Source organism: Castor canadensis, chromosome 2 (assembly GCF_047511655.1).
Source record: "Castor canadensis chromosome 2, mCasCan1.hap1v2, whole genome shotgun sequence".
Taxonomy (NCBI): domain Eukaryota; kingdom Metazoa; phylum Chordata; class Mammalia; order Rodentia; family Castoridae; genus Castor; species Castor canadensis.
Genome location: NC_133387.1, coordinates 140,631,260 through 140,703,169, shown reverse-complemented (window position 1 = coordinate 140,703,169; position 71,910 = coordinate 140,631,260). Strand labels below are relative to the sequence as shown.

Below are 71,910 nucleotides of genomic sequence, written 5' to 3'. Positions count from 1 at the left end.
TGCTGAAGGCAGACCAGGGTGATAAAATGTCAAGGGTGGGGGATTCCCCCTAAACTGACTTGACAGGGATAGACACAGACATAGAAACCCAAGGTCACACAGAGTTGAGAAGAGGCTCAGAGGAGCCCAATTAAAGTGTGGTCAAGGAGAAAGTCTTTGTCACCTGCCACAATGGTCCAGTTATGAGGCCAGACACTGGACTTCGTATTCTGAGTCCTCAAAAATAACTCTGGAAGGCAGAGACCAGTAGCATTACTTTTGTTGCACCAATAAGAAACCAACAAGCAAAGGATCTTGCCCAAAGTTAGACTGCTAGTTAATGACAGAGCTGGGATTCGAACCCAGAAAGTCTGGCTTCAAACCCATAGCTTTAACCACCAAATGTCAAGAATATGGTTTCTCATCTTGTTCATTCTTTAATGGATTTTAATGCTTAACTGCTCCTTCCACCAACAATTTGGGGATGAAGGAATTCAAAGAGATGAGGCTTTCGTGCAATCCTGCTTTACAAAGGACCATCCCTTTACATCCTTGATAGTTACTTTGGGGCCTCTAAGACAAGCCACTGTGATGGACACTCCACAATGTGATTTGACCAACAAAAACACTGGTATACAAAGGAAGAAATGGGAGCAGATTTCTGCATTCGTTTCTATTTTTATTGTGCTCTGCTTTTGTCTAGTAATAAGGGGGAGGGGACTGAGCTGAGCACTCATCCGCAGCAAGAATATTTTATTACCAAGGACTGGAAAACAAAATGAGTTTTAATTTCTTCCAATTTTATTTCAGTTTTGCCAGGGGACATCTGTGGGCTTGGAAGCCATAATACACGGCTAGCACTTTCCCATAATTTTCTTTTGACAATCTCTCTGACAGTATAAAGAAAAGGGCCTGAGCATGGATTGAATCTCACGTGACAATGCTTCCCTAAATCCATGTGGCAAGCTACTGCTTTCCTTTTTCTACAAAGATAATGGAAGGGGAAAAAAAAAACACAACATTTAATCAGAGTGGAAAATCAGCAGGGAATCTCACGTTCCTCTCTTCGCTCTGCTACCTACTATCCAGCTATATGACCTGTGGCAGGAGACTTCACCTGTCTGGATTGTTGTGTCCACATTGGAAAGCAAGATGTGTTGACTGCATGACCCTCCAAGTTTCCTCCCAGCTCTGACATTTCCTGAGTCTCTGATACAAAACAGACCTTTACAGTCGGCATCTTGACTTTGGACCTAGTTTGGGTTAACCTGACTCAATGGCTAACATGGGGTGAAGGGAATTCACAAACAATTGTACATGCTTACAAACATTAAGAAAGCAAAAGTTTATACCCAGGAATCTCAAACAAAAGGTGACATAAGTGAGGAACATCTGGGTGAGCAAGGAGATAAAAGAAGCCATAGGGACAGTGGAAGGCTGAGAGTGCAATGTCTCTCTGAAGGCAGCAGCTGCTCCTCGGTGCCATCCAGTGGCTGCCTTCTGGAAATGCAGGACCAGTACTACCAGAGACTGACTTTTTCAAGAGAAGACAGAAGTCTAGATTTTTATGTGAGCTTTACCAATTTTTAAAACACTGCTAGACACAAAGAAAACATACTTGGGGGAGACCCTCATCAGCAAATCTTGAGTCACAGGCACTGGGTCTCTATGTCATTCTCTTCCTCCAGAAGTACATTTGTCAGGCAGAGCTTGAGTTCTATTTACTCATCTGTCTCCCTGCTGGGTCCAAAGCATGCTGAAGGTCACGAGTGCTGTAAGCATATTGTCAGTACACAGTGGAATGAAGGAATCATATTATTTACAACTCAAGCCTGACTGTATTAGTCTGCTTAGGCTGCCATAACAAATTGCCACAGACTGCATGGCTTCAAAAACAGAAATGTACTTCCCTCAGTTCTAGAGGCTGGAAAGTTCAAGATCAGGTCTGGCAGAGTTCCGTTTCTGGCAGGGGTTTCTTCCTTACTCACAGAGGACAGCCTTTTCACTTAGCCTTTCCCTGGTGTGTGCACACGGACAGAGAGCACACTCTCTGTTGTTTCTTCTTATGGGGACACTGCAAGGACCTCACCCTTATGACTTCATTTAACCTTCACTAACTCCTTTTCCAAATATAGTCATGCAGTATGGATGGGTTTCCACACATGAATTCAGGAAGAATACCTTCAGTCCATAACACTCACCTAAGTCCAATCCAAAAGAATTTACCAAAGGGGTGGGGGAGGAAAAAAACCAAGAAGCCAGGTCTAGAAGGCAAGGGGCACAGGAGACTCAATGCCTCTCGGTCCAGGCTTTTCTGAAACTCTGTCATCAAGAAACAGCCCTCCATGGCTCACCTAGTGATGTTTGTCCCTCCTTGAAACACTGAGCTGAGCAATGGGTTCACAAGGATGATGACTCTGTGTTTCCTGTTGCACACGCAACCAGCTGGGCCACCTCCAGCACATATCCCTTGCCAACAGCAGGCCTGGGCAGGCAAAGCAATAGGTCCAAGGTCACAGGTGAGCGGTGGAGCCCAAATTTAATCTACAGTCTGGTTGGCTACAAGGCTTCTGCCCACACTCCCACCCCCAGCATCATTGCCTTCCTTTCACCAACCTCTCCCCCAGGTGCACTGTTCCTGTTCCAGAACTTACATAGGCTAGGAGAATCACCTGAACTTAAACTAACCAATGCCTGCTAGGAGCTGATCCCCAGGTCCCCCCCCAGACTCCACCTTCACCAAAGGAAGACATTGCAAGCTCATCTGATCATCATTTCCCTTGGGAGCCAATCTTAGCACTGTCCACAGAAGCTGTGATCATAGGGAGCAGCTTTCTAGTCCAGCAAGGCCCTCTCACTCGGAACTGGTTTCCTTACTCGGCTTTCTGATGCTTGAAATTCCCTTTTTTGAGTTTCCTAAGTCAAATTCCGGTGATGAAGCCTGGTTGGTTAACAGAATCATTCAGGACACTTTCTATTTTTTCATATAATGAAGACTATTCTTTTTCTCACTGGTTTTCTTGTTTTATTTTTTTTGTTGTTGTTTTATTTATTTTTTTGTTTTGTTTTTCTTTTCTCACTGGTTTTCTTCCTGTTTATGTATGTGGGGTTTTTGTTTGTTTGTTTGGTTGGTTGGTTGGTTTTTTGGGGTTTTTTTTTTTGGTTTTTTAAGACAGGGTCTATGTAGGCTGGTCTCAAATTTGCAATCCTTCTGCCTCAACCTCCCAAGTGCTGGGTTCACAGGCATGCCCTGCCCTGCTTCTGTATGTGTTTTATTCTAAAATTTTAAACAATATGTAAAGATAAAAGGATGCCAAAAACTCACCTGAAATTCTACTCTGAGATAGTCATTGTAGATAATTTAATGACTACAAATTCATGTATTTCTTCCTCTTTTTATTTTTGTGAGACAGGGTTTCACTAGGGAGCCCCTGCTGGCCTTCAAATCTTGATCCCCCTGCCTCAGCTGCCCAAGTGCTGGGATTATCGTCATGCACTGCCATGCCTGGGTCATGTATGGCTAGTGCATTTCTTTATAAATGTTTATCGATATATGTTTTACAAGCTTTCTCTATGTTCATCCGTCATTCATAAATACACATTAGGGTGCGGATTCATGATGGTGATGATTATGACAATGATAAGAAAGGTCTTTAACTTATTCTTTCTAAACAAGGAATTACATATATTTCCCTCTTGATTTTCTCACTTAACAAGACCATACAGGAATGCCTCTTAGTCACCTTTTTTAGGCAAAACTGTAAAATCTTCCATAACAGTGGTAATCACAATTCATTAAACTATTCCCTTATTGATGGGAACTATGTTCTGTTTTTGTCACTATGAATAATGTTTCAATAACTATCCTAGCACATATCCATCCATACACATTCCTTTTATTCTATCAGAAAGACTCCCTGGAATGGAATTGCTAAGTTAAAAGGATGTGCGTTTTTCATTTTAATTGCTAATGCCAGATGGTGTTCCAAAATGTCGTACCAAACTCCATTTGTATCAACAATGAAGAAGTGTATTCTCTACTTCCCACCAGTAGTATGTGTTGCTACCCTTTAATTGCTGTCAATCTGTTGGGTGGAAAGTGATAGCCCATTGTTACGTTTTTTACATTTGCCTGTCTACCAGTGAACTTGAAATCTTTTAATGTTCATTAGTCATTTGAATTTGTGCTTCTGTGAACAATTTGTCCTTATCCTTTGCTGATTTTTCAATTGGATTATCTTTTTTGTTAACACTTTGTAAAATATTAATGCATGGAGTAGAGACAGGCTAGAACTTCACCTTATCTATTTCTCTATCCTCCTAAGAGCAACCAGACCACATATCCCAGCATCCTCTGTGCTTATAGATTTCCATAGACTGAAGTCTAACCCATGCAGTGTATCGGGGCCCATCTTAGGTGTGGCCCATAAAACTGCTCACTTGTCCAGGGATGCAGGGGTGGTTCAACATACGAAAATCAATAAACATAATAAACCACTCACAGAAGCAAAGACAAAAACCACTTGATCATCTCAATAGATGCAGAAAAAGCCTTTGATAAGATCCAACATCATTTCATGATAAAAGCTTTAAGAAAACTAGGAATAGAAGGAAAGTACCTCAACATTATAAAAGCTATATATGACAAACCTACAGCCAGCATTACACTTAACGGAGAAAAACTGAAACCATTCCCTCTAAAATCAGGAACCAGACAAGGATGCCCACTATCTCCACTCCTATTCAACATAGTACTGGAATTCCTAGCCAGAGCAATTAGGCAAGAAGAAGGAATAAAAGGAATACAAATAGGTAAAGAAACTGTCAAAATATCCCTATTTGCAGATGACATGATCCTATACCTTAAAGACCCAAAAAACTCTACTCAGAAGCTTCTAGACATCATCAATAGCTATAGCAAGGTAGCAGGATATAAAATCAACATAGAAAAATCATTAGCATTTCTATACACTAACAATGAACAAACGGAAAAAGAATGTATGAAAACAATTCCATTTACAATAGCCTCAAAAAAAATCAAATACCTAGGTGTAAACCTAACGAAAGATGTGAAAGACCTCTACAAGGAAAACTATACACTTCTGAAGAAAGAGATTGAGGAAGACTATAGAAAGTGGAGAGATCTCCCATGCTCATGGATTGGTAGAATCAACATAGTAAAAATGTCGATACTCCCCAAAGTAATCTACATGTTTAATGCAATTCCCATCAAAATTCCAATGACATTCATTAAAGAGATTGAAAAATCTGTTAAATTTTTTTTTCCTTTTTCTTTTATTATTCATATGTGCATACAAGGCTTGGTTCATTTCTCCCCCCTGCCCCCACCCCCTCCCTTACCACCCACTCCGCCCCCTCCTTCTCCCCCCCCTCAATACCCAGCAGAAACTATTTTGCCCTTATTTCTAATTTTGTTGTAGAGAGAGTATAAGCAATAATAGGAAGGAACAAGGGTTTTTGCTGGTTGAGATAAGGATAGCTATACAGGGCATTGACTCACATTGATTTCCTGTGCGTGGGTGTTACCTTCTAGGTTAATTCTTTTTGATCTAACCTTTTCTCTAGTACCTGTTCCCCTTTTCCTATTGGCCTCAGTTGCTTTAAGGTATCTGCTTTAGTTTCTCTGCGTTAAGGGCAACAAATGCTAGCTAGTTTTTTAGGTGTCTTACCTATCCTCACCCCTCCCTTGTGTGCTCTCACTTTTATCATGTGCTCATAGTCCAATCCCCTTGTTGTGTTTGCCCTTGATCTAATGTCCACATATGAGGGAGAACATACGATTTTTGGTTTTTTGAGCCAGGCTAACCTCACTCAGAATGATGTTCTCCAATTCCATCCATTTACCAGCGAATGATAACATTTCGTTCTTCTTCATGGCTGCATAAAATTCCATTGTGTATAGATACCACATTTTCTTAATCTATTCGTCAGTGGTGGGGCATCTTGGCTGTTTCCATAACTTGGCTATTGTGAATAGTACTGCAATAAACAGAGGCATGAATAGTGCCTCTGGAGTAACAGTCTTTTGGATATATCCCCAAGAGTGGTATTACTGGGTCAAATGGTAGATCGATGTCTAGCTTTTTAAGTAGCCTCCAAATTTTTTTCCAGAGTGGTTGTACTAGTCTACATTCCCACCAACAGTGTAAGAGGGTTCCTTTTTCCCCGCATCCTCACCAACACCTGTTGTTGGTGGTGTTGCTGATGATGGCTATTCTAACAGGGGTGAGGTGGAATCTTAGTGTGGTTTTAATTTGCATTTCCTTTATTGCTAGAGATGGTGAGCATTTTTTCATGTGTTTTCTGGCCATTTGAATTTCTTCTTTTGAGAAAGTTCTGTTTAGTTCACGTGCCCATTTCTTTATTGGTTCATTAGTTTTGGGAGAATTTAGTTTTTTAAGTTCCCTGTATATTCTGGTTATCAGTCCTTTGTCTGATGTATAGTTGGCAAATATTTATATGGAAACACAAGAGGCCACGAATAGCCAAGGCAATACTCAGTCAAAAGAACAATGCAGGAGGTATCACGATACCTGACTTCAAACTATATTACAAAGCAATAACAATAAAAACAGCATGGTACTGCCACAAAAACAGACATGAAGACCAGTGGAACAGAATAGAGGACCCAGATATGAAGCCACACAACTATAAGCAACTTATCTTTGACAAAGGAGCTAAAAATATACGATGGAGAAATAGCAGCCTCTTCAACAAAACTGCTGGGAAAACTGGTTAGCAGTCTGCAAAAAACTGAAACTAGATCCATGTATATCACCCTATACCAAGATTAACTCAAAATGGATCAAGGATCTTAATATCAGACCCCAAACTCTTAAGTTGATACAGGAAAGAGTAGGAAATACTCTGGAGTTAGTAGGTATAGGTAAGAACTTTCTCAATGAAACCCCAGCAGCACAGCAACTAAGAGATAGCATAGATAAATGGGACCTCATAAAACTAAAAAGCTTCTGTTCATCAAAAGAAATGGTCTCTAAACTGAAGAGAACACCCACAGAGTGGGAGAAAATATTTGCCAACTATACATCAGACAAAGGACTGATAACCAGAATATACAGGGAACTTAAAAAACTAAATTCTCCCAAAACTAATGAACCAATAAAGAAATGGGCACGTGAACTAAACAGAACTTTCTCAAAAGAAGAAATTCAAATGGCCAGAAAACACATGAAAAAATGCTCACCATCTCTAGCAATAAAGGAAATGCAAATTAAAACCACACTAAGATTCCACCTCACCCCTGTTAGAATAGCCATCATCAGCAACACCACCAACAACAGGTGTTGGCGAGGATGCGGGGGAAAAGGAACCCTCTTACACTGTTGGTGGGAATGTAGACTAGTACAACCATTCTGGAAAAAAATTTGGAGGCTACTTAAAAAGCTAGACATCGATCTACCATTTGATCCAGTAATACCACTCTTGGGGATATACCCAAAAGACTGTGACACAGGTTACTCCAGAGGCATCTGCACACCCATGTTTATTGCGGCACTATTCACAATAGCCAAGTTATGGAAACAGCCAAGATGCCCCACCACTGACGAATGGATTAAGAAAATGTGGTATCTATACACAATGGAATTCTATGCAGCCATGAAGAAGAACGAAATGTTATCATTCGCTGGTAAATGGATGGAATTGGAGAACATCATTCTGAGTGAGGTTAGCCTGGCCCAAAAGACCAAAAATCGTATGTTCTCCCTCATATGTGGACATTAGGTCAAGGGTAAACACAACAAGGGGACTGGACTATGAGCACATGATAAAAGCGAGAGCACACAAGGAAGGGGTGAGGATAGGTAGGACACCTAAAAAATTAGCTAGCATTTGTTGCCCTCAACGCAGAGAAACTAAAGCAGATACCTTAAAAGCAATGGAGGCCAATAGGAAAAGGGGACCAGGTACTAGAGAAAAGGTGAGATCAAAAAGAATTAACCTAGAAGGTAACACCCACGCACAGGAAATCAATGTGAGTCAATGCCCTGTATAGCTATCCTTATCTCAACCAGCAAAAACCCTTGTTCTTTCCTATTATTGCTTATACTCTCTCTACAACAAAATTAGAAATAAGGGCAAAATAGTTTCTGCTGGGTATTGGGGGGGGAGAGGGAGGGGGCGGAGTGGATGGTAAGGGAGGGGGTGGGGGCAGGGGGGAGAAATGAACCAAGCCTTGTATGCACATATGAATAATAAAAGAAAAAGGAAAAAAAAACTGCTCACTTGTGAGCCCAGCTACTAATTTCCCTTCCACAACAACCTTGAAAGCCAAGTGTTAAAGAAAGCAATACAGGGACTGGAGACATAGCTCAAGTGGTATAGCATTTGTCTAGCAAGCATGATGCCTGAGTACAATACCCAGTGTTGCAAAAATAAAATAAAAACAAAATAAAGTGGCAGTCCCCAAAAGAAGGGGTCAGGAGTCTGGGTTCCTGATTTTTCTGCCTGTCAAACAGGATTACCCATTATGAGCCTGCTATGGGATAAACTCATTTCTGTGGTGATAAGCCATAGGGGGTGACAGGTTCATATGTCCAGAGTTGGAGATGTCCTAATAAACACACCTATCACTGACCATATTTGTATGACTGTTTCCCCCAAGCTATCATTTGTGTGTTGACTTTGTTTGCTGTTAAATTTAAGTTTCAAAATGCTTATATTTTCTTGTACTTCTTCAATAGTTACATTTTCCATCTTGGGATCTTTTCAAAAGTATGGATTCTAAGATTCACCCCAGAAAATTCTGCTGTAAGTAGTCCAGAACGAAGTCGGGAAGTCTAGATCTTTGTCAAACTCCCTGGTCCCTCTGCTACATCCCTAGGATTGGAGATTATCACATAGACCATTAAGGTGGTAGCCTCTGCCACAGTGCAAGTAACTCTGGGGGTAATGATCGGCCTTTTCACCCACTGGTACCTCTGAGAATAAGACTACCTACCTTCTAAAGGCAGATTCCTAGAGGCATCTGGAGAACCTAACCTGAAGCCATGCACTAAGCACATCATTGTGGGGATGTCCTGAATTCAAATCCAGACTTCTCCACTACCTAAGTTCTACCCTTTCTCTCGGCCTCCTTTCACCTCTCCTATAAAAATGAAAGTGATATGAATACATACTTAATTGTCAGGTTGAAGGTAAAGATAAAGATACATGTAAAAATGTTCCTAACTTGGTATACGGAAGCAGTCCAAGAAAATATTATTTCCAAGTAAAGAATACAGTTTTGGACTGGAGGTGTAGCTCAGGGGTAGAGCACTTGTCTAGTGTGTGAGGGCTCTAGGTTCAATCCCTCACACTCCTCAAAAAAAATTTTTTGCTAAAACCTTGTATTGTTTAATTAAACATAATCTACACACATATTGACCTAAATAAGAACTTGCTTAATTTACAGTTTTGTCTATGGATAGCTCTGCTGGACATCTTCAGGCTTTCAGTTAAAGAAATGCAAATTAGAGACATCCATTATGCTAAATATAGACACAGATATAGAGTTAAGAGCTCTTAGCTGTACAAGCATAGAAATATAAAAATTCCAGAACTCCCTAAATTTCTTAAAGCTTGCTTAGTTCTATGTATGTTGTATTAGCATATTTGTGCATGTGTGTGTGAGGTATGGTGTGTGTATGTGTGTGTGAGAGAGAGAGAGAGAGAGAGAAGGAGAGAGACAAAGACAGAGATGGGTTGGTGTGTGTTTGTGGGGGTTCACATTAGGTTAAGTATGGGGACTATGAGCTCTTCAGAAAAGGTTTGGATTCTGTGACCATGACTCATGAAAAACTGTTCTGGGTGATTCCTGACTAATCCCAGAAAAAGAATCACCAACATAAATTTAGGGAATTCAGATTTACTGAGGGCATACCCTATGCCAGATGCCCGATATTGAGGGAGTTCTTTGCTATCTCATTCAATTCGTAAGTGAGCCTATGAAATTGTGTATCACTGTTTCCACCTACAAGGTGAGGGAACCGAGGCTTAGAAAGGTTGTTCTTCATCGTGATGAAACTTGACTGGACTGAGAAACACCTAGGACATTAGTAAAGCACGCCTCTGGGTAGATTTGTGAGGACATTTTCAGAGAGTATTAACAAAGGGGGAAACACCTTCCCCAAATGTTGGTGGCCCCACCCAATAGGCTGGGGCCCAGATGGAATAAGGGGAGAAAAGGGGAAGGCCCATGGGCACACAGCAGTCATCCACCTCCTCCCTTCCTCCTTCTCCCCTTCTCTCCCCCCTTCCTGGCCACCATGGTGTAAACTGCTCCTCCATGCCCTCCCTAACATGATGGACTGAAACTTCTGAAACTGTGAGCAAAAGAAGTCTTTCCTCCTGAGTTCTGTTTCCTTCTAGAATGTCTGTTTGTGTCAGGCATTCTGTCACAGTGACAAGAAAGCTGACTAACACACTCATGTTTACAAAAGCTATGAAAGGGGGGAGTCTCAATGTGCATACAGGGAATACGAAAATGTTCTAAAATTGGAATGGAATGATGCTTATACAACTCTATGTGGTTTGGGGGGTTTTTTTGGTGGGGGGTGGCACTGGAGTTTGAAGTCAGGGCCTCGTATATACGTAATGCTAGTTTTGCAGGCATGCAGAATGCAAGAGTTGCAGAGAAATGGAGACTTTCATTCAGATTTCAAAGGAAAGTCTGGGAATCCAGGCAACGTACAGCAGGGTAGGATTCCTTGCAGGCAGACCCTAACAAGGCAATGAATGGAACTGAGAATGAAGCCTAAGACGTGGTAGAGACTTGATAACTTTGGAGATGCAGGGAACTTGGAACATCTTCTGAGAAAAGCCACAGGCAGTGATCAGGGCCAGCCCAAGAGAGAGGCCATGTGGGCTACAGCCAGCAAGGCCACCAGGCTGCCCAAGCCCTTTGGAGCTCACATTCTACCACATGTCCCAGATGTCAGGCACAGAGCTACAGGATTTAATGTTTGCCCTGCTGCAATTTGGTCTTGATGTGGAACCAACCATCCCTCCTTTCTACGCCCCCATTCTTCCCTTTGGAATGGGAATGTTTAATCTGTGCCATTTTATCTTGGGGGTGTGTAACTTGTTTGTGATTTTACAAGGGCTCACAGCTAAGAGTCTGCCTTGAGTCTTAGAGGAGACTTTAAATTGTTCTTTTGGACAATGCTGGAACTGTTAACACAGTTAACTGTTAACTACTAGAAATAGACCAAATGCATTTTTCATTATTATGAGATGAGCATGAGCCTTTTGGGGGCCAGGGGTGGAATGTTACAGTTTCAGGAGATGTGTCTGGGTGTCAAAATGACAAGGGGTGGACTTGTGATATCTCAATCGTCAACTTGATTGGGTTGAGCTATGCCTGGGAGATTGGTAAAGCACACTTCTGGCTCTGTCTGTGAGGGTTCCAGAGAGGATTAACTAAATGGGAAAACCTGCCAAGAATGTGGGCGGCACCATCCAATAGGCTGGGAGCCTGGATAGAATAGAAGTGAAAGGAAGAGGAAGCCCAGTAGCAAACATTTTCTCTCTCTGCTGCCTGGCCTCCATAATAATGTCTTATAAAGGAAAGAAATCCAGTTATCAATCTCCTCAATATCATTTCATTCTAGAAAATGGAATACAGTTGCAGCTTTTCTGCAAGACTAAAACCATTCTAAAATAAAAATTCGTTTCTTAAAAACCTATTTTGAACTTAAATTGAGAATATCAAATGAAATCACAAGACGTCTATATTTAAACAAATGTGTGTGTGCACGCTTTTTCTTTTTCTATCCACTAAATACCTAAATAATACCCGATAACCAATCCAGTAGCAATGACCAACACTAGCCCCAAGATTGTGGTCTTGAAATGCCATTTCCAATTAAAAGTAATGAATGATTGGGTGTCTGCTGGTAGTGGGTGTGGCCACTGTTTTCAGTAATATGGGGCAATCTAAGTCCAGGCTTATCCTAAATACACTGCTGCCATGGTATTCAGAAAGAACCAGGAGAGTACCTAGAAAGAGTGACCTGTTCCTGGGTGCCTCATCACAGTTACCAACCTGAGGTCAGGAACTGTATAATTCTGCCTAACTTTGGACAGAGTTACTATGGATGGACCAGCCTGAGGCTTGTATGTTACATCCTGAGCCCACAGCCCACCAAGACCAGCACAACACTGGGGTAGGATCAAGGCTCACACTTTATGGGCTGCCTACTACTGAGGTGAACTTGTAGCCAAGATCACTGCAACCAGACCCAGGTGATGCTGGCTGGAACAGATGTCCAAAAGACTTTCCCTGACACTGGAGTTGTTCCAGAAGCTCCATTCACAGGCAGGCTTGGTGACGGGGGTTCTTATGATCTAGCAGTTTTCAGCAGCCCAGCACTAAGTTCCAGGGCAAATCTCGTGCTTATTACCCTGTCCTACCCCTAGCAAATGCAGTTTACTCCAGGCTATGCTGCACGAGGTTGGGTAGTATTGATGAAGGCAATCATTGGCAGTCACTAAGTTAGGTCACACATTAGTTTCACAGCCCCAAGGACCAGCACAGTCTCAGGCAAGCACTAAGGTCCACCCGTCATGGTGATGCAAGCTAAAACACAAGTCCATCCCCACTGGATGCCAAGATAGTTCTAGAGTCCAGTGTGTGAGCACTAGCCTGGCCATGGTGTGCCCAAGGTTCAGGGATGAGTGACAGATTCAATCCACCACTGACAATGAGTGGAGACAGTCACTAAGGCTGACACTAAGCTAGGTCACACGTGAGTCTCACAGCCTCAGGAGCCTGCATAGTCTCAGGAGGAGGGTGGGTGTGCCCCAGCCACTGGCAATGATACACCCTGAATCTCTGTCCTATAGTGACTCTGCCTGTTGTCAGGGCCAGTTTAGAATTTGTGCAACCTGAGCCTAGGTTTATCTCTCTCTCTTTCTCCTTCTGTCTCCTTTCTGTCTCCTCTCTCTCTCTCTCTCTCTCTCTCTCTCTCTCTCTCTCTCTCTCCCTCTCTTTGGTGGTACTGTAGTTTGAACTCAGAATGTCATACTTGCTAGGCAGGCCCTCTACTATTTGAACCCCACCCCCTTTTTGCTTTATTTTTCAGATAGGGGCTTGCATTTTTGCCGGGGCTTGCACTGGACTGCAGTCCTCCCAATCTTGGCCTCCTGAGTAGCTAGGATTACAGGAGCGAGTTACAGCACCGAGCCAAGGGCCTTCAGTTTCTTCTGGGTATTGGGTCTCCTGGCAGCAGGCTCTGAGACAAAGGCCTGAGCCAGCTTTCACGTCTGCTCCGCAGTGGGAAGAGTCCTGCTCTGAGTCCCCACCAACTGAGGTGGGGGGACAAGGCCAATTCAACACCTGCCCTTGGCCTAAGGCAGTTCCAGCAGCTCAGTTACCAGTATTGGCCAGTCCATAGCGGACATGGGACTCTGCCCAGCACTGGGTTTGGCCATGGCAGACTTGGTACCGGGATTCAAGTCCAAGGCCTGGACTTAATTCTCTCTCCGTCCTCCACAGTGAGCTACTTGAGTTGGGGGAGGAGTAACATGACAACTTCTTCCTTCCACCTTCCTCAGCATTAATTTTATACTAAAAGCAGACGCTGTGGTCTCTTACCTGACTTCCTGGCTCTCCTTAAGGTAGTTTGGTGTGGTGAAGGCTGTTCAACCTGGGGTACCTGGAAGGAGACCATGACGGAGGCTCTGACTCTGCCGCCATCTTTAACCACCTGCTAACCCAGAGCCACATACTGGCCAGGGGCTGCCAGGGCAGGGGGTCTGTGGTAAGTATCTGCGAAGAGATTTCAAAGTAATCAAAGGATTGGAAGGGGCTGTGCTCTCGGTACTGACTGGATCTCTGGGGGAGTGGGGGAAAGAGATTGGAAGGAGAGATGTGAAAGCCACACTCCAGGCAGGGGCCAGGTGAGTTGGAAAGCAGTTCCTACTAGTGATGTAAGGTTACAAAGGATAAGCCCAGGAATGGAGCAAAGACAAGATGAGAGTTTGCAAGTTATCCTACAGGCGACAGATACTGCTATGGCAAGACTAGGACTAACAGAACCATTAGAATTCCAGATTCCTGTACCCAATGTCTTTATGAAGTTACAGTCGTGGGTTTTGGTTTGTTTTTTTTTTTTTTTTTTTGTGCTGGGGGGGAGGGAGGCTTACACTGAGGCATTTATAAAAGTTCTTACCATATATCATAGTTGAATTCATCCCCTCCACTATTTTCCTTTATTCCGCCCCCCCAATTCTTGGAACAGTTTCAACAGGTCTCATTTTTGCATTTACATACATGTGTACATAGTATTTGCACCATATTCACCCTCCAACACCCTCTCCCCATCTCCTCCCTCCTCTCACTAGTACCAACCCCCCAGGCAGGACCTGTTAGGCAATCCTGACAGTGTCACCAATTGCTGGAAAAATGCACACATGCCAAGCTACAGTTTAAAAAAGCACAGTTCAGTCAAAAATCAACAAAAACAGAAAAAAAGAAACCCAAGCCTTTTACATTCATCTGTCCAGTTCCTAACTCCCCACCTTCCTCGAGTCTGTCTCTACCTCCAGACACACTACTTCACACCAGTCATATGCTGTATTTCTAACTTCCCACCTCTCCTCTTTCTCAGCCTCCTCACCCTTCACTTTATTATAAAAATCAACTTCAAGACTAGGGGTGTGGCTCAAGTGGTAGAGCACCTGTCTGGCAAGTGCAAGACCCTGAGTTCTAAACCCAGTATTGCCAAAAACAAACAAAAATAAAAACCAGCCAGGTGCCAGTGGTTCACACCTGTAATCCTAGTGATTTAGGAGGCTGAGACTGGCAGGATCGTGGTTCAAGGCTGGTTGACAAGGTAAATAGTTTGAGAAACCCCATCTGCAAAATAACCAGAGCAAAATGGACTAGAGGTGTGGCTCAAGTGGTAGAGCACCTTCTTTGCAAGCTTGAAGCCCTGAGTTCAAACCTCAGTCCCACCAATAAAAAAATCAATTTCAATTTTCTGACTGTGTTTTCTAGTTCCACTTCACCCACTCTTCTCCAACCTTTCTATGTCACAGAAAGTCCTAGAACCCTTCAGACAAACAGAAACTCTCCTAATCTTAAGGATAGGAGCAAATGGAGCGAAAACATTCTCTGAATCAAAAGGTAAGGTGGGAAGTATTCAAATCTAAATATATTTTATTCCATCACTGGGACACTTAGGAAAATGTGGGGTTTTAGGAAAATGTCTACAATTAATGTCTGACCCAGGGGATATCAAGTATTCCCAAAGATCCTAACTGAAGTCCACACAGAGAAGCCTACAGCTACACACAAACCATGGTCAGGAGATGAGATATGACATGTTTGTTTATGTCTGGAGACCAGGGGATGGATGGGCAAGTTCAGTGAGGGGAGGGCAAGCGTGGGAGACAGTTGCAAGCTGTCATCAGGGCTGGCAAAAAAAGATGGGGAGTGATTGGTAAAGACAAAGAAAGCTAAATTTTGTGATTTTTCTCAAGGTTAATGAGTCACGAATCAAGCATTTCCATGTCAACAATTTCCAAACATTTTTAAGACTGCATGCCTTGATCTTTTGACAGGAATAAAAATGAAAGTTTAAATTTGAATTTTCATTAACATTTATTTTATTTTTTATCTTAGACATCGTTTCAGACTTAAAGAACAATTGGGAAAGTCGCTAGTTGTGATTTTGTACAATTCTCACACTTGGGTTTGTCTGGTGTTTTATCATCAGTATGGTTAGATGGTGCCCAATGACAGGAATGCCACATATGTGATACCACCAAGTCCCTTATGATTCACATGGGGGGCAGTGTGTTTCCATATGAAAAAAAAATTATATGGAGTATTCATTCTGAGGATGACTCTACAGAAATTATGTTTAGATACAAAATTGACAGCAAACAGCTCCTAAAGAACTATAGTAGGAAGAGCAGATCAATGGAGCTGGTTTCCAAGATAACAGCAGAGCCTGGGGTTGGCTCTTTGGTTTTTTGTTTGTTTATTTGTTGTGGGAGGTTTATTTTGGGTGGGAGGGATTGTTCATTTGTTTTGGTGTAGCTTCCTAGCTTCATCTTCAGATTTCTTTCTTTGTGTCTAGTCCTGAGTACATATAACCTCATTTAGATTTTAAAATGTTAAAATCATACATTATAAGGAATGGGATTTTGTGTTATTATGATATATCTATAAGATGGAAAGGTATACAGTCATTAAAATGATGAAGTCGGAGCTGGTGGAGTGGCTCAAGCAGTAGAGAACCTGCCTAGCAAGCATGAGGCCCTGAATTCAAACCCCAGTGTGGCAAAAAAAAAAAAAAAAAAAAAACTCTCAAATAAAATGATGAGGTCGAGATATGAAACAAATATGGCTAGACATGAAACAAATGTCCAGAAAAAAATGTAAAAAGCAGAGGGCAAAGTAGTGGTTATAATCCCATTTGTATAACAGAATGACAAGAGATGAATAGGAGGAAGGACAGACAGAGATTTGAAAAAATGCACATGTAACTGTGGATATTCCTGGGATTTAGTATGTGGGCAAATTTCACTTTTAACATCTATATTTCTGAATATCTAGGAAATTTTTTATATTGTTTCTTTTTTTCTTCCCTTTGGTACTGAAGGTTGAACCAGAGCCTGTGCTTGCTAGGCAAGTGCTTTACCATTTGAGCCATTCCCCAACCCATGCAAATTGTGTATTACTACTCATGATCAACACAAGCAATAGAGAAACTTCCAATTTGAAGAAAGAAATCTTTGAAAATGAGTTTGCAGCTCGTGGTATCTCCTCAGAAGCACTGTCTCACACACCTCCCTTCTTCTTCTGTGTGTAGACAATGAGGCCTTGCTGTCTGCATCCCACCAAGACAGGGAGCTCCCAACTTTCCCCTGCCTTGCACCTCGACATTTCTCTATTTCTTTGCACTGATCCCTTCCCCCTTTCCCAGGCCCCTTGCATGGAGTCTCTCCAGAACTCTTCCCTGAAACCCTTTTCACCCCCATCCAGTCAAACGTCCCGGGGAGGTGTCTGCCCTTGCAGCCTCCACAGCCCACTAAGCCCTCCAGGCCTCCATGCTTCCTCTTTCTAGTCTCTTCTGTCTCACCAGAGAGACATCACTGGCATTTTCACTTCCTCGGCCATTTGCTAATTTTATCTTAAAATGCCTCTTTTCTTTCTTTCTTTCTTTCTTTCTCTTTCTTTTTTTTTTCAGCACTGGAGATCAAACCCAGGGCCTGGAGCATGGTAGGCAAGTACTCTACCACTGAGCTCTGAGTTACACTCCCAGCCTTGAAAACAAATGCCTCCTATTTGTCCTACTTTATTGAGGAATAATTAAGGGGAAAAAATTGTATAGATTTACAGTCGGGTCCTTCTCCCACTCCACTGGCCTGCCCAGTTCAGGTCTTAGCTTGCTCAGATTGTGACACAAGAGTCCCCCTCAGTCTAGTTGCTTGGTTTTACCTGAAACAGCTTGGCCATGCCATTCCTCCACCCCAGTCAGACTCAGATCTGCCACAGGATGCTGTAGGATATGAGCAGCTTACAGGGCCCATAGCCAAAAGTCCAAAAGCCCATAGCCAAAAGTCCATTTTCCAAAAGTCCAGCCAGTTTCTCTACTTCAGACACTCATCAGAGTCTGTCATAAGCTACTGGACACTTGGAATTTCCAAGACAGAATTTACTAAATGTGCAATTTCTCAAAATTATTTTTGACCTCAGAATTCTCTTAATTTTCACAGAACATTCACACTTTAGGAAAAATCCTAGAGTGGCAAGTCCTGAAGACAGAGGGCACCTGGGTCCTTCTGTCACCACTTGGAGCTGAGATATCCAGCAGAGCAGCCCTACCAGAAACACGTGTGCTAGACCATTGGGTGTGTGGAAAATAACTTTGTTGTGTTTGGCCACTTAAACCTCAAGGTTATTGGTTATAGCAATTAGCCTGTGCTGCCCAGAAACAGAATTCATGAAGGTTCTTAAGCTATATGCAAAAGAACCAATTAACTTTTATGGCCTAGGGAGTTTTTGTCACAAACAATAATAGGTCACATAGATTGCCCTCTTATTAAGTGCTCTACTTAATAATCACTTTGCAAATATTATCTCATTTCATTGACCACCTGGCAAGGTAAGTATTCTCATTGCTCCATTTCACAGATAGAGAAACAAAAGCTTACACCAGCAATTAACTTAGAGATATGAAGCCCAGGATTTGAATGCAGGTCATTTGCTTCTGGGTCCTTGATCTTAATCTCATCCAGATTCTTTTCCTAAGGCCAGGAAATGAAGTCAGAAAAGCTGGATTTCAGGTACAGTTTGGTTAGTTACTTGATGAACAGAATGTCTAGATGACTGAATTATAGTCTTCTTATGTAGACCAGAGGTTCTCAACTGAGAGGAACACTAACAATATCTGGAGACATTTTTGGCTATTTCATGGGGAAATGCTACTGGAATGTTGTTGGTAAAGGCCAAAGATGCTTCTAAAATATCCTACAGTGCACAGGGCAGCCCTACAATAAAGAACTACCTTCCCACAATGTTATAATGCCAAGGTGGAGAAACCTTGACTGACACATTTTATAGGTTTAATTGACAAGGCCCAAAATGTTCAGAATAAATCCACACTCTTGCTTGTAATAAGAAGGCTTTGTAGAAAGCCTAAAAGAGCAGGAAAAGCAATGGCCATAAAGTGGCTTTTGGTGCTCATAGATGTCCAGCCTTGCCCATTTTTGGAGGGAATCCAGCTCAACAAAGACCAACCGCAGATAAAGAATTCAGCTTGGCAGGATCTCAGGAACAATATATGATAGCAGAATAAATCCCTCTTGAAAGAATGCCAAACCTTTCTGGTTTCCTAGTAACATAATTTTCCTGAGATTCCTCTCATGTTTGAATTTGCAGCATTTCTACACCTATTTTAAATCAAAGCAACAAAGGAAATTAAAAAAAATGAAGACAGAATCAGAGCTTCTTTGGGGAGGAAGGAGATCTTAAAGGACATCTGGCCCACCCCCTACACACCCCTTCTTGGTGTAGAGTGTCCCTGTTTCAACATCACATGATGCAGAAATGTCACTGTCACAAAGATCCAAATCCATTTCCAGAATACTCTGTCAGAAAGTTCTTCCTCCCAGAGGCAGAAACCTGCTCTTCTGAACTCTGCTGCCTCTAATTCAATGCAGATGTTAGGCAGAGGGGGCAGGGGGATGGGTACAGGAAGGACAGCAGAGGTGTTTTCAATGAAAGCTTACTGGGTCCTGGGCGCTGTGCTCGGTGGTTTTGCGCCCGTTTCTAATTTTCCAACAAGCACTCATAGCAAGCAGAGGTAAAGAAGTTGCGTGGCCTCCCCACCCCACCCCTCCACCCCCCTCCCCTCCACCCCCCCTCCCCCACACCCCCCCACTGTTAGCTTTTTTTCAGATGAAACATCATGAGTTCAGTTTCCACATGGATACATCTCTTTAGCATTTGTTCATTCATTCACTCATTCATTCAGGCTTGTGTCAGATGCTGGAAAATGCAGTACAAAATGGACTTTCAGGACAGCAGGGCTGACCATACTATGGGCAGGGGAAGCTCCAATCTGAGGGTTATTTTTATTATCTACCACAAAGAGAAGTTCCATGCCAACACTCTACAAGGTGTCCTAGGTATCAGGCACATATCCCAAAGGATGTGACGTCTAGCAGGGCAGGTAAGCTGAGAGGCAGAAGGTTTCACCCTGTGATGGGGATGAGTACTATAGGTAAAAGTAACAGCCCATGCAAGTACCACAGGTGCACATGGGGCACTGGAAACAGGTTGGTGTGGCTGATCAAAGGTGGCAGGATCAATACAGGAGAAGCTGGCTCAGACTGTAGTAGGCTCTGTGGGTCAGGTAAAGACGCGAATGGGTCTTCAGCTGAAGGTCATCGAAGGCCAGCGAAGGTGAAAGACAGCATGATTGGTTTCCTCTTTCAAAAGTGAGCAGAAAGGCCAGCGGCTCTGATGGGGAGAAAGGGGGCTTGCAACGATGGCCATTGGGACTAAGGGGTAGTGGTGGAAAGGTTGGGGAATGTCACCATTTCCCATATCTCCATTAACTGACCTCCAAAAGTCACCCTAAATAAACAGAAAGTTAAATTTAAAACAATGTGTTGGCTGTGCATGTGCAGAAAGGAAATAAGCTCTGAGCCCCTCCACTGGCATGATATTCCCCCATGTGACCCCCCCCCATGTGGTCAATCTATATCCAGCCTGGAGAAATAGGGTTTTTAGGGGGTAGACAGGCCTTGGTATTTGGATGTTGACAGACAGGAAGGAGGAAGCAAGTATGACTGAGGCCCCGGGTTGGCCAGGAGGTGATGGATGGAGTATGCGTACTGACAAAGAGAACGGGTTTGCTGGGACGAAGGCAGAGCTGAGGTCACCTGTGGATACTCCAGGTGTAGAGAGAAGAATTTGGATCCCTAGGAGAATCAGGGGGTGGGAGGCCAGAAAATGAAGAAGTGAGCTTGGCAGTGAACCCTCCTGTAATCCACACAAAATCTTCGGGGACGTCTGCAAAACTCACAAAACACTTGCACAGTGGATGCCCTGTGGAAACCAGGGAGTGGCTGAGTCCAGCACCAGGGTGGATGTGTGAAAAAATGGAATGCAGGAGCCAGACACTGAGTGACCACAAGACTGTCACACCCCAGGGTTTCATCCAACTGTGGAAATAGTTGGTTTTAGGGAGGGGATATATAGATAACATCACCTAGAGCACAAGGAAAGGGAGTTCCCTAATTCACACTGGAATTACATACATCTGGGCCTTTGATACAAGAGCACATGTGCAGAGAGCTCCCTTGCGTTTCCAGGATCTTCCTTCCTACCGGGAAAGCAATGTGGGCAAGATTCACAGATCTACTTGTCTATGCCTGGAGCCACAGAGCTGCCCTGTCAAAATTCTCTCTTTAGACCTCTCTCTAGGGCTGGTGAGTGGCTTAAGTGGTAGAGCGCCTGCCTAGCAAGCATGAGGCCCTGAGTTCAAACCCCAGTACTGCAAAAAAAAAAAAAAGAACCTCTCCACTCAATTAACAGGCTCTGGAGAAGGCAGGGTCGGGTTTCAATTCACACTTTACCTCTTGCAAACATTGGAAACATCATCGAACTCCTAATGGTGGAATTTTAGGCACCGTGGCAGGTTATTGGTGGTAAAGAGGGCATATGGCACCTTACAAATCACCCTCTCTGCTAACTCCTTCCTTGTGCCCAGAGGTGCCACTCGAAGAATGATCTCACAACTGCATTTGGTGGACCTTTTCCCCAAGGAGGGGGGAGACCCATGTGAAACAAACCAGAGATAACGTGTTCGACTCTGTGTTTTTGTCGTTACTTCTGGAAATGAGCATCAACTTTCCCTATGAGCTTTATTCTGAAGACTGAACAAAAATTGGCCTTCACAATTGCACAGAAGCCTCCTAATCTCCTGGAAATCTCTTGAAAAACCATATAGGTGCAGAAAATTTTCAAAACATTAATTTACTGAAAAGGAATTTGTCCTTTGAATGTTATATGAAACAAATTTTAATAGCATTTCTATCCCACTGTAGCCTTATCTTGTTGAAAGAGCATCATCTTTTATTTTTTGTTTTGTCTAGCTCATAGCTAAGCAAGAAGAGGCCTGTGTTCCTCCTGCCAGCACAGTGTTTGGGGCACTTGTCTTTCATGTGTCCTGCGTTCTCCCACCACATCCAGCTAATTAAGTCCTTCAGACTGAGAGAGTGTCATTTCTCACTCTGTCCTCAGCAGGCCGGAGACCATTCTGCACAGGCAATAATTGCCCCAGTGAGAACACGTGGGTCTGAAGGAAATGAGGGGGAAGGAATCAGAGTAGGTTTTTCCTCAGGGAATCAGGAAGCCATGTGAAGAAGTCAACTTGGTCTTCTGCTCTGGGGTAACCAGGTTGTAACTAGCTTTGTGTCCCCAGGCCTCAATATCTCTGTGAATGTTTGATGTAACAGGCCAGACATTGGGGCCAGAAAACCAAACATCTAAACATGGGGGATATGTTTAGATGGGGACATGGGCTTTCTTCTCTTTGGAAGTGGGGAGTCCAGAGCAGAGGAGCAGCACCATTTGGCTGCAGGCAGAGTAGAGCTGTCACTGGTGAGGGATGGTGGCAGTGTTTCCAGAATCTTCATTCCTGCTGGGCAAGGAATGTGAACAGATGCCCAGCTCTGTACCTGAAACTACAGAGCCGCCTCTGTGAAAACTCTCAATTCACACCGGTGCAGGTGGCTCACGCCTGTAATCCTAGCTTCTTGGGAGGCTAAGATCAGGAGGATCAAGGTTCGAGACTAGCCCAGGCAAATAGTTGGCCAGATCTCATCTCCAAAATAACCAGAGCAAAATGAAGTGGCGGTTTGGCTCAAATGGCAGACAATCTGCTTTGCAAGTGTGAAGCCCTGAGTTCAAACCCCAATCCCAACAAAAACAAAATTCTCAGATCAGAGCCTCTCTCTATATGTAATCAATTAACGGGTGCTCTGGAGAAGGCAGATTTGGGTTTCAACCCAAACTTTATTTACCAGCTGTGTGAGCTTTGGCAAATGACTTAGCTTGAGTTTTCACTTCCTCATCTACAAGATGGGGTGAAATGGAGTAGTACCTACCTCACTGGGAAGTTGGGAAGATTAAATGAATTGGCGGGGGCAATACTGAGGTTTAGATTCAGGGCCTCACGTTTGCTAGGCAAGCAATTTACTCCTTGAGCCACTCCCCTAGCCCTAATTTCACTTTGATTATTTTTCAGATAGGGTCTCACACTTTTTTGTCCTCTACCTATGCCTCGCAGGTAGCTGAGATTCTAGGTATGTACCACCATGCTTATCTTGTTTGTGGAGATAGGGTCTCATTAATTTTTTTTGGAGAGGGGAATGAGTGGGCTGGTCTCGAACTTTGATCCTCCTGTCTCCTCCTCCAAAGTAGCTGGGATTACAGCTGTGAACCACTATTCCCTGCCTTAAATGAAATATTAATGCATGTGAAGCACGATGGCTGGCACATGCCAAGTGCTCAGTGAATTTCCCAAGGGCCAAAGAGGCGTACCCAGAGTAGCACTGCTAGAAGTGCCAGGTAGAAAGTGTTTGTCACAACCCCTCCCACAGCTCATTTGGTGATTCCATGTAAACAGGCCAAAGCTCAGGGATGGGGTGGGAGGATGTTTGGGGAAGGCGGTGACACACACAGAAGCTAGGACAAGGAAGAGCTGCAGCTAAGGAGAATCACCTGCAAGGTGCCTGCACCCACCATTGTACAGGGGAGAGGTGTGGTGGTGGGTGTGACCAGCCCAAGGCTATACAGGCCATCCCAACAGGGCTGTGGAAAGAAGCCTGTAGCAGAGGAGAGGGATGGTTTCAGCCCTAAGGGAACTGACAGGAACTTTTCAGCCTTCTCCAGGTAGTCACTCCCAGTCCTCTGGAGAATGCGCTCTACCAGGCTTACTCCAAGCCTTCATGCCTTTGGCCCAGCTTCCCCCTCTTTTGGCATGCTCATCCCCATGCAGCTCCCTCACTGGCTTGCCCACGTCCATTGTCACCTTACCCAGGAGAGCATCCCTTTCTGCTATATAGACTACCCCTAACACCATTCCCCACACTGCCCATCACTCTCCAGCCCCCTCAGTTTCTTCGCAGCACATACCACCATAGGACCCAATGTACATCTTCCATGGATGTGTTGCTCTCTGCATCCTATACTAATGTGTGGTCCATGAAGGCACAGACTTTCTTTGTGCCAATGTCCTTAATCTAGCCAAATGTCTGGCACCTGACACATAATGGCTTAATAAATATTTGATGGATCAGTAAATTAATGGATAAGTGAGTGAACTTTCAATCCCCATCTGCTGGCATGTGATGGACACTAAGATTCTAAATCGGTTCTAGAACTTGCCAAGACTGAGCCATGGGTGGGAATTGGGGAGAAGGGGGCTGAATTTAGAGAAGGCAACAGCTCACTTAGGACTCCCACTTCCAGCTTCAAGAATCTATCCTGGGATGTTTTTATTAGGGGACTCTTGTACACTGCAAAATCCTTTTCCGTCTAGTGGTGGGAACCAAGCTGTCGGGACTTCAGGCAGCATGGCAGCAGGGGAGAAGGTATCATGCTGTGGACTCACCCAAATCAGATCACCATGCATCACTTTATACCTGCCTTGATTCCAGAAGATTGTTTTTGCAGCCAAGCCATTAGAGAAACATGAAAATTAGATCATAGTTTCCACAGTACTACACAGATAAACCACAACTTGCAATAAGACCTTGGCTGGAATTCTGGCCCACAGGTCAGGGTTTCTCCTCTCTGGTGCTTACAATCACTGCCTCACAAGGAGGCAGCAAGGCAGGGTATCATTACAGAGAACAATTCATGACACAAAATGCAAGAATGTCCAAGCCCCACCCAGAAGCCTATGGTCACGATGTTTGGCTGATCTGCTCATGACTGAATCCATTGAGAGGAATTATTTTGGTCCCAAGAACACATTTCTCCAGTTCCTGTCCATATGTGGGGAGAAATGGCACACACGCCTCTCTGTGACAGTGTGCCCAGAAACTAGAAACTAGCAGGATCTCAGACTGTAGAGTTGACAGAGCCTCACCCACAGACAGGCCCCCAGTCCAGAGGTTTTTCCAGGGAGCCTCTTGAGGGAGTAAGGATTTTTCCAGAGAAGAGCAGGGCAAAGTGGTGATCATATGAGAGAAGAGGAAGAAACTGAAACACTGTGGTGAAAGTGTGAACTCAGAGAATGGTGACTTCATGAGAGGCTGCCTCTTGTAGAAGTATCACTGCCTCTCCTGCAGTTCTGACTTCCCTGCCTGCTGCACCTCTGGGTCCTGAATCCTTCCTGGGTCAGAGCTGCAACACAAGCTCATCCTCTCTCCCTCAAATAGCTGTATCAGTAAGGCATTCTCATGTATGGGGTGGGATACATGCCTTCAGCAAAAGAAGATAATTGTATGCACATGGAGTTGTTTTATTTGGATTAAACAAGATTGGGTGAACTTATGAACACAAAGGAAGGACCCAGGAAATCTATGTCTGGGAGATAGTGTGTGCTCAGTAGGCTCCAATGCAGACTATCCCTGAGAACCAGACTGAAGCTGTAGTCTTTCCAGGCCCAGCATCAGAAGTCAGGCAAAGTTCTACTTGGTTGGTTACAAAGCAAGTCACAAGCTCACCCAGATTCAAGGAGAGGGGAGGACACAGATCTCACTTCTTCCTAGGAGGCATGTCAAGGTCACATTGTAGGAAAGCATGTGGATAGGATATACTATTGCTGCAATCTTTGGAAAGTACAACCTACCACAACATCCTTCATGCCGTTACCCAAAATATTGTATCTTGCAACCAAGTTGTTGATGAGTTGAGCAAATGTAATGGGCTTAAAGGATGTCATTCTGGTACCAAACACAAGGTGAAGAGGTCTTGCCATGGTCTAAATATACAGCAGGTGTGAAAGTCACCATGATCACACACTAAATGGATCAACAGAATCTGGGTTCTTATTGTATTAATCTACTCAGACTGCCATAACACAATACCATAGACTAGGCAGCTTAAGGGACAAAAATTTACTACCATTCTGGAGGCTGGAAATCTAAAATCACAATGCCAGTGGGTCAGTTTCAGGTGAAGCATCTCCTCTTGGGTGGTGAGGAAGAAGAGGGAGGAAGAGAAAGAGAGAGAGAGAGAGAGAGAGAGAACTCTTGTTCATCTCTTCTTATTAATTCAATTTTAAAAGCTCCACTCTTACCAGGTACCATGGTATGTGCCTATAATCCCAGCTACCAGGACATTGAGCCAGGAGGATCACTTGGACCCATGAGTTGGAAGCCAGCCTGGACAGCAAAGTAAGACACCCGACCTAAAAAAAAAAAAAATTTTTTTTTTAATCAAGAGCTTTGCTCTCCTGACCTCATCTCACCCTAATTACCTCCCAAGGACCCATCACATAAAAGCTAGGGGCTTACATATAAATGGGAGGGACACAAATATTTGGCCATAACACCGTGGTTACAAGAGATGGCAGCATTCGGCGGGAAATGGTATCAATTCCTGAACATCTCTAAATACCTGGAGTCTGTCATCAAGTAGACAAATCACCCATACTTGCATTTTTTTCACTTTCTTTCCATCTTAGCATTATGCCAGAGATTAAGCCAGAGATTACGACGCAGATATGAATAGACCCAGTTCATCATTACATATAATTTGGAAAAGGGTTTCACTGACACACATCTGTAAGCAGTTCAGGAACACTTTCAAGCTGTGTTTACATGGTAACAAACATCTGGATGAAAACTGAAAAAAATAATCAATTTGGATTGGAAACAAAACAGAAGGACAAATCTAAGGCCCTGGCCTTTGGAATTCTGTATGCAAAGCTGATCTCCACACCCCAGGAAGGAGATAATAGTGTACAAGAAGGGCCATAGAAGTGGCCAAGGGGAAAAGGGGGCTTCCATGAGAAGGCAAACTTGGAAAAAAGAACTCCATTATGCAAGCAGGGGATGGAAGGGATGGAATCAAAGACCATCATGAAGAATATGAATCTTAAAGAAGCAAACTTCTGGAGCTGGGAGCTTTGAAGCTTGAAGGCAATGATTTCAGACCAGCCGAAAATCCAGTGAGCCCTTGCTATCAGGGAGTGGGGCATTTAGGAAACTCAAGCCTCCAGAAGCCAGTGAATTATTCCTCTAGGCACCACAAACTATTTTCACTCTTTCAAGTAGAAACCATTCTAAAATGTGCAACTTATTCCCCCAGGCCTTTTAAAGAAGATACACTGCACCCAGTTCACGACTCTGGCCTCAGCATGAACAAAAGCTGTCACATCTCTCACATCTGTGATCCCTCATAAAGGATCCCAGACTCCTGAAATCCTTTCCTTCTTGTCTCTACTTTTTCTCTTTCTGTCATTCTCTGGCTTTTCGTTCTTGCTGCATGTCTTAGGATGGGTCCTGTCAGAACCAGACCTGAGGTAACGATTTCAGAGCAAGTTTTTTGCTTGGGAAGTGACCCCAGAAAGTTCCAGTGGAGCAGGTATGAGACAGGAGAGGGGAGGCAGCCAATTCAGGTACACCAACAAGAGGCTTCTTATCCCTGTGAGCAGCTGGGGCTCAGGTGTCCCAGGACCTCTATAAGATAGGGGCAGGAACATAGATTTGTCCCCAAATCCTGTCCCTCATTCTTTGATGGCTCTCTTTAGTTCCCTGGTACTTTCAGAGGCCTGTGGTGTTTGCAGTAGGCAGGAAGCCACTGGGGCTGTGGGAAGAGAGTGAGACACAGTGCAAGCATGGACAGGAGCTCCTCAGCTCTGCTCCACCCTCTTGTCCTCACATCTCAAACAATTTGAGGGTGATAAAAGTAGACAATGAGTGAGAGCTTACTCTGAGTAAAAGGTCACTTTTTCAAACAGCTCAGGAGTTTTTACTTCATGATTGCTCACTGCTTCCTGGTTATATTCTTATAGTAATAAGGTAACTAGTAGTTCATTTATTTCTTTGGTGGTACTGAGGTTTGAACTCCAGGCCTCATGCTTGCTAGGCAGGCACTCTACCACTTAAGCTACTCCAACAGCCATTAATTATTTGGTGGTACTGAGGTTCTGAACTCAGTAACTGCTTCACTCTTGCTAGGCAGGTGCTCTACCACTTGAGCCACACCTCCAGTTGGTAACTGATAGTTTAAAAGAAATTGGGTCACTCAAAAAGAATCCAATCAGATTAATTTAGTTAAGTTTTGAAGCAAAGTAAGAGTACAAAATGCCAGGTTGTGTGAGGCAAACTCTCTGGAAGTGAAACTGACTTATAAAAACAATAGAAAAGAAACTGACTTATTCCTGATCCTTTAAGTAATCAGAAGTAGCCAGACCTCAGAGTGAGTCAGTGGGCATGATGGGGCACCAAGAGGGACACAAGAATGCAAATGGGGAATTGAAGCAAAACCCAGCACACTGGTTCTTTGGGGGTAAACCAAAGGGGAAACTGTGGCTCAGTGCATATGCCCAGGAACAGGGTTTGAAGCCCCCAGGTTACAAACAGGACTCAACTCCCTCATCCTCTGGAGGGAAAGAGACTTGGTCAGAATTGACTCAGGAACTATCAGGAAAGGCTTGGGGTGGAGCAGGAAAGCAGGGGTCATACATATAGTGCATCGCTGGTAGGGTCAGGGGCCAGTAGGCATGATACTCAGAGCTGGCACCTGAAGAAGGCTGGAACAAGCAGCCCTTGACTTATATCAAGTTCATGAATAGCCAGGACAAGCATCCAGGTGTCTTCACTCCAACACACAGAAATTACACAATACTTAGTCGTCCAGAGACAAAGCCAAGAAGAGGATATGGGTTCCAGAACACAGGGGCATGTTAGCCAGAAGTTCCCATGAGGATAAGTCAGGGCAGAAGGGCCTGAGGCCAAGACTGAGAGTCAAAACCTCCAGCCACCACAGCAGCGCATCCCAGCTGGCAGGAAGGAAATAGGCCTTGGGCTAGTAGGAGGAGGAGGCATGAGCACAGCACACGCCAGGGATGGGCCGTAGCAACCAAAGAGCCAGAGAAATGCAACGTGGGACCAGGGCAGGGAACAGAGAGAGACTGGCCCTGGACAGCCTCTCATAAACCATCACTGCTTAGACTCTGGTTCTTTGTTTTAGTGAGTTCAGGGCTCTCCTGTGGGTGAGGAGCTCTGGTTTGCTGTCTCTGGATCTGGGTAAAGCTAGAGAATGGGAGACCAGCCAACAGGTGAAGTTGTAGCAATCAAGACTCAGGTGGAAGTTGGGTGTCGTGTGCCTGTCTATAGTTCCAGCTATCTTGGAGGCTGAAGTGGAAGAATCACTTGAGCCCAGGAGCTCAATACCAGCCTGGGCAACACAGTAAGAACCTATCTCAAAAAAAAAAAAAAAAAAAAAGAAAGAAAGAAAGAAAGAAAAAAAAAGACACAGGTAAAACACCAGGAGAAAGGAGATTGTGGATATAAAAAGGAAAGGGTAAAATCAAGAGACTTATAGAAGAAATAGCATTGGAATTTGATAGGGCTTTGGATGACTAGGCACAAGTAAGACAAAAATAAGGAAACTAAAATTTAAGACTCAGAACCTGGGAAACTAGATGACTGTCAGCACTGCAGATGACAAGGGATACTGTGGAAAGATGGTTGTTTGGAGCTCATACTGACCCCACCCTGCACGCTATACCAGGAGAGGAAAGCAAGATGGGATTTGCTTCCAGGTTGCTGAGGCTGTCCTGTCTCCTGCCAGTAACTCTCCATTCTTGTTAACTCTTTTAGTAATATCACCTGTACTAGAAGGGAAGGCAGGTTCCTCATTCACTCGCTTTCTGGAACAGAACCTCAGTGCTTGATCCTTGGACTTTATCAACTTCATCAAGAGAAATTTAAGTGTGAATTATCTAGGATCTTTCCTGAGTTCTTGACAATTATGTACCTGAAACAAAATTTACATTTGAAGAAAGTCATAGAATTTTGAAGGCTAGAACAACACAATTAAGCCAAATGGAAATACAGTGTCAACGTGTCTGTTGTTGGGGAGGACTAGTTCACTTGAACAAGGTCAATGTGACTCAACTATTATATTGTAATGACGTTATCCTGAAAGAGCTTCAATAAATCTAACCACTCATGAATGTCCAGATAACACAAATTTGGCAAGATCTAAAAATCAGCTAAGATTGATATAACAACCAAAGGAGAAAATTGTTGAAACACTGGAAACTCCCACGGATGATATGTGTTTAATGGTTTAAATTAAAGCAAATTTGATATTCTTGGCCAGGGAGGATTTCCTGTCTCCACAATAGTGTTTGAAGTGTTAAGATGCTCACATCCACAGTCTAGAGGCCAGGGAATAATAGAGATAGGTCTAGGGGTCCTGCTAAGAGATTGCACTAACATATGCCTTTTCTCAGAGAATGATCAAAGATTTGTGGCAAACAAGGGTCAGATTCGGTGCTTGGATGGTCCCTCCCTTAGAAGTGTTGATGGCTTCAACTAGACAGATTGGCTTTGAATCAATAGGGAGGAATCAATTAAAAATCATTGCCAGGGGAAGATCAGAGAAGGAAAATGTTGGCTAGACAAGAGAGAGGAATGGAATGTTTGAAAACCTAAGAAAGAAGGCAAAGAGAGGAGAAGGGAGTTATTGCTGAGATGAAAACATCGGAAAGAGGTATTGGTCATGGCCTGCTTTTGGTAAATCTGCTCAAGGTAGGAACAGGCTACCAGCTGAAGTGAAAAGAAGGGACAGATTAGTATTTTGAGAGTGAGTATGTGAAAGCCAACTGAAAGCTCCATGAAGTGAATGACAGTAGGAGAGTCGGAAAGGAGACTGGTAATATAATTAGATGTACTAAACTAGGACCAGACGCCTGGATTCAAATCCTATTTCATCCCTAACTTCAGGCAAGCCACTCCATTAGTCTGGACTTGTTTCTTCAGATCTAAAGTGATGGGGTTAGATAAGGTGACCTTGAACATTCCTTCTGCTTTTTTCCAGGCCTTTAGTCTCCACATAGATGTTACAAAATCAGAGGCTTACATAAATGGAACCTTCCAGATTGAAACATGTATTTAGCTTTTCTACATAGAAAATGTTTTGAAGGGAGGAATAAAAGGTTCCACTCAACACTTGGCGAGCAATATTTGTTCTGTAAAATAATTAGCGAGTAAGCATTATTGAACTGAGTTCTCACATAATTACAAGAGAATTCAAAGAAAAACAAATTTAGGAGATTCAATTTTCCCTTCCGCAGATCAGAGGGAGGATTAACACAATGCATGGGAGGGTAGTTAATAAAGAGGAGGAAAAAGCCAACATCAGAGGAGAAGAGTATGGGTCTAGAGATAGCAGCTTTGACTTCTAGTCCCAGCTCCACCATTTCCAGGACTTAGGCACTTCATTTCTCTTCCATGCCTCAAGTTCCAAGGAAATCCTAAAGATCCGAGACTCTAGCCTCCTACAATATCTGTGGCCATCTTGTCATAATCATTAAAAAATATATATCTTTCTTCTTCCTGTGTCTCTCTACTGATAAGGTAGAACTAGAAGATAAATTTATATTTTTCAAAGGAGGTGAGGCAATGCAAAGGAACTTGCTGAACAGGTCATGGAAGAGCTGAGGAGCCAAACAGAGGACAGTGAAGCAATCTGAACATCAGCAACAGCAGGAAGTCACTGGCACTCCAGGTGGGAGGAACAAAAGGGAAGAAATGCTGTTACTGAAGCCCAGGGGCTGGAGTCCCCTAATGGAAGCCAGAACCATGGTGGAGACAGCTACAGTCAAAGATCCTGAGATTCAGGGATAGAAGATTGGAGAGAAAATCAGTGTTCTGCCTGTGCCTCCTCTCAGCTGTGATCCAGCCAAAACCAGCTGGGCCAAGAGCCAGGCAAATGCAGCCTCACGGTCAAACCCTCTTCCATACAAAACCAGGTAAGAGCAAGGAATGGATCTGATGGCAGCCAGGTCAAGACTGGCCCAGGATCCAAATTCTACCTTCTTACAACAACATCTGTCCATTAGTCTTGCATCAGCCTAGGATGTAAGTCTTTACATATTTGAGGTCATTCATCCATTTACTTTTCCCCTTCCCCAGCCTGACTTTCAAACTTCCTCATTCAGAATGGTTTCCAAACTTCTTTCATCATCCTGGTTCTCCCTACTCTGAGAATTCCCTGATGTGCCTCCTTAAAACGTGGTACCAGGTGTTTGTAAGACCCCAGGGGTCCATAATACCAGTTCTAATACAGGAGGACTCATCCTGCTCTTTTTGTAGCAATACACTGTTGACTCAGGAGATCTTATAGCCAACTAAGACCCACATATCTTTTCCTACACATTTTAGTCAACACATTTGAAAAGCAGAACCATCAAATTCTTCTACCAAATCACTGTTGTTGTTTTGTGAAAGAAAAAAAGGTAGAATAGATCAGAGCCTAAGGCAGAGCTCTGTGCCATTCCACTGGAGCCCTCCTTCCATGTTAACTCAGAGCCATGGATCAAGGCTCATTAGGTAGGATTGTTCTGCCAATTCCAGATCCACTTAGCAGCAAGGGAATTGTGTGAGATTTCATCAAATTCTTTTCTTAAATCATAATGTCTAATATCTTTGGCGGTATGTTCCCTTCACTCTGCCCCTGAAGCACAGAGGGTGTTCAACAAATACTTGCTATCTTGAAGTTTAACAAAACTATCTTGAATTATATGCCTAATGACCTGTGTAAAGAAAGTTATTTTCGCAGGCTATTATAATAAGCCCATGCTGGGTGCTGGGGATGACTGTTTTCTTCTTTAAATGTTTATAAACCTAGATGTTCCAGACTTCTGCTAGAGTGACAAAAATGTCACCAATTGTTTTTTTTTTTTTCTGGAACCCACTCCTTTCTTCTAGTCTTTGGGCACCCTCTTATCTTCCTGAAAGCTACAGATACTCTAGTTGGTTCTTAAGACTTAGGAAACTTGACTCTGTCTTCTTTCCCATGGAATAGTATTGGCCCTTCCTATACACACCTACCTGTGGAAGAATCCAGGAGCATGTAAGGGGATGGACACAGCTAACACAATCACTCAGGGTGGTCACACAGTTGCTGCATGGATCCTTGGAACAACAGCCCCAAGACAGCTGTACAGTCACATCCTAAAGCTCCCTGAGTGGATGCTACAAGTGGGACCTAACACCATATGAGATCAGAGAGTCCTGATGGGGCTCAACCTATATCCTAATGCTGCCATTCAAACAGTGTCTTAAAAAACCTCCACATAATTGGACATAGTGCTGCACACCTGCAATTTCAACAATTGGGATGCTGAGGCAGGAGGATTTCAAGTTCAAGGCCAGCTTGGGCTACATAACAAGTTCAAGGCCAGCCTGGGTCACATAGGGAGACCCTATCTCAAAAAAAAAAAACCAAAGAGGAAGCTGGACCAGAGTTCAACATAGGTTGAGCCCATAGGATTTTCTTTTTCCATGTTTCTCAATTTCCCTCTCCCTCTGAATCAGTGCTTTAAAGTCACTGTAACTATATTAGCTACGCAGGAAGCTGTCCTGTACACAGCTCATGCGGGCAGAAGCTAAGAACCCAGAGAACAACCCTAATGCCTAAGTTGCCAGCCTGATCCATGCTCTGCCTCCTATAAGGTATGTACACTTGGATGAGGCTGTATGGAGGGTACAAACACGAAGAAAGTGTGGCAGGAAACTGTTCCTCTCCTAAGCCAACAGGAATCCCCTCTCGACTCAACAGGTGCATAATAAATACAAAAATGGAAACAACCAACCCTCTGCCTAGAAAGGCTCATCCCCATGGAAATTCTTAATAACCTGAATATCTTAGAATGTATACAGCAATTATTTTTTTTACCTGCGATTTTTTTTTTGTCTTCTCTCTCCCAATGTGAATCAAGGAGACTACTGAGGGTTCGTGGACATTGACTAGCGATGTGGGCAAAGATTTAGATATGAGGATATTTACTGACATTATTGTATAAAGTAACTTGGAAAAAACCTAAATGCCCAGCAATGAAGGGTTGTTTAAATACATTATAATATACCCATTCAAGAGATTATAGTGCAACTATTACTAAAAAACCATGTTGTCCAAGAGTTGATGGGATGACATTCACAACATATGGATAAAGGAAGAAAGCAACTTACAAAACCAGAATGGCATATATACAAAGAGGGAAACTTTTCTTTTCTTTTTGGCAGGGCTAGGATTTGAACTCAGAGCCTCATGCTTGCTAGGAGGCATTCTACCTCTTGAGCCACATCCCTAGTTCTTTTTTACTTTAGTCATTGTTTTTAGATAAAGTCTCGTGCTTTTTTGCTCTGGGCCTACCTTGGACCAAAATCTTCCTCCCTACAACCTCCAGCATACTCAGATCACAGATGTGCACCACCACACCCAGCCAGAAATTTTTCAAAAGATACATGAACAATGACTACAACTGCTGGTCTTATGAAGGATATTTTTTATTTTCTTCTTTATTGCTTATACATATTTTCCAACTTTTCTACAGTAATATGCATTGTTTTTATAAGGAGTGGGAAATTACAAAAAGATTGTTTTTTTCTAGCAATAGGAAAAGGGCCTCTTCTGTCTTCCAGCACTTGTCCTGCTGGATGAATACAAAGCAAGCTGGAAGCCTGTTCTTATCCTCATCTACAGTCCTTTGGAGGCCACCAGGGCTCTGGGCAGAAGCTTCCTTATGACAAGTATCTACCTTAAGTTATTAAAAATGGGTCTGTCTTAGCCAAACTCTCATCCCTAGGGCTCAGGGGCCACTTCAGCCCAGAGGAAAGGGCAGTTGCTGATTGACAGAGCAACAGCCGAGTGTGTGCAGAATCTCCTCCCCTCATGCTGCCTCTGAAGGTTTGCAGACAGCTCTCTTTCCATCCCACAAGAGGAGACAGGCAGATGAGTCACAGCACTGGCTCAGATTAAAGGAGTATTTCTGTGTTCACAGAAATGGATCTATTTTATTATCTGTTTCTTGACACCTTACAAATAGATATGCTTTTCCCAGCAGACAGGCAATTTCCTTAAAAAGCCAACGATTTTGTTTGCTGAAATTAAGAAATGACCAATAAGAGTTAGAAACTCATGTGTCTGAAAAGCTGCCAGGCTGAACAGATGTAGTGGAAACACTGAGCAAGGTGGTTTATAACCCTCAGTCTCTCAATTCAAGTCTGCAAAGTGATGCCATTTTTCTAAAAATATACAGAGGAACTACAAAAACTCATTCCCCTTTTCACTTTCCTAAGATTATTAAAAAAAAAAAACCCAAGTGGGTTTGTAAGCAGAGATTTGTCCCTTGGATTTCACTGTTTTCCATGGGAGTGATGATCATGGGATACTATTTTAAGGACTTCCTTTTCTAACGCAGATTTTTCCATCCTGGAAGGACAGATAAGGTATGTTCTACTCATCTTCTCGTTAAACCCACACACGTGCCAGCAGTCATTTCCCTCTGTCTCCATGCCTCATGACAACAGATTGCATATCGTAGGAAATTGGAATGGAGACATTATTTAGTTTGGATCTCACTTGTCCATTGTTTAATTCCACATTCAATCTTTCCTTCAATGTCTGCCACCTTTTGCAGAAATATTCTATGAAGCAGCTAGCTGAATAGGTATTGTTTATCATCTCATAGACTTTCCAGGGCACTCTGACCAGTTCTTCCTTCTTCCCACTTCACAAGTACTTATCTCCGGGCCGAAAATGTACTGCTCTTCAGTAAAGACCAAATGACTGATGGCCACTCAAAGTGTTGTAAATTTGCATTGCCAGGACCTGCTTCCTGTTGATCACATTCAGGACATGTGTTTATTTATTTATTTATTTTGCTGTTATACACAGATGTGTCTATACAACTCTAACCTTGCAACTCAGACTGTCCACTAAACACATAAAAATAAACAAAAACAAAAACACTTCCAAAGCACAAGGAAAAAATATCTAAGCCAACAGAGAAAATTTCACATTCCTGTTGTTGAATATAGACTTGGCCTTTAGAGGAAGCTGAAATCCTTTCAATCCAATGCACTTTGTTCTGTGAAGCTATCACCATTTTTTCCTCAAGGCTTCGAAGTTCTCACAGTTAACTTTAAAAAATGATCCTAGTTATTTGTTTTCTGAGAATTAACTTGTACCCAAATTTCACCATTTTTTTCTTTTCATTAAAAAAAGGCGATTTTATTTTGTCTTTTTCTGAATGGGCTTCATTAGATCAAAGAATTAAAGTTCTTTCCATTAATCAAACATTAACTCTGTGCCAGGCATTGGGTAATAGCTTCCACACGCATTATTTCATTTATTCCTTGACAATCACCCTGTGAAGGAGATGCCAACACGGGAAGAAACTGAGAGAAGTTGTCCAAGGGCACACATCTAGTGTGGGCGTTTTTCTGACCATTTCCTCCAACTCCATCCAACTTTTACCACTGAAGCCCACGAGTTTCCCCATCCAGAGAACTTTTTCTGAGTACACAAAGTAGCATTCTGTGCAGTCTGTGAAGCCTAAGTCTTCTCCAGAGGCAGCCGCCAGCTGGACCAGAAGCCAAACACTTGAGACACTAGACCACAGCAGTAAGGAGAGGAGTTCACCTCATAGCCCTGATTTCAAGTTCTAGCTCATTCATTCATTGGACTTGAGATCTGTTCTCTCTGAGACCCAGGTTACACATCTGTACTGGGGTTAAGGATAGATTGAGTTCTACAAAATTGCCAAATTTTTTTTTTTACCTGCAAACAGCATTTTTTTTTTTTTGAGGGCGGGGATAGTCCTGGAGGTTTGAGCTCAGGATTTCACGCTAGGACACTACTACTTGAGCCACACATCCAGTCCCAATTTTGCTCTGGTTATTTTGGGGATGGTGTCTCATGAACTATTTGCCCTGGAGGGCCTCCAACCACAATTCTCCTGATCTCAGTCTCCCAAGTAGCTAGGATTTACAGGCATGAGCCACTGGCACCTGGCCGAAAAGCATTTTCAAATGGTTCAACCCAATTCATTACTAGGTCATTGTGTAGATTAAACAAGAGACACTGGGCAAATGGCACCTGTTAGTAGACTTTCTCTTCCTGATTTTTTTTTTTTTTTTTTTGCACAGGTCAATAGCTTGCAATCTCTGTGAGCAGTTTATATGCAGAGAAGCCCACTTGAGGTTAGGTGAGTGTTGGATCCTATAACTCAGGGAGACAATAAAAGTGCACGGCTAATCAAGAATTAACAACAAAGGCCTTACTGCTCCAGGCATTTACCTCCTAGTTTGCTCTCTTAATTAGTAAATAAATTAATAATGTGCTATTGGTTTTTTGGTTCTAGAAAGCGTTGAGGGGAAGATGTTGAGGAAGTTTAGCATTAAATCTGCATTAAATCCCACCAACAAAGAAGAAGGTTAGAAATGCCTCTGCAGTTGGGAGTGAGAAATAGCAGGGCAGTTTGATGGGGAGGGCAGGGCTGGGCCTTACACAGCGGTGGGAACACGCTCCCGCACGCTTCGGCCCCACTGCGCCACCCACTCGGGAAAGGGAATGGTGAGCTCGGCGGGAGTTGGCGTTACCTGCCTCGCTGGTTTACTCCTGGATGGGTTGTCACACCTATGCTTGTTGCCTCACGTGCAGTATCTTATTTACGCCCTATGAAAAGGAAACAGTCACTTCTCCCCGTTTTCCACGTCCAAGGTCTCGGAGCAGTGGAGTCAGACTCACACCCGCGCACCCCACAACTCTGAGCCCTCGGAACTTCTTTCCCTACGAGGGTGGAGGCGCTTTCTCACCCACAAATCCTGCAAACTTGGCCACACCCGAGGAAAGGGGCTCGGCCTCGCGGGGCAGCACACCCTCGCCGCGCCCCCCAAGTCCAAGGATCGCGCGTGGGGCTGTGGGGAGGGAGAAGAGGCGCCACCCCCAGGGTCCTCCGCCCTAAGCCTGGAGCCGCGGGGCGCCGGCCGCTCCAGCCCCTCCCTCCGCCCCGCTCCCTCCCGAGCGCCCCACCCTCCGCCCCGCGCTCGCCTGGCGCGCAAGCACCGGCCGGCGGGCGAGGGGAGCTGGGCGCGGGCGGCGCTCGTCTCTGCGGAGTCGTCCCCTGGTCGCAACCGCCGGACTCCAGCCTCCCCGCCGCCCGCACCGAGCGCACCGCGGCAGCCCGAGCCAGGACGCCAGCCCCAGCGCCCCGCAGACGGGCGGGCGGCCCTGGACGCCCGGCCAGCAGCCCCGCAGCATGGATTCGGATTCCGGGGAGCAGAGCGAGGGCGAGCCCGTGACCGCCGCAGGTACCGGGGGGCCGCTTGGAGGGCTGGGGAGGAGGGGAAGCCGGGGCAGGAAATCGCTAGTATTTCTCCGAGCCGCCGGGCAGGAGGCCGATCCCCGGCAACCCGATCCCTTCCAGGCCTGGACCCGGGATCGCCTCGCTCTTGTGAGTTTGCTTCGGGGCTTCCCCTCCACCCCACTGCACTTGGGCGCGCGGCAGGGAGAGGAGGCGCGTTTGCGAGTGGCTCTCCGCGCTGCGGGTCGCCCGCAGCTGGCTCGGGTCGCCGGGCTGGGTGGGGGCGGGGAAGGGTTCGGGAAATCCGCGCGTCCGGTAGTTTGCTGCAGAGAGGATTGCAACACATTTGCCTTTGCAAGTAACTTTCCGAGCGCCGGCCGAGTCCTCGATCCCGGGGCGCTGGGGCCACTCTTGCAGAGCAGGTAACCGTGCCTGAGGGCGCGACCGTGGCCTCCGGGTAGAAGGGACCCCGCGAGTAGACGTCTGGGCAGGAATCAAGCCTCAGCTCGTGGCTGCGGTTCCCGAGGCTGCCAGGCGAGCCGGTGCAGAAGTGCTCGCCCAACCCTGCGGCGCAGCGGGCGGAGGAGGTCCCCGCCCAGGGGTCCCGGAACCCAGACGCGGGGGCGCGCAAGTCGGGCTTCGCCTTGGAGAGGCGCCGCCGGCTTTTTCACAGTCGATGGTTATCGAAGCGATAGGTGGATGCTTACTTGGAGAGAAGTGTCTGTCCTCCCCCGCCTCTGCCTGATACTGAGCAACAGGAGGAAGCCACCCACAGCCGTGGGTCGACTTACCGCCCGGTTCTGCCCACCTCCACCAGCCCGCTCGACCACCCGCCCCCGGTCCGCGCACCTGGGACCCTCTACCGCCCACGAGCGCCCGCGGACTCCCAGCACCCAGCGCGGACCTGAAGGTTAACCTGGCCAGCAGACCTGGGACTGCTGGCTGGGACCCTCTTGGTCCAGACGGAGCCCCAGTCTGGTCCCCAACCTTCCCAAGGTCAGATCTGAGTGCTGAGGGTGGAGACCAAGTGACAGGAGGTCCCATTAGTCCAGTGGATGTAGGATAGGCAAGTTCAGGAACCAGGAGGGACAGCACCCTACGACGTGTTATTCCCTTGTATCGGTACAGCTCCTAGCCAGGCAGTTATTATCTCCATTCTTCAGAGGTTGGGAGGTTAAAGCGCTTGACCAGACTCACGGCCAGGGAGGAGCCAGGGCTCATGACTCCCTGCTGCACGCTGCACCTGCACCGTTCCCTTCAGACAGCGGCGATGGTTGTCACCTTTGGGTGGGTGGAAGGGACAAGGCTGGCAGAAAGGAAAGGTGCCTGTGTGTGTAAGGACCACCTGCTTTCAGTAGGTCTACATGGAGCTCTTCGCGTGCCTGTGTGCTCCTGTGACTTGCTTCACAGGTGGATTATGAATGTTCTCTTTCTTTAAAAGTTCCAGTAGGTGTTTGGGTGTATCTAAATATATTTCCAGAGCTCACAGGGGAAAGGAGACATTGACACTGACATTTTTTTCTTTTTTTTTTTTTACTCTCTCTAAATTCCAGTAACTAGCAATTCTTCATGCTACCCGGCCCCAGCCCACAATCTCTTTTGCTCATGGAGGTTAAGGGATTGGGGGAGAGGAAGAAGAGAATTAGGAAAACAGAGGAAGGAGAAAAGAAAAGGCAGGAGAAACTCCAGGGTCCTTGGCATTTGGGGAAAAGGGGAAGGAAAGAGTTCTATACCCTAATATCTTCTCCCTGATCTGCCCCAGCACAGAATATCCCTGCCTGGAGATACTCCTGTCCCTTTGTGTCTCAAGGCTAACAACAAACGTTCTCACTAAGGTCAGGTGCATTAGATGACTAGGGAGCCAGCTCTCATGAGCTGTCACCACTTGTTTACACCTTACCGTTTCCTACAGACATTTTTTTTTTCCTGGCTTGAATTTCACAATGTGAACATTTATTTTAATGTCATGAGCCATTCTGTTAAATGGCATTTAGTCTCACTCATTAGTTTCAGTCTTAAACGTCTTCATCTTTGTGACAAAGCTTCCAAACTTGATGCTAATGCTCCATCTTGGCTTTGGCTGCATCCTATCAAATGGAAGTTGCAGAGTCAGAGAGGGTTTAAATGGCAAGTATGTTGTCCATAGGGTTGATCTTTGTCCCCATAAGAAACTTGGCATTCATCTGTGGACCTGTATTTCTCAGTAAATGGGTACAGGTAACTAAGAAAGGGGTGTGTGTGTGTGTGTGTGTGTGTGTGTTATGTGTACCTACCTTGTAGGGAGTTGAGATGTAAGGGCTGCTGCCTCCTCTTCTGAACTTGTGAAAAAGCTATAAGATGTACCTTATAAGGTTAAGAAACTCAACTCTGGAGTCAAAAAGACCTTAGCTTCCATCTTCACCTGAAGGGCAAGTTTCTGAATCTCTCCAGTCTCAGTGTTCCCTCTTTTAAATGGCAGTGGTACCAAAAGAAGCTTATTAGGATTACATAAAATAGCATGAAAAACATTAGTCATTCAATAAATGGGAAGTATTATCACCAGATTTAATTATAACCAGATTACTTGTGAGAATACTGCTAAATAATGGATTTGTAAAATAAAAATCACTAAATGTGTAAAACAATTAGTGTTGTCATTATTATCACATTAATCTAATTTCCTAAAGAGATTTATTTTGAATTTCTGTGTGTGTGTGTGTGTGTGTGTGTGTGTGTGTGTGTCAGGGAGAGATTTTTAGTTTATATCTTTCATCTTCCAGCTCATGAAGATGGGGACATTTCAACTTCCTGTTTTGGGGTTTTGTTTTGGTGGTACTGGGGTTTTGAACTCAGGGCCTCATTTCTTGTGAGGCAAGTATTCTGCTTGACCCACAGCTTCAGCCCTTCAACCTCCTAATTTCACTACCCTCTCCTCCAGCTCTAGGGAAAGTTATAAAAAGCAGTGAGCTTCACTCAGTCCACCTGCTAACCTAGAGATGGAAGGATTCCTTCCTTCGTGCTGCTTCAAATGGAAAAAGTATATGGATTCCCCCTCTTTCTGCTCCTCCCACCCCGTTGACTGGCTCCCTTCCAGATGGCAGGAGGCATGGGAGAGTCTCACCTTCCTCCCTTCCACTTCTGTCCATAACGGTCATGTTCCTGGTCACCTATTGGCATGGAGTGGGGGCATCTCTATGGGCCACTCACTCTTTACTGTCACCCTTTCAGGAGACTCCTCTAAAGGCCTCCCCACTGGTACAGATCTGTCATCAAGCAACACCCTGTGGAGTGGAGGGTTGGGAGAGCCTGGGGATGAGATTTGTCTCAATCTGCATGGTTTTGTTTTTCAGGAAGCTCAGGATGATGCTTATATGTCATTCTGCTGCCTATAGTTCTCTTCTGCCTTTCTGTCATCTTATGGTTCTTTCTATGATTAGGAAAGAGGCAGGTTTATGGAACACTGGATTCGCTCCAGAGACCCAACTTGGCAATCATCCCTTTGGCCATCCATCTCTCGGAAATCCTAGAGCTTGGTGTATTAACTCGAGAGTGATTGAGAGTCTTTCCTAAGAAGCAACAGAGGAGTAAACAGCGATGTCAGTTTTTTGCCCTTTCTGGCTTGGAAGACCAAGACAGTCTACCCAGCTCATGGCAGAAAAGCAACTTCTACCCACAACTACATGGTCAGAGCAGTCAAGCTATTGAGTCATCCTTGTGCATGAGTAGGTGCTGCAATAAAGCATTTCCCTGTGATGAAGGCTGTGTGTGGTAGGGGAACCTCTAGAGAAAAAAGGAATCAGGAAAATGGCAGCCCCCTAACTCTGCCCTTCCTCTCTCTCTAGGTCCTCAGCTGGGTCCTATGAACAAAGTGACAGGAGTGGGTAGATTCAGTAGATGGCCAAGAGGAGGAGGACACTTCAGAAATCAGACATAGAGTCACAGAAATGGGGAGGCAACTGGAGAAGACGGCATATACTGGGGGGTCCTGGGAAATAAAATAAGGCCAATGTAGGGGGTAAGGTCTTAAAAACTTGGTCCTTGGTTCTTAAGGAACTGCCATGATTATTGAGCAGAGACATGACCAACCAGACAGCCAGCAGAGATGGAGAAATGCAGGGATTGCCTAGGCTTGGAGCTTCTGCCTCCACGCTGTGACCATAATATCAGAGAGGGTGGTAAGACTAAGGCAAGGCAAAAGAGGAAGGATGTAATGGCATTTCAGAGAAATGAACAACAGAAGTTGATGACAGATTGTTCCAAAGAAACAAGAGGGGAAGATGCCCTGGAGGAGAAAAGTGTCAAGGGACAGACTTTCCCACCGAATTAATACTCCTTGTGACTATGTCCCTTACCATCTTCCCCTAGGCACTTGGCAGTGAAATTTTGGTTAAAGGGTCAACTTCCTGGTGAATTTATTTTGAGAGATTATGAGGTTTAGGGCTTTGTTGATTCCCATTGTTCAGTTCCTCATGGAGGCTGTTGAGTAATCTTAGCAACAGCTTGATGATGGATGGACTGGCCAAGTGAGGGCAGGGATGGCCTGGGGATGATGTGCCATTTGGCTGTTAGTTGTATTTGCACTGGTTTCTTCCACCACTTTCTCCAGTAAGCTGTAGCTGCTTAGATCTTGTCCTGGGCTTCATGTTCCTGAGATTGGATGGATGTAGTAAATGAATGAGCATCTTGAGCCTCCTGAGACGTTTGCACAAAAAGGCCAGAGCAGCAGCCAGAGACCTGGCCTGTGAAGCAGAATGGCCAGCGTCTTCCTTCAGTGTTGTATTTCCAGTGTTTTGAGCTTTCTTGCACTGTCATAGCCTCTGTGGGGACTTAAGGAGATTATGAAGAGAGATAAGCACATGGTCTGTTCTGTCCTCCAGTGCTTGAAATTGGATGGGAAGTCTGGACATAGATACTGACGGCCATAGCGTAAGCCAGTGCATGAAGACTCCTGATCTCCCCTGCCTAGGATTACACCCTTGGCTGGATGTCTGTGTGTTCTCTCTTGACACCACCACTTAGTAGCCTATCTTTTATGGTTATTTCTATACTGGAGTGTTACTAGCTCCCTAAGGGCGAGGACTAGGTCTTTTTCATCTGTCTCACCTACTCTGCACCATCTTTGTGCTCTGAATACAGGGACAGTTGACTAAATAGATGGAGGCACACGTACATGGATAGGTAGTGTCGTAGCTTGGTTCCCCAGGAAGCAGACTCCACGGTGGAAGTTAGCACACATAGAGTTTGTTTGGATCTTCTCTTTGGGTCAGCACCTGAAGAAGGGAAGGGATGGAGCTGGACTGGGTAGAGGGAGAAGCTGAGCTGCACTGCAGACTTGACCACAGCCTCCACCAAGCCCACAAGGAGCTTGGGAGCTGGAAGGGCCCTTCCAGACTGTTCTGAATTGGGGTGAGGTGCCACGCCTTCACACCCCAACAACCAGTCATTACACAAAAACCTTCTAATGTGGCCTTGGGTGAGACTGTTCCCTTCAGCTGAGGGCTTCTGCAGTTGGAACTCCCAGAAACTTGTAGAGGAAGTCTTTGGTTTCTGAAAGGGAGTCTAGATGGTACCTGGCAGCATCCATCACAAATGGCCTACATGTTTCCTAAGGAGTTCCATTAGGGACAGTGGCCCTGTCTGCCAGCAGAGTTCAAGGGATAGTTGTTGAGCTATAAACTTATCTAGATCTCTTTAGGGCAATTGGGACTGCCAGATTAAAGTAGCCATTCTAGACCTCATAGCTCTGCACCCCACTGTTCAATGCCCACAGTGCAGTAGACATTGGTAGGTCATCGGTTTTGTGTTCAGAAAGACTCTGGGTACTGTGGTAGTGAAGAGCAGTGGAATTGATGTGGCACTGTCAAAATATCTGTACCCATGTTAGGAAGAGAAAACACTCACCCCAGATTGAATGTGTAAAGTCAGGCAACACCGGGAATCCTAGCACAGGAGGTGCAGGATGGGGACAGTGTGGTTTATTCCATGGGAAGGCCTCTGGAGATGAACAAAGAATGTGTTTGAGTGTGTACACAGAAAGCTGTTGCCCACAGTATTTTTCTCTTTAAAAAAAATGTAGCACCTGCTTTTTCATTTGTCAACCAAACTAAATTATAGTCACACTTTCCGTTAGCACTTTTCTCTAACTGGCTCTGTCTCCTCTAGAGTTAACATTGGCTCCCACTCAAATCCACATGTAACTCTCCATAAAGACACTATATAAATAATTTTGTTTTTTGTCATTTGGATTCCAGCTCTTTATATAAAATGCCTGTGTGGGTGGGTGTTTGGGCTGTATTCTATAGAAGTATTGAAATAAGAGGATAGGGTTGGGTTGTAGCTCAGTAGTAATACACTTGCCTAGAATGCACAAAATCCTGGATTGGACCCCGAGCACCACGGAAGGAAGACTTAAAACATAGTTTTCTCTAACAACTCCCTACAAAACATCTAAGAAGAGTAAACTCCCTTGTCCTCATATATATTAAGCCATAAAAACATGTCCTTTTTTCCCTCCATCAGAAACATTCTTTTGAGACATCTATGTGCATGGCACAAATTCCGGGAGGCTGTTTTAGAACGATCTTCATGTTCATACTGAGTTTCCTAAACATCATTGCCTGGGAATAAATTTGAGCCCGTTCATGGAAAATCTACCAGTGTGCAGACTTAAAAATGGAAGGCTTGGCAGTACAGAAAGTGCTAGACACACCCTAATACAAACCAGGATATTGTAATTCAGTTCTCCAGGAAGAAAAGGAGACACTTGCTGGTATCCAATATTGCTTTAAACTGTGGAAAAACCACAGGGGCAGCCACTAGCTACTAGGTTCTGTTTCAGAAGTAAAATATGCTTTCTGTGAACCTTTCTAGCCCTGAAAGGGAGCAATTTAGCAGTTGTGCTGTGGAGACCCCCCTTCCCCTGGTTTGTATTTTTCTAAGCCAGGCATCCAGTCTCACGTGAGGCAGGAAGTTCTATAAAGCTTTTCTGCTGGTGAGCAGATATATCCTGCTGCTTCTGATCTGGGGGCTGTGGGTTCTGCTGTAAGGTCAGCAGATATGGAAAAGAGTAGGTAAGGCTGTATGTGACAAGTCTTTTCTATAAGAGTCCTGCTTCTGTTCCTTAGGGTAAGACTGAGAACATCAGGGAGGAAAGACCCAGGACAAGAGAAACTGGGATTGTGTTGTGTGTGATAAAATAAGATGAGTGTGTGCCTGTAAACCCAATTGCTCGGGAATCAAAGATCAGGAGGATCATGGTTCGACGAAGCCAGCCCAGGCAAAAAAGCGAGATCTTACTGAAAAATGACTAGAGCAAAAACGGGCTAGAAGCACAGTTCAGGTGGTAGAGCATTTGCCTGGCAAGCATGGGGCCCTGAGTTCAAAAAGTCCTAGGACCAGCACAAAAAATATATATATATATTCAAAGCTGAGACCACACCATTGTGAACAGAAGTTGAGGTTTGGAGCTGGCTGACCTGAGTCCAAGTTTCCAGCACCATCTCTCAGTTATTACTTTTCTGTAACGTTATTTTTAGACCACAGAAGGGCCAGCTTGCAGTAGGCTATGTGGGAACAGAGCAAGGAAGAGCATTAGATTGGGCCCTAAAAGTAGATACGCTTTTCCAGCAGAAAAAGTGTCTAAAAGCAGTTGTGAAAAGATGTGAGAGAGCTTTGTCTGGGGAGAGAAGGAGGTTTGTAAAAGAGTTCTGAAATGTTCACCTGGAAATGCTAAAGAAAAAAAAAAGGGGGGGGGGTCATAGTTATTACAGAGATTGAGATTTTAGATATTAAGGGACCCTTGCTTTTTTTTCCCCTTTGACACCTTCTACTGTGTTCTTGCCACGCCTGCCCCTCAATTCCTGTTCCTCTCTTATTTTCCCCAGCCCGGGCACATCTGTCCAGAGGGACCACCAGAGCCCATGCCCGTGCCTGGCCCAGCGGCCTCCTCCCCCTGGGCCAGGCACTCTCCCCTTTCTCAGTCAGAAAGGTTCTACATGGAGTGATCCGATTATTGCTTCTCTTTTTTTCAATACTTGAGGGGAATTTGGTAGGTTTTACAGATGCCCAATGACAGTTGCAAAGGCTAATTTGAGCTTTAATAGCTACTAGCTTCAGGAAGCAACTTGTTGGCCTCTCATTCTCCAATTACGTTTTATCTTCAGATTGATTTTTTTTTATTGTAAAGAAACTGGGAAGTAAGTTCATGTGGGTTAGGCCTTGCTACCTTTAGAAAGACTTAACTTCAGAATTCCCTGCTTCAGTCTTGTCAGATGAGGCAAGCAGAGATAAGTCTACACAGAGCCAACTTTTAGAGAGCCCAGAGCAATATGTGGTAGAAATAAATTAAATCTTATTTTTTGCTTACCTGCCTGTATACAATCTGATATCCTGTGCCCTTCCCCAGTTGCTGTTCCTAGTTAATACCTTTGTTCTCCTTGTCCCCCAAGGTGGAGTCCTTGGCCTTACTTTCCTGATAAAGCAATTTCTTTTGCAAAAGACTGGTCACTCAGCAAGAAGCTGAAGATTGCCAAAGCTAGGGTCTAGCCTAGTTCCTGACATAACTCCTGAACAGGGCCTCTCCTCCTCACTGTCTGGAAGGCCCCTAAGCACATCCACATCGGGGGATTGCCTTTTTCTCACTCTTCCCCTAGCCACCAAGTTACTCAAAGTGAACTCATAAGGATGACGAGCTATCCTTCACACAAGCTCTCATAGCAGGGCCAGAGGAGTGGCTCAAGTGGTAGAGTGCCTGCCTAGCAAGTGTGAGGCCCAGAGTTCAAATCCTAGTGCCGCCAAAAAAAAAAAAAAACGATCTCAGAGCAAAACCATGACATGGGTAAAGCAGGTATTACTAACCCCAGCTGACAATATAGAGACAGATTTAGAGATATTAAATTATCCCAATCACAAACCAAGTGGCATATTTTCACTTTTAAAACTGCCCCAAAAGGAGAAAATGGGAGAGATGAAACTCAGTATTCAATCTAAATAAATGACTTGTATATTCAAACATTTACAGAATTATTAAATACATAATGACATTTCCACACAGTGGAATGTTTCTCAGCTGTTAAGAAAAATTAATTTGAAGAACATTTAATGATATAGGGAAATGTACACATCATAACACTGCACAAAGAAGTGATCATATATCACATATGATCACAATTTTGTCTTATGTGTATAAACATATGTGCACACACACGCCTATATACACGCCCCCCTCCCTTTGTTTATAGAGTAGGGAAAAACTGCTCCTTCATAGTCATACACATAAATAAAATTTAATGCTCAAAAAAAAAAAACCACTCTATGTGATGAGTTTATTGTCACTTTAATTTCCTCAATAAGTGCATATAACTTTCACCAGGACATTTTCTTTTAAAAATAAGAGGCAAGGGCTGGAGATGTAGCTCAGTGGCAGAGTACCTGCTTAGCATGATGGAGGCCCTGGGTTCAATCCCTCAACACCATAAAATGAAAGCAGCAACCAAATGTGAAGCAGCACCCCATTCCATAGCTCATCCTTTTGACTTTCTGTCCCAGTCCCTCCTCCTTCTTCCTTGAATCTTGCTTTACCCTCCTCTCACCTCCCTCTCACCCTTCCTCCATGGTTCCTCCCACAGCCCCTCCCAGCCCCTGGTGGGGATAAGCCAGGCTCTTCCTGCTCACCATTGCCTTGGCTTTGACTTGCCCCTCCCTATGGTGCCTCCATGCCATCACCATCCTCACCTCTGAGCCTACCTGGCCACAAAGAAGATGTATAGACGGGCAAGTTAGGTAATGAGGTCACAGACTTGAGGCCACAGCCTGGCCTAGGGTACTGGAGACTTAGTAGGACCTGGTGGATGAACTTGTGGGCTTAGCTTTTTTGGCTTTCCTGAAGCATGGCCTTGTACTTTGTTGCTTGCTGACCAGCAGTATGGACACCTGGCAGCTCTGACCTTGACTCCCTCTATGACCCTTCTCCTATCCTTGACACCCATCCTAATATGAGTAACCTGCATTGTCACTTTTTTTGTTGTTTGCATTTTGACTTTGTATTACTTTTAAAATTAGAAAAAAAAATAACATTTTTATAACAGGAATATTAGCTTTTAAGTCTGCCATCAACACTGTTAGTCTATCATTCCAAAAAAGAATTCATCAATGAGGAGTTATGTGTTATTACATAGAGTATATATCTATTTCTAAAGGAATTAGGTAGAGATTGAATCAAGGGTTTCTTTCTTTCTTTCTCTTTCCTTCCTCTCTCCCTTCCTTGCTTCCTGACAGGCTCTTGCTATATATCCCAGGCCTGGCCCCAAACTCATGATCTTCCTGCCTCAGCCTCAAGAATACTGGGATTATAGGCACACCCCACCATGCCTGGCCTGCATGGGAAGATTTTGGAGCTGAAAATAAGAGGTCATATGATAGCCCCAGCACTCTTTCCTGCCTTTCTACCTCTACTTCACTCTACTCTAGGCTACCAAACAAAGGCAGCCCTGTCAGGAAGCTAGTTAGCCAAAAAAAAAAAGAAGTGTTCATAGTGGTTCAGCTCGTATTTATCAGCATTTCAAACCTTAGTCACCCTTAGTGATTGATATACCCTATCACCAGGATTTTGTGTATGTTTACTTTCTTGGTTTATGTTAGGAAAAATGACTTACTTTATCTCTTTTCAGATATAAAATTAAACTAGACTGCACTTTCACCTTCCAGTACCTAAGGGTACTAAAAAAAAAGTACCCTTAGTTTTCAAGTTGAAAGCCGTTCCCTTATTTATAAGAAACCATCTTACTATTCACAAGTATGTCAGTATGACCAGTATGACTTTTTAAAGGAGAGATCAGAGAATGTAAGAGGCAGAATGAGATAGGGGCAAATTCCTGGAGAAGCAGACTTTGTGCTAAGAATGACATACAGCACGTCCTGAGGCTAGCAAGGGTGGTAAGCTCACAGCTATCCCCAAACATCCCCACCCCAGGCTTTCTTCTCACCTCAGGTCAGAGATGGGCTGAGGCTCACGGATGGGTGAGAAGCTCTGTTTCCAACTGTCCTTTGTGCTTTGTTTTGTTTTAGTGTTAAGAAATAAACTCTAAAACTGGAGGTGGAAGGGTGGGGGAGGGGGGCAGGGTGGAGAAATGACCCAAACAATGTATGCACATGTGAATAAATGAACAAAAAAATTAAAAAAAAAAAGGAGGAATGGTTCAAATTGTAGAGTGCTTGTTTTGCAATGTGAAGCCCCAGTTCAAACCCTAGTCCCCCCCAAAAGAAAAAAGAAATGAACTCTATGACCTGGGGATATAGCTCAGTGTTAGAGGCTTGCCTAACATGTGTGAACCCCTGGGTTCGATCTCCAGCACAGGAAAAAAAAAATGTTAAAGACCAAAGAAAAATAACTACATAAAACTATCTCTGAGGCCAATCATGGTGTCCACCTGTAGGCCTGGGACCTGGAAGGCTGAAGCTGGATCACTTGAGCACAGCCTTGGCAACAAAGTGAGATACTGTGTCGAATGAATGAAGAATGAATGAATGAATAAATAAATAAATTTAAAAGGGGGCTGGGGGTGTAGCTCAGTAGTAGAGCACTTGCTCAGCATGCACAAGGCCCTGGATTTGATCCCTAACACTACAGAAAAAAAAAAAGTGTGTGTGTGTGTGCAAAATCGTTATAACCCAATGAGAGTGGCTGAGGCATGAGCACAGTATGAAGAAGGGTGAAGGTTGGTGGCACCTAGGAGACATCTCAGAGGCAGGCATCTTAAGGCCAGGCAAGGGTTAACAGAAGCTGGTCCTGTAGTCTGGAAAGTCAGAGATGTGGCAGAGGTAGGACAGACCTAGCATCATTTGGCCTGCAGCTGGTCTGCCAGTCATTGCCACCGAGTTTTCTTGGGCCTCTCCACCTGGTGGGTAGCTCCTCTTAACCTTATAGAACCTGAAACACTGAGAAAAGCTAGGTTCCCCAATAGTACCCTATCTCTTTTGCCCATATCCCAAAAGCAATTTCTCCCCCTAACATCTCTTCCAAGACCTCCCTATCTCCCTGGTCCCAGTGCTGTGCCTCATCCCTGCTGCCTCCTTTTTAAAAATTTGAGACAGGATCTCCCTGTGTAGCCCAGGCTGGCCTCTAACTCATGATCCTCCCGCCTCAACCTCCCAAATCCTGAAATTATAGGTATGTTCCACCATGCCCAGCCTGCAGCATCACAGGCCTAGAAGTTCGTCTCCATTTACTTGGCTATGGGCCCTTCACCCACCACTGGGCACCAGAAGGACTAGGGCAGCAGAAACTCCAAGTACTGTGGCCATCCACAGAGATTGGTCCTGAAGAAAGAAAAAAACCGGTCCTTAGCAATGCAGTGGTTTTGTAAAGCACAGCCCTGAGAGCTAGATTGCAGTGGTGCAGTGCCTTTGCTCTCTCAAGGTGAGTGATTCCTGACAGAATTCTGGACCCAGGCGAACCATCCATCAAGTGCTCAAGTGGAATAAAGTCATTGTGAGATAGGTTAGATCTCAAAAACAAAAGAATGTCTTCTTTTGAGAAAGTTCTGTTTAGTTCACATGCCCATTTCTTTATTGGTTCATTAGTTTTGGGAGAATTTAGTTTTTTAAGTTCCCTGTATATTCTGGTTATCAGTCCTTTGTCTGATGTATAATTGGCAAATATTTTCTCCCACTCTGTGGGTGTTCTCTTCAGTTTAGAGACCATTTCTTTTGATGAACAGAAGCTTTTTAGTTTTATGAGGTCCCATTTATCTATGCTATCTCTTAGTTGCTGTGCTGCTGGGGTTTCATTGAGAAAGTTCTTACCTATACCTACCTAGAAGGTAATACCCACGCACAGGAAATCAATGTGAGTCAATGCCCTGTATAGCTATCCTTATCTCAACCAGCAAAACCCCTTGTTCCTTCCTATTATTGCTTATACTCTCTCTACAACAAAATTGGAGATAAGGGCAAAATAGTTTCTGCTGGGTATTGAGGGGGGGAGCGGGAGGGGGTGGAGTGGGTGGTAAGGGAGGGGGTGGGGGCAGGGGGGAGAAATGAACCAAGGCTTGTATGCACATATGAATAATAAAAGAAAAATGAAAAAAAAAAAAAGACACCATTAAAGTTGAAAGATGAAATGAGAGAAAAAAAAAAAAAAAAAAAGAATGACTTTCCCTTTCTTAGGGAGCCTCTTTCTTTGGGATCCTCAGGCCAAATCTGCCTTACCGCTTGTTTTTTGTATTTACGTGTTAAATGGTTACACTTAAATGTTTACATAAGAACCTATATAATATTCTGCATTATATATTAATATACTCTGTATTATATAATATTGGCCCTTTATTCTCTGGCTTTTAAAGGAGTTTGCTGACACCAGTGCTAGCCAAAGTGCTTATTGTGAGTGCCCCACGGCTCATGTGGTGAAGGCTGGGTCCCCTGCTGGTGGCACTATTTTGGGAGGTTCTGGAAACTTTAGGAGGTGGGACCTAGCTGGAAGAAATGGGTCACTGGGGCAGATCTATGGGGGTAACTTATTCCTGGTCCCTTTTTGTCTGTCTCTTTGCTTCCTGTCCACCATGTGGTGAACAGCCTGTTCCCAAGTTCATGAGGCCAAACAGTCATGGACTAAACCCTCTGAAACTGTGAGCCAAAATAAATCCTCCCTTGGGTTGTGTCTGTCTGTCAGGCAATTTGTCACAGTGATGAGAGAAGTAACGAATATAGTGCTCCACTGAATCAGAGAGTAAATTAAGAAAAAGGCTCCATGAACCCCAGAACTAAGACACATACCCAGAGAGAAGCGGAAAAGGAGGAGAGAGAACCTGAGATATAGCTGTGCTGGGAAACATGCCCAGATTCAACCATGGGACAGAAACCTCCCAGAAAGTTCTCCAAGGGGGTGGGGGGTAGGAGGGAATGGAAGCCACTAAGTAGTTGACGTGCTTGAAACTATTGAGAAGAACCTTAGATTCTCTAGGAACTCTGGGGATGAATTAGGCTATAAACAGGTAGAAAACTCACCAAAAGATAAATAAGCAGTGTTAACCCCTGGGGAAGCAAGATGAATAAGAAAGGAAATGTAATCATTGACGTCAAAAGAACACTCCATGACTAGGCTGTGAATGGTATCTAAATCATAGAAATGTGATTGGGTGAATCTAACCAAATGCTGAAAGAGAACCAAAATGGAAGGTGGAAGGAGAAATGAATGGGAAAAAAGCAAAATTCTCACCTTCCTTAGTAGGAAGTTGAAAGTAAATAAAATGAAGTACTAACAGTATAAGCATGTAATTGAAATGCATAGAGGTCATTACTCATTGAAACAGGTAAAATAGCTTCAAATTTGAGTGCTGGGGATTGAACTCAGGGCCTTAAGCAAGCTAGGCAAGTGCTCTACCACTTGAACACTCCAGTCCTTTTGTTTTGGAGATAGGGTATTGATAACAATGTTTGGCTGGCTTCAAAATTATGATCTTCCTACTTCCACCTCCTGAGTAGCTGGGATCACTGGTACACGCCACCATGCCTGGCTTGCAAATGTTGCATATTGCTGTAAATCGTGTAGAACAATTTGACTTTAAAATAATGTTCCTATATTTCTTTGGAAATAAATTTTTTTAAAAAGAAAGGAAAGTGGCTGGGCAGCCAAGGGAGTAATGTGATAACCATGGTCCCTCTTATTAGTGAAGGGACTCAGTGCAGGGCTCTTAGCCACTGGCTGGAGGAAGCTTCAGTATCCAAGGATATGCTAGCTCCAGTTGTCACTGTTCCTGACATGAGTTCAAGTGCATATCAATACATGCCAGAAGTGAGAGACATTCACTCACATAATGGACATTCTCTTTATTTCAGTCCCTGACTGCTGCCCTCTGTTGGGATGAATGAATCATGATTCCTTTCCTGCCCTAGGGAGTTCAGAGACTGGTGGGAGATCAAGTCACTCATCCAGCTAAGGGATGATTAATGGATGATTGATTGCTTTGCAAGGTGATGAGAGTATGCTTGAGGGCTGGAGATTTCAGAGAAAAATGACCCAGAGGTCAGAAGTTCTTCAAGTAAAGCCGGTGAGGTTGACTAGTGATTGGGCTGAGGGAGTAAAGTGTCCAAGCACTGAGAACAGAATGTGCAGAGGCATAGATGGGACCCAAACAGGAGAGGTGAGACCAGAGTGTGGCACTGGGTCAAGAGCTTGGAGATGTATAGGGTGAGCAGAAGATAGACCATCAGCTTAGTGGCCTGGCCTGTGCTATGCTCTAGAGTCTGGCTTTGTCCTGAAGGCTATGGGAAGCTTCCATGGAGGTTCATACTAGAGGAATGACATCATCCAAGTCTGCACTCAAAAACACACCAGAAGCTGCAGTAGAGGTGAGTGAGGAGGCAGACAGGCAATCAGGTGGGAAGTAATGAGGTCTGTGCTGAGGTAGTATATGTGGGGCAGAGGAAGACAGATGCATTTGAAGATATTAGGGAGGCTGGTGCCCCACTAGATGTGGGAGATGTGGGAGATGAAAGAGAGAAACAGGGCAAAGATGGCTCCAGGTTCTGGATGTGAGACAAGTGGCAGAGTCACATCAAATATAAGGAGAGGGCTTCAGCATGGTGGAGAAAAGAGATGAGTGAAGTTTTGAACATGTGAAAGGTGAGGGGTCTGGGAATCCAGGTAGAGATGGGTGGCCTTAGGAAAGACCCCTGGACTGAAGGCATATATTGAGAAGGGATCAGCATAGGAGGGAGAGGTGGCATCTCCCACCCATGGAATGTTCAGTGAGAGAGAAGGTCTTAAGGAAACCCAGGAACACACCCAGACACCCAGACTTAAGACTTTGACAGTGGTAAAGGAGCCTGGAGAGAGGCTGTGAAGGTCCTGGAGAGTAGAGGTTAGGAAAGCAGAGACTGAGGAAGGGTGCCATGCAGCTGGAGACCAGGTCAGCCAAGGACTAAGAAGTGTGTCTCCGGGGGTGACCTTGGCATTTTCTATCCCAGGTTACAGGATAGTTAGCATATCTTCCCACTACACGCCTGCAGAGACCCCCACTCACACACTATGACAACCAAAAATTCCCTCCCATGTTTACAAAAATTCCTCGGGGACCATTTGGTTGGCCAACAAATATATGAGAAAATGCTGTCCGGGAAATACAAATCAAAACTACAATGAGGTTCTATCTCACCCCAGTTAGAATAATTGTTATCAAAAAACCAAAAATAACAGATGCTGAAAAGAATATGGAAAAGACGGCATTCTCATATACTTTTGGTGGGGATGTAAATTAGTCCAGCCATTATGGAAATCAAGATAGAGGTTTCGTGAAAAACTAAAAATAGATCTACCATATGATCCAGCTGTCTGACTCCTGGGAAGTCAACATATAAGAGAGATGCCTGCCTGTCCTTGTTTACTAGGTCAGTATTCACAATAGTAAGATATGGAATCAGTTATCAACAGATGGCTAGATAAAAGAAAATGTGGTATGTACACAGTAAAGTTTTAGTCGGCCATAAAGAAGAATGACATTCTGTCATTTACAGTCCATGGATGGAACTAGAAGTTAAGGTTAAGTGAAATATGCCAAACACAGAAAGATAAGTACCACATGTTCCCTCTCATAGGTGAAATAGTCTTTTAAAGTCAACCTGGCTGTAGAATGTTGATAACTAGAAGTGGGAAATGTGTGTGTGTGTGTGTGTGTGTGTGTGTGTGTGTGTGTGTAAAATAAGGTTAGATTTGATCAGACCATGTTGTATGCATATACTGAAATATCATGCTGAATTCCATTAAATGTGCAATTAATATTTGTTAGTCAAAAAATGAACTATACAATCAAATAGTATTCAGCAATCCAAAAAAATAAATAAAAGGAGGAAAAGAAAGAAACAAAAATCTGCTTGTGGCAGTTACCATGAAGTTTGGAGTGAAAGCCAGGAAGGACAAACCCACTGATCCACAGGCCTCTTCCTGGGCTGATCAGTCACTATTTTTCAAGGCTTAAATTTATTATCAAGTACCTACCGCATGTCAGGGATTCCATGATGAGCACTGTGGTCAAGAGAACTTGCTCCTGGACCTGCCAGAGAACAATTGAAAGCAGGTAGGAGTTCCCTGAGTAGCACATCCCTTGTTCAGAGGAGGCAGGGACAGGAGAAGAAGATGCCCCAGGTGAGCCTGGGGGCCAGGGTTGTGAGGCCTAGCAGGAAGAGTGGACCTTGAGGTTTCCACAGAGCTCCCACAGGCAGCTGTGTCAGCACAGGACAGCTTGCTGAGGCCAAGTCTTAGGGGTTGGCAGTCTGCAGCTTGGTCTGTGGGCGCTGAAGCTGACACAGGAGGCAGCCTCAGGGAGAGCCGGCTGACCGCCTGCCTTGTGGCCAGCACAGGCCAAGGTCTGCCGGAGGAATTAAGAGCCCCAGGAAAATGGGAGCAGGAGGCATTTGGGAGGGAAGCCACAGAAGAGAAAAACTGCTGGCTGTAAGGTCAACGCATAGGGTTTTTGAAGCAGGAGGCTTCCGGTTTCTGAAGATGGCAGGAGTCAGAGCAGAGAGAGTCTTAGATGGCAGGACCAGCCTGGAAAGAAGGAAAGCTGGCCGACTTGTTCCTTGGCTATCACTTACATCTGATGTTGCCCAGAGCTGGATTTTTATGGGTGGAAAAATACATATATTTAACTTCTGGTTCTGCAAGAGTTACTATTAAATTGAGAATATAAAACAGTTTAGTCTGCTTCCCCATTTAGCAGACTGAGTAATCAGGAAGGTGAAGAAATGGGCCCCTGGGTCCCAGTTGGTTACATTGGAGGCTGGCTTTCTCCTCCACTCCCTGCCACTGGCACAGTGGCCAAAGTCAGGACCCTGGGTCAGCTTTCTGGTTTTCCAGGCTTTGGGGAGCAACTGCATAGCCACCTCCTGTCGTTCTGTCTCGACAGGATGGCTGTTCTGTGTCTGAGGGTCCACACCTGGTGAATTGGCTGGAAAATGGTGAAACCATTTGGTGGTACTATTTTATATTACAACAAAGTATAAAAATTCTTATTCTGAGCCATTTAGACTGTATGAACAAGTAGGGAGAGACTTAATCTAGGATGGAAGGCTCAGAGAGATACGTACTTCTGAGTACCTTCCAGAAGCCAGGCCTTCACCACTAGTTGGCCCTTTCTTTTGAGCAATGTGAATGGTTCTGCCCCTTGGCTCCTTGAGGAGTCCCTGCAGAGCTCAGGAGCCCAACCTTGGGGCACTTAGCAGCAGTGTCCTCCCATCAACCATCTGCAAACTGCATCCCTCAACACTGTCATTCCACAGGCCAGATGTTGACTCTGACACCAGCGGGTGTCCAAAATGTGGCCTGAATCACTCCTCAGATCTCAAATCCATGAATAAAACCAATTTTACTACAGCATATACGTAAGGGATATTATAAGCAATCTATCACATTTATCCCTTTCCTGCTGCTTCACATTCAATTTGACTGAAACCCAAAATGTCATTGTACAAAAGTCATATTTCACTAAAAAAAACAAAAATTAAGTAGAACATTGACCAAGTACTGATTGCCAAATCATTTCTCATCCAGAAGTACCTTCTGGTTTCTTCTCCCACATGTTTTCCAACCTCGCTGATAAGCTAACGGCCTTTTTTTTTTCTTTTGTGAGCTCACTAAGCTGAGGTTTTACATGCTGCTGAATTAATCCAACCACAGCACCTCCCAGGAGCCTTAGTCCTGTAGGCTTAATTACCTACTACCTCAGGCCACATTTTTTTTTCCAGTACAGGCTGGAGTTTGGTCCATTTTATTGCCTGCTTTTTAACATTTTAGGTTCTGTAACTTTAACTTGAAGAATTCCAAAGAGTGACATTTTAATTGCATCAACCTATTTACTAATTTCACATATTACCCTGTTGGCATCTGAATTGGGATCTTACAGGTGTCTTTGTTAGCAGTCTGGTGGCCTGAGCCTGGGTTTTTGAGTGCCTCCTATGGTAGAGACCAGTCTGGGAGCTGCCGACAGAAAGACAGAGATAGGATCACCCAGAGAGACAGAACATGACCTGTGATCTTCTCATGACAGACAGCTCCTGCATATTAAGATAGCTCATGAGTGTGAGGGGCAGAAAGGTGGAGGCTCCAGGGGCGGCCGAAGGGATGGGTGCTGCTGCTGTGGAGAGAGGATTCCTGCTGGAATTGAACACTAAGGGCATGGTGGGCAATGTCTGTGGCCCCCAGGTGCTGCTGCTGTTTGGGGGCAAAGATAGGCAGAGCCTGACTGGGCCCGGCAGGCAGCTTGGCGTGAAAGGCAACAGGTGAACCTCATGCTAAGTTAAGGCATTTAAGTATATTTAGTTCAATGTGCACTTTGTGAAGGCACATCTCCTTCCAGGTGTGGATCCTCAGTAGATAGAATCTGGGCCACAAAGAATTTGGAAGAACATGATAAACTAATTCATTTAACAGATGTCTATTGAACAACTTGTACACAGCCGGCACTTGTCAGGATACATAAGTCATCTGAGCACCAGACTCTAAAAGCCAGGCATGAAAAGCAGAGCCATTAGCTGTGCAGCTTGGAAAAGGGGTGCTTTGGACGAATGCCAGGATATCCTTCCTGGGAAGAAGTAGTAAGTGTTAGCTGGGGTCTCACGGTGGGAGGGCCCTTCAACTACAACAGACAAACTGTCAGCCATGCTGCCTTCCACCTAGGCAAGCTTCCACCACCTGTGGGCACAAGAAAGTCAGAGTATGGTTGGCAGCCAGGGCCCCATCCTTAGGTCCTGATTTCTATACTTTCTGGCTCTCATCTCTGTCTTTGGCCAATTGTGCTAGGGCAAAGCCATCCTTGTAAAAAGGTGAGCTACCTTTTGGCTTCTCATTTCAACATGCCCTCTCAGTGACTTTGGATAATCATCAAAAAATTAATTCCCATTTTACCTACCAGTCTCAGAGAATAGAAAAAAGGAAAAGCTACTCAGTCCATTTTATTTACTCTAACATCAAAATGAGATGAGGGCATCACTAGGAAAAAGCTGTAAACCTCACTTTTGAGCATAGTTGCAAAATGCCTAATATGATATTTACAAATAGAATTCATCAGTACATTAAATATACACACAGCAAGACTAGACAAGATTTACCCTGGGAATTCAATGATTTATATTTTAAGAAATTTTTTAATGTTTAAATTCATATGTTAAAAAGAGACAAACCATACAGTCATTTCAATAGATGCAAAGAAAGTATCTGATAAATTATATATGCATTTCTACTTAAAAGCAAAGAAAGCCTTAGCAAAAATAGGAACAGAAAGAAGAATCCTTAGCTTGATAGGTGGTATCCATCAAAAACCCACAGCAGGCATCACACTTGGTGTGGAAATTTTAGAGGTAATCCTGTTAAAGTTAGGAACAAGGCAGAGATGACAAATGGCTCTTATTGTACTATCTAGCATTGTACTGGATGGTCCCGCCATTGTAATAAAGCAAGAAAAGAAAGGGAGGTGGAAGAAAATCATCATTTTGTGTAGGCAATGTTGCATTCATAAAAAAAATCAAGAAATGCTACATAAAACATATTAGGACTAATAACACAGTTCTGCAAAATTTCTCAGTTAGAGATAAACATAGAAGAACCAGTTGGGTTCCTATGCTTCATTAACAACTGTTCAGAAACTGTAACAGAAGAAATTATACTAACAGCAGCAACCAAAACTATAAGGTACCTCAAAGGAAATCTGGTGGAAAATATGCAAGAGCTTCATGGAGAGGATTATAATATGTTATTGTTATTGGAGGACATAGATCTGACTAAATGCAAAGATGATAGCTTATTAACTGAGGTGAACGTTCAAAATCAAACATACTATTTATCTCAGATTAATATAGGGAGTTGATGACATTTGATCTATGATTCTAAAATTCATATGAAAAGAGTAAAGACAAAAATAGTCAAGACAAATTCTTAGCAGAATGAAGTGTGGAGCTTCCCTTTTTGATCTATCATGACTTATGAGTATTAATAATTAAGAAAATGTGGTATTGGTATTAAAATAGACCTACAGACCAATGGAATAGAGTAAAAAACTGAGAAACATATACATAAAGTGTGGAAAGTTGATATGAAAAAGAGGGCCTCAGAAATCAGTAGCACAAAGATATACTATGCAATAAAAATGAATAAATTGTAAGAAGAAAATTATTCTCAGCCTCACATAATATGCACAGATTGATTCCAGATGGGTTACAGACCTAAACATGAAAAGCAAAACTTTAAAACTTCTGGAAAATATATGAGACTGTTTTTAACATCTCATGACAGGAAAGGAATTTCTAAAACGAGATACAAAATGTACCAACTATCAAGGGAAAGATTGACAAATGTGACTATGTTCACATTTAAATCACCTGTATGACTAAAAACACCATGATAAAGTTAAAAGGTAAAGCTACAGACTGGGAAGGGGGTAGCTGTAATTCATGCGATCAGCAGATGATGGAAATTCATAATGTATAAGACGCCTACCAATTAACAAGAAAAAGACATAACAATCCAATTAAAAACATATGAGTATTTTATATGGTTGGGCAATTCATGGAAGAGGAAAGCCTTAATGCCTGATAAACACAAAAGCATATTGAATTTCACTAGTAGTCAGGGAAATGCATGTTAAAACAAAATACCACTTTGTACCTATCAGACTGGCAAAAATTTAAAAGTTGGACTATTTGAAGTGTTGATGAGGAAGCGGACCCCAGGAACTCATTCTTTGCTGCTGAGAGTGAAAATTAGTGCAGCGTCACTGGAGAGCACTTGGCAGCCCTAGCTATATGACTTGGCAGGCGCATTGTAGGTGTAGAATCTGGGAGGCTGTTGTGTGTGTGTGCAGAAAGTGGAAAGAATTTAAATGTCCATCAACAGAAAATATGGAGGTGTAATACATTCATTAGATAAATCCTGAAAGCATGTTGAAAAGTTACAGGAGTCATGTAATGTGACACCTTCTTGTGAAGTTTAAAAGTACTCTTACTGATAAAATATTGATGGATTCATACTCATACAGTGAGCTAAAAGTATAAAAACAGGGATGAGACAAAGACTCATCAGTGAGATTAGACATGAGGAGGTAGAAACAGAAGAGAGGGAGTTGCAAACAAAGGGCTTCGACTCGCTTTGTCTTTGAGAAAAAAATACTAAGAATTATTCCTTCTGGGTAGTAGCCACACAAGTGTTGTCTTTATGTCTATATGTTTGAAATGCTTTGTGGTTTTTAAAAAAGTAATTCTTCTAAGGGGGAAAAAAAAACACTGCTCAATCTTTATTTGAAAGTGGGTAGCACTTCAGGAAGCAATTTGAACTAATTGGTTTGTCACCCCATGCAAGGCAGTTCGTCGTTGCGGGTTGAAGAACAGGACTGGGGGGCAGACTGCAGAATCCATCTCTGCTACTTCCTAAGTGGTAAGTTTAGACAAGCAACCTCATCTCTCTTTGCCTTGGTTCCTCAAATGTAAAATGCTGCTGCCAATAAAGATGATGATGACAATGACGTTGATACTAGGGTCTCCTTCATAGAGTTGCTGCAAAGATATGATGAATTGCTGTGCATAAACTACATCAATGAGCAAGACTACATAAGTGGACTCTTATTATTACACCTGTATATAGTACATCATTCACAGAGATGCAAGGATCAAAGGAGCTTGGTTTATGGAATTTGTGTGAGTAGATGTTGTTTTTAGTGATGGTTGCTCTTCTGCAGCGAGACAAAAATATCTTTCAGATCTCCAAAATTAACCTGTTGGGTTGGAGATGATTCACCCCACCCTCCCAGTGATTTCACAAATATCTGCTTCAGCTGGCTCTGGTAAGGAGCATTATCAAACACTCTTCGGAGCTGGCTGTAAAATTCATATAAAAACAAAATCGATATATAACTGTTGAAATGTACACAATTCACTCTAAAAATGAGAACTATGTCAATTTTCAAGTTTGATGAATACACCGTATTGTTCTATCACAAGACTCCTTTTTGTATGATTTTTAAATGATGAAATGTCCCTTGATAGATGAAGATTTAAATTGAAGAAGCCTATTTAATGGTTCAAATAAGTGAGAAATCACAGTCATTAAGGAGCCAAGAGCAATTTTCTAAAGGTGGATGCAGGAAGGCAAAGACAGCATGCTTTGTCTGGTGTCTCATGAACTTGGGCAGCTCTGCTACTTACTGGCCACATAGCTTTGAGTGAATTACTTCCATCTGCTATGCCTCAGTTTCCTCAGCTATGAGTGGAACTAACAATGCCTCTCTTGCAGGATTGTTGTGAGGACCAAGTACATGGCACATGCCACATCAAGTTGACAGAATCAGTGCTCACTAGTTATCCTTCCCTCTGTTGTTCTCATTGAGTTATAGATTGCTCAGTGCTGGCGGGAGACTGACTGGCGGGGGAGGGTTCTAAACCAAGATGAGATAATGAGCTGAAAGACTTTACATCTGTCCCTGCCAGGTTCTATTCATTTTATCTGAAATGGTAAGTTATTGTGGAACAGTAAGAATGAAGAAACCTAGGTCTTCCCATCAATAATGACCGATCGCTTTTCAAGGTTTCTGTTCTTCCTATAAAAGTCCTATTTGACTACAGTTGCTTCTGTGTGCCCTTGCTTAGCTCTCTGCAATGTCCAATGCAACTAGGAAATTCCCTCAAGCCTGGTTCCACCAAAACACATAAATTCCCAGTTCTTGTCTCTGGGTAAATTAATTTCTAGGACCCAGTAGCCACACTGGGCAAAACCAAACTCTGGGCCTACTCACAGGCCTGAGCCAAGGGCAAGATGTCAAAGGTGCCCAGCTGCCAGCTGGAGGTGGGATGACTGGCCACCTGGCAAAGGATTGAAGACTGAATACACAATCTCTGTGTTTGATTGTCTTTGGTAATTCAATCCTTCTTCTACCTGCCACCCCAATCCTACTGCACCTGTGTGCCTTTCCTTCCTACCTTAATTGTTAAATTATCCATTCTCTTGGTGAGGGATTAGGGGTAGTGTGGTGGTGGGCCATGGAGAGGAGAGCGAATCCCAAGATGGATGCAGTGTGGCTCTAAATGAAGAGAATAGAGAATCCACTTTAACAGGCTAAGTAGGTATTTGCATTTCTCGAAGGAATCGCCCAAGGAATCCCTCAAGGTTCCTAATTGGTTAATTATTTCAGAAAGATGGTCTTCTTGTCACCCAATTCTTACTGCAAAGGGACAGGGGTCACACAGGAAAATAGGAAGCTCAGAGTCAGATAAGTGAGGTTGAAGCGCCATAGTAGACAGGTTAGTATACCCATTTCCACCCAGATACCCATGAACAGCTAGAACTTAGGACTGAATCCATCTTTTAAGATACCTGTTTTTAGTTGGTGGCTCTTCAGTGTCCTCCCTTGCCCTAACCAGTCTCCTGAGCTAGAAGGAACCCACAGTGTCATCCTTGACTCATCCTTCTTCCTCCACAGCCAACCTTGGGTTTCTTATTGATCTCCCTGTCACCCAAAGGACAAGCTAAAGATCAAAAGCACAGTGTGTTCAACTGTCTTGCTAACTGTCATGGCTTCCTCCCCTGTCTACAGGGAGTATCTCAAGGCAGGTGGAAGTGTTTGAAATCCACATTTCAAGTTGTCTTACTAAAATTTTTTGAAATGCTTATGGCCCATTTCTTACCAATCTAATTAGATCTAATAAGATCTGGTTAGATCTGCCTTACAGTTAGTCTGTGGAACAGCTCTTGCCATGAGGAACACAGTTGTCACCTCTGCCATTTCCTCACTGTTCACGTGTGCTTGCATGATAAATGAATCATTCTCAGTCTCTAGTTTTGTTTCTTGCAGAAATCTTTTGAAATCACTGCTCCATGTTTGCAAGCGTTAGTTTAATTAGAACTAGATAATATAATCAGTGAGTGTGTTTACCCAAGCACACATAAATGAATGCTGAAATCAAAACTACTGCAAAGGACCAAAAAAGTGAGGGATGCCCTAAACATCCCCTCCCCACCCTGCATGGGGACCTGTCTTCCCTCAGAGTGCCACATAACAGGGGGACCTGTCATTGGTCTGTGTATTAGATGTTAGTACAGCTTCATTTATCTCATTGTAAAAAATAAATAGAGGTTCTATTATTTCATTTTGTGTACCCACCAGTGGAGTGTGATTTACATCATGGTGATCCCATCCGTAAGACTACAAGCTGCTTGCTTCTTGTTACAGGTGATGAAAATTTGCAGGACCTCAGGTCTTTTCAGACGACATTCCCCATCATTTGCTCACAGATATGTCTTTAAGGCAGGTGACTCCTTTTGGAGGGTGAGAGAGAGGCCAGACCCAAAGAAGTCCTCAAGGATTTACTTCAAGGTTAAGCCTTAGAAAAATCATTCACTAACCCTCCTCAGCCATCTGAAATTTACTGTGGGTGGGTAACTTTTAAAGTATCCTTAAATACTTCTTATAAGCTTCAAAAGTACCATCTCAGGGATGAAAGAGATTGGAAACAAATAACATTTTTCATAAGTTCTCAAGGTTTTTGCGCCTTCCTCCAGCTCCTTGTTCTTTCTTTACTCTTCTAGGAGTATACAAACAACAGTTTTATATAAGGGAAAGAAAATGTTGCTTCATTTGACTCCACCAAAGATGCAATACCACAACAATTGTGCTAGGTTTACATTTCAAAACAGTCTTATCCCCACAGCTACTTAAGGACAAATAAGAACAAAAGCCTAGACTATGTCTTCTCCAGAAGGCATTTTATTAATGTCCTAGGTATCCCATCCTGAAGATCACCCCATTCTTCAACCAGCCCTCATCATTTACCAGAGAAAAGGAAATGGAAAGTTAGAAGAGAAGCCTCACTCTCCCATCTGGCTCTTGGTTCTTTATCATAGAGAAGGAGGGAGCATGAGGAACATGGCGGATCCAGTCATCTTTCCTGGGCACACAGCAACTAAGAAGGGTAGTTGTTCAGGGGAAAGTTCAAGTTAAAAGTAATTTGTGACTCTGCCCCATCTCCAGGAGGCTTGCTTGAAGTTATTCCCCTTCCAACAGTGACTGAATGTCAGCAATGTGGAGTACCACTCACGTCCCTTTGATTCTCCCCTTGGCCCTCAGCCTCTCCTCCTGCCTTGCATGTCTGCCTGGACAGACAGTTCTCGTTAAGCATTACAGATTGGTTTTTGTCTGGATGCCATGTCCACTTTCAACTTCTTAACATTTTTTAGCTAATTCTCTTTCCTGTCATCATCTTAAGCTGTTTACAGAACTGAAGTGATACTGTCTGTGTGCTGGCTATTACAAATAATTTCCAACCATATAATTTTGATGTAGCTCTCCATAGTTATATTCAAGTTTCCCACACACTCCTTAGAGAAGTAACAGTGGTAGAGAATTGCAGAGTCCTATGAGTAAGAGGACAGAAGAGCTGTGCCTTGACCCTGTTCCACCTCCACATGCTGGTGATGCTCAGAGCACTCTCCTGGGCTGTAGCTGACAGCTCAGAGCCTGTCATCTTTTTTTTTTTTTTATAACCATCATTAACTTTATTTTCCCCAAAGTTTTTTACCTTGTTCTCACCAGGCTCATCTGCCTCTTCTGCCCACTCACCCAGCTTGGTAAGATCTTCCTATTGTTTGTCACCATCAGCTTGGCATTTCACCATCTGGGAGAGCTTAGTATCGTCTAGAAACATGGAACCATCACTTGTACTGTGGCTGTACACCATTTATAGAAGCAGCAACTCAGACTGGCCGCAGCACTTTTCCATGCAGTGAAATGCCAAACTAGCTCACTGCCACTGTCACGCCATTCTCCCCACACAGTTCCGGTACGTCTCCTTTCTTTATAAGTGTCCTAAGGGTACTTACTCTCAGAACACAGCCCTCAGTGTCCCTTGAGTTCTCCCATCAGTCTTGGCTTTAGAAAGCCCCCTGTTCATTCCACAAGTATGAATTTTGCTGCTTCTTCATCAATTTTATCTCATTGTGGTCAGATGAATTCTACTGTAGTTGAGTGTCCACATTTTTATCTCTGGCCTCAGAGTTTCTGAAGTATCATAAATTATGCCTTACCTAATGGCTGGAAAATGAGAACGTTTGTTTGGGCATGATTTAAGAGAATTATCTCTAACTAAAAGCGCTTTCCTAAAGCTTGTATACAGGAATGAGAAAATAGTTTGTGCTAATACCTGTCCCAGGTATCTGGGTGTTTCCTCAACACACATGTCCACTAGTTAGGTGTGCTTTTCCCAGACATTCCAAGCACACTCTGACCTAGGGTCCCAAAGCTTAGTTCATGCTCTTCCTCTCAAACTGCACTGTCCCTTCCAGTGGTCACCATTGTGTGGTTCCTCTGCAAAAGTCTTCTGAATAGGACTGCTCGCTCAGAGCGTACCCTGTTCCACAAGTCATTGGTAACATTGTGTTTGCATGTGGGAACAGTGGAATCTTCCCCACTGCTCCTCCACAGATATCTGGAAGTTGTAAAAGTGTTCTACTGACCAGACTGTCTTGATTTTATCTCTCTTCAGTTCTTCCCACTATTTCTCCTAATACATACCACAGTGTGTGCGTGTGTGTGTGTGTGTGTGTGTGTGTGTGTCTGTCCAGCAACCTATCTTTCCTGGCAGACTTCTTCTTGGTGTGGTGAACCATCAAGAACAATCCCCAGAACTGTATGGGAAGGAGAAAGGAGGGGAGGGGAGGGGACGAGAAAGAAGGGGAGGGAAGTGAAGGGATCTATCTGAGATAGGCTTTACGAGGCTAAAATTAAGGTGTTGACAGCAATCCCTGTTTTCTGGAGGCCATAAGGAGAAAGAATATCTTCCCTTCCCTTTGCAAGCTGCTAGAGGCCACCCCCATTCCTTGGATCATGACCTCTTCCTCCATCTGCAGAGCCAGCAGTCACATTGCCCCAGCCTCACATTTCTCTCTCTCTCTCTCTCTCTCTCTCTCTCTCTCTCTCTCTCTCTCTCTCTTTCTCTCTCCCTTCCCCCCTTCCTTCTGCCTCCTTCTTTCACTTACAACAGCCCTTGCGATTATTCGGCCCTGTGGATAGTCTGAGGTACTCTCCCCACCCCAAGACCCTTCCTTTAATCCTATCTCTTCTGCCATGTAAGGTAGCATAGTCACTGGTACCAAGCACTAGGATATGGACCTCTTTGGGGGCCATTATTCTGCCTAACATCTCATTCCCCTCTGGTAACTGACTGAACATCAGTTTCATGGAAAAGTTGCACAGAAAAGAATATTTCACTTAATATCCAGTGTTTTTGAAGTTTATGTAATCAAAGAACTCTTTTTCCCAAGGAACACTCCCCCTCCTTCATTCCTTCCTCTTCTTCCCCTGCTCTTTTTTTTTTATTTTTTGAGGCAGGATCTCACTAGGTAGGTCAGGCTGGCCTTGAACTCACAATTCTCCTGCCTCCATTTCCTGAGTGCTAGAATTATATACTCATATCACCATGCCCAGAAAGAAGATAAAAAAAATTTTCTCAGTACTGGGGTTTAAACTCAGGAAGTTTGGCAGTACTGGTGTTTGCCAGGCAGGTATGTTACCACTTGAGCCCTTTTTGTGTTGGTTATTTTTAAGATGGGATCTTACTTTATGCCCCGGCCAACCTGTATCATGATTCTGCTATGTGTGCCTCCCCATGTAGCTGGGATGACAGGCATGCACCCACACATCCACGTGTTGTTTGACAGTGGCTCTTGTGAACTTTCTGCCCAGACTGGCCCAAACCCCAACCCTCCAGATCTCCACCTCTCAGGTAACTTGTATTACAGGCATGAGCCACAGCACTCAGCCTAAAAGAAAATTTTTAATGCTTAGAGATTTATGATCACTAGAATCCTCTTTTAATTTAAATTTAAATTTATATGCATCCTTTGCATATAAATAATTAATTATGGGTTTATCAAATACTTTCAAGCATAAGAACATGTCTACATGAAGTTAAAGTTCTATGGATGAGCCAGGAGAAGTGGCACCCTTCTGTAATCACATTATATCACAATTGCATTGGAAACATTTAAAAGAATGATTTAGCAGGTTAATTAGAAAATGTCAGTATTTACAATATCTAGAAATGAAATAATTTCTGTTAGTTTATGTATGTACTGGTTGATTGGTGGTATGGCATTTGAATTCAGGGCCTCGCACTTGCTAGGTAGGCACTCTACCACTTGAGCCACACCTCCAGTCCCTAGAAATTATATCATTTCTATTTAACCTCAAAGTGAAAAGCACTTGGTGCCGAGTTTTAAAGTATGCAAGTTTTTCAGAGTTTTTATGGAAATTCGCAAGCAAAACGTGTGATGATCGCTGCTCTGGAGCAGAAAGGAGAAAATACAGATGAGAAGAGCAGGTTTAGAATCAGACCAGCTCAATAACATACCAACTTTATCTCATGGGGCTAAATGATGCTGTGCCTGGCACCAAGCCAGCACTCCCTTCATTTAGCCAACACCTGCCATGTGCCACCACTATCCCAAGCACTGGGCGTAAACTCCTGCTGTCATGGTGCTGACCTTCCCGTGGACACACATGTAGGCGATCCACTGCTTCTGTGTGAATACATGTTTGCTTCATTTCTAGAGACCTTTCAAAAGACCTATTCTCAGGCAGCTTTTAGAAGCTGTAACTACAAAGCAATGACTCATTTTTCGTACATTTTAATGGGTTTCATTATGACATTTTCATACATATATAATGTGCTTTGATCATATTCACCCCCCCCATCTTTCCTTGCCCCTCTTATCCCTGCTGGTCCCCTTCCTCTTCTCAAGTGGCAATGACTCATTTTTAATATTCCAATATAGATCCATTTAAATTCCATTGCTCAATTTGGAATAGTCACCTGAGGAAACACACATGCTTCAGTGACAGGAACATTATTCCAAAGTTTTAAACTGTGGAATTTACTTCAAAGCATACAGCACAACCTTCTGAACATCCCTAGTGCTGGTAAATATCTGTCTTTGGAGGACAAACTTGATTGTTTTGGAGCAGAGGTTATTCACACAAAGGTCTGGTGACCATGGTGGTTGATCAGACTGGGCAGGAATATCATTTATCTCAAACTCTGGAAGGGCATAAATCAAAAAATTGTAGCTTTCTCAAGATGGTGAAGAGTCAGGGACATCATTCATTCCCTTCAGTGTTCTCCAAGATAAGTATTTATTCTCTTTGAACCCAAGGCTGAAGGGAAAACCCTGGCCATGACAGGGTGCCTTGGATGTGAAGTTGCCTAAAGATTCCATGGTCTCAGACTCTGGAGAGAGAATTTCCTGGGGCTGTGAAAGGCTCCTGGCACCTATTGCTTTAGTTTACTGATCCCACTGCAGTGGTCTCATCCCAGGCTGTGCCTGTTGGGGTCCTGAAGGCAGCAGTAGCTGTCCCACTATGAGGGAGCCTGGCTGGGCCAGTGTATGACAGGCATGTGGGTAGAGGGAGCTCCTGGGTTGGATGTTGACTGAGCTTGTGTCTGCAAGGCCAGATCATTCACTGATTAACCACTGCCCAGTGCAGGGATGAGTCCAGAAGGAGCAGATGGGATAGGATACAAGTTGGGGAGGGCCAGACAAGAACAAACCAGATTGTACATATGGCCATCTCTCTATCCATTCTGGTTATATCTGTCACTTCCGTGTGGCCACAAAACACAAGAATAAAAGCTCTAGAGGTTCTAAAGGACCCCTAGTTCTCAAAAGAATGTTGGTTTTTCTTAGCATAAGTTTGGTACGCACTATGTTTTGCTTCTTTCTTATTCTTCTTCAATATTTCTGGTATTTTATTCAGCAGATGTATTTTCCATCCTTGAACCCAGAACTGAGCTAGGTGCTACAGCAGACACTGTCTCTGTCCTCAGATCACTTGAACCTTCTTGGGAAGATGAGGATAATATGTACACATGCAGTATAGCAGGGATGGCCTGTGAGTTGCACTTCAAATACCTCCAAGAGTTGGTGACTTTGTAGAGTATTTCTTCAAATCTAAGACACTCAATTTTCAGGTGCCATTTTATGTGCTCTTAAGAAAAAAAAATGTGAATCTTTGCCTTCTTACTATTTATACTTTTATTGAAGTTTATTAAAAGGAACTTTTTAGGCTTTAGACATACAGTGGTAGGGTTTTAAAAACATATATGCTTTCATTTGTTCATAAAGTGGAAAATAACACAGTAAGTTGGCTGTGGCTTTCCTAAGCTTCATTCGTTTTTGACTTGGAGTTACTGATGTCTGTATTTCCACACAATGCCATTCTCTGTGCCACCATGAGATGGTGAGATGGGTGTGGTGGCACATGCCTGTCATCCCAGCTCTTAGGAGGCTGAGGCAGGCCAGCCTGAACTACAGAGAAAGACCCTGTCTCAAAACAACAAAACAAAACAAAAAGCATGGTGAGGCAACACTTCTTAATAGAGCTCTCTTAACTTTCTCCCAGGTTTCTCACGCTTAATGTGTAAATTGATGTGAATACAGATAATGACAACCACAGGTCAACAGCTAGTTGGCAACTGTGACTATAAAACACACCTCAATTCCCAAGATAAAGTGAAAAATACATGTTAGACTCAATGATTCTGAGACCCACTGGCTGGGCACCAGTGGCTAACACCTGCAGTCCTAACTACTTGGGAGATTGAGATCAGGATGATTGTGGTTCAAGGCCAGTCTGGGCAAATAGGTCACAAGACCCCATCTCCAAAATAATCAGAGCATAATTAACTAGAGGTGTGGTTCAAGTGGTAAAGCACCTGCTTTGCAATCATGAAGCACTGAGTTCAAACCCCAGTCCCACCAATAAAAAAGACTTCCATGATCAACTATCTGTGTCTTCCCTAGAAACAGGGTTGATACTGGGGATACATTTCTGTTGTTATGCAATAATTACCTCTGATATAATTTGCTAAGCTGAATGGTTTCCATGGTACCAGCAATTGTGGGAAGCTCTCCATGAGCTACTTGAATGAGGAAGGCCTTCTGCATGGAGCAGGTCTAAAAGGTGAGATTTGGCCTGGATGACAGGAGACCACATCTCACAGAGGGGCGAGCACTGTCTAGAAGATTCACAGGGTGAACAGATGTGGAGAAGGAAGTAGGAGCATCAGACTGGGTGGAGGTTAGTTAGGAAGTTGTGAGATATAGATGGGAGTTTTGCGCTAAGAAGTTAAGTTCAACTTAAGGTGCTTTATTTGTGGAAAGGTAATTAACAGTTCTCATATTCCTATAACAGTTCTTTCTTTCCATACCATAGGTCCTGATGTATTTAGTTCAAAGAGTCTTGCCCTTCAAGCCCAGAAGAAGATTCTGAGCAAAATAGCCAGCAAAACCGTGGCCAACATGCTGATTGATGACACCAGCAGTGAGATCTTTGATGAGCTCTACAAAGTCACCAAAGAGCATACCCACAACAAGAAGGAGGCCCACAAGATCATGAAAGACTTAATCAAGGTGGCAATCAAAATCGGGATCCTCTACCGGAACAACCAGTTCAGCCAGGAGGAGGTTGTTATTGTGGAGAAGTTCCGGAAGAAGCTGAACCAGACAGCCATGACCATGGTCAGCTTCTACGAGGTGGAATACACCTTTGATAAGAACGTGCTCTCCAAGCTCCTGCACGAGTGCAAAGACCTGGTGCATGAACTGGTGCAGCGACACCTGACGCCCAGGACCCACGGGCGCATCAACCATGTCTTCAATCACTTTGCCGATGTGGAGTTCCTCTCCACACTCTATAGTCTGGATGGAGACTGTAGGCCCAACCTCAAGAGGATTTGTGAAGGAATCAATAAATTGCTAGATGAGAAAGTCCTCTGAATGGCTTCCCTCCTGAACCTTGCTGCTTTAAAGTTATAGCATCCAACTTGGTCCAGTGAGAATCAAAAAAACAGAAACCCTGTTGAAGATATCTGTGTCCTGTCCCATTCATCCCTCTGACACTGATGCTACATTGAGCTCAGATGTGTTTACCCCTGAGCTGTCTGACGAGGTCTGTACTTTAAGTCACCTGTGTTTGTAAGCCCAAAGAACAGTTATCTGTTCTAAGCAGAGAGGCTGCTTTGCTCATCCAGGTGAGCTCAGTTCACCTCAGAGTAGACGGAGCCCTGGACTGGAGTCAGAGGACATGGATTCAGTCCAGCAATTTCCACTCTGTCCTCTGTGTCCTGAAACTGTGATGCCTGCCTGCCTACCTCCCAGGGCTGTTGTGAAGACCGATGAGATGATGTATGTTCATGCTTTTGAAAATTCTAATGTAAGTTCTTAATATTTTCTGTCTGAATGTGGAAGGGATAAACCTAGACCTAGACTATTAAGCAGCATAGAAGAAAAGAATAAGAATGTAGTGGATTGGGCTTGCAATCTGTCTCTATTCATGCTGCTTCAAACAAAATGAAATCCAAAGGTGTGAAAAATATAATTTCAAATTGGAAAAATGCTTTTCAAGAGTTGTGGGTTTTAGGTCTCAGAAGAGCAGGTTTATGATCCTGTGGAGGGGAACTTTCTATGGGGGGAGTAGGAGAGTTCCCAGCATAGCACAGGAGCAGAGAAGCAATGTGCTCCCCTTGCAGGACCAGCCTCCCGTCATCTGAGGGGCACCACCTTCCATATGGCACAGGATGCTACACTGAGGAAGCCTCCCCAAGGGAGGCTTTATTCTAATGTGCACGGGACAGTCAGGCAGAATGAACCCCTATTCGTCTTTCTTGGCCTTTCACAGTCATTTTGTGCTATTTTCTCTAGTTCGTTAATAAACTGAATCTACCCTTCAAACAAGATGTCTTGGAGTTGTGATTCAAAAAACAAATTCCTTGGAGTTACAGTGTAAAGAGTAACAGTACTGAGGTCAGCAGTGGTGACTCACATCTGTAATTGAGAGGATCGAAGTTCGAGGCCCAGCCCAGGCAAAAAAGTTTATGAGATCTCAACCAACAAAGCTGGGCATGATAGTACACACATGTCATCTCAGTTACAGCAGAAATATAAATAGGGTTGCAGTCCAGGCTGACCTAGGCATAAACACAATACCCTATCTCAAAAATAACCAGAGCAAAAAGGGCTAGGGGCATGGCTCAAGTGGTAGTACTTATGCCTAGGAATCATAAGGCCCTGTGTTCAAAGCCCAATAGCTCCAAAAAAAAGGAAGGA

The 71,910-nt window shown here is 43.9% G+C and overlaps 1 protein-coding gene across 4 annotated transcripts; it reads left to right on the top strand.

Annotated features, from left to right (window-relative positions):
* Positions 1–31,204: 31,204 nt before the first annotated feature.
* Tnfaip8l3 (TNF alpha induced protein 8 like 3) lies at positions 31,205–71,538 on the top strand. 4 transcript variants are annotated; one of them, XR_012445464.1, is made up of 3 exons: positions 31,205–31,463; positions 36,646–36,704; positions 37,220–37,353. XR_012445464.1 is itself a non-coding variant. In XM_074065940.1 (3 exons), exons 1-3 carry the CDS (start codon positions 37,758–37,760, stop codon positions 70,579–70,581), a joined length of 690 nt encoding a protein of 229 aa, XP_073922041.1. In that variant the 5' UTR covers positions 37,630–37,757; the 3' UTR covers positions 70,582–71,538. The 4 variants fall into 4 exon arrangements, 3 of the variants coding, with proteins under 3 accessions (XP_073922042.1, XP_073922043.1, XP_073922041.1); XM_074065940.1 differs by lacking the exons at positions 31,205–31,463; positions 36,646–36,704; positions 37,220–37,353 and adding exons at positions 37,630–37,809; positions 60,121–60,195; positions 70,019–71,538; XM_074065941.1 differs by lacking the exons at positions 36,646–36,704; positions 37,220–37,353 and adding an exon at positions 70,019–71,538 and having other exon boundaries at positions 31,215–31,463.
* The last annotated feature ends 372 nt before the right edge of the window (positions 71,539–71,910 follow it).

What these genes read in the sequence shown, in the direction of transcription:
- Tnfaip8l3 (XM_074065940.1), top strand. Translation starts at nt 37,758, where the DNA reads ATGGATTCGGATTCCGGGGAGCAGAGCGAGGGCGAGCCCGTGACCGCC. An exon ending in CGAGCCCGTGACCGCCGCAG is followed by an intron (nt 37,810 to 60,120) that starts GTACCGGGGGGC and finishes ACCCCATGCAAG; the next exon opens with GCAGTTCGTCGTTGCGGGTT. An exon ending in TCTCTGCTACTTCCTAAGTG is followed by an intron (nt 60,196 to 70,018) that starts GTAAGTTTAGAC and finishes TCCATACCATAG; the next exon opens with GTCCTGATGTATTTAGTTCA.